This window comes from Mytilus edulis, chromosome 12 (assembly GCF_963676685.1).
Source record: "Mytilus edulis chromosome 12, xbMytEdul2.2, whole genome shotgun sequence".
NCBI lineage: Eukaryota > Metazoa > Mollusca > Bivalvia > Mytilida > Mytilidae > Mytilus > Mytilus edulis.
The window spans coordinates 41,812,269-41,884,357 of record NC_092355.1 but is presented as its reverse complement, the minus strand read 5'-3'; the positions used below and the strand labels follow the sequence as shown (position 1 = coordinate 41,884,357).

The 72,089-nt window shown below is 32.0% G+C and overlaps 2 protein-coding genes across 2 annotated transcripts in view; both read left to right on the top strand.

Annotated features, from left to right (window-relative positions):
* LOC139498501 (glutamate receptor ionotropic, kainate 1-like) overlaps positions 1–14,818 on the top strand; it is a 36,584-nt gene extending 21,766 nt beyond the window's left edge. Inside the window, exons 5-13 of the mRNA XM_071286915.1 lie at positions 1,574–1,753; positions 2,798–2,941; positions 4,549–4,734; positions 5,998–6,086; positions 8,099–8,186; positions 9,009–9,318; positions 10,682–10,899; positions 12,734–12,999; positions 14,184–14,818. Coding sequence (XP_071143016.1) covers positions 1,574–1,753; positions 2,798–2,941; positions 4,549–4,734; positions 5,998–6,086; positions 8,099–8,186; positions 9,009–9,318; positions 10,682–10,899; positions 12,734–12,999; positions 14,184–14,469 — 1,767 coding nt within the window. The 3' untranslated portion in view covers positions 14,470–14,818. The remainder of the gene's footprint in view (positions 1–1,573; positions 1,754–2,797; positions 2,942–4,548; positions 4,735–5,997; positions 6,087–8,098; positions 8,187–9,008; positions 9,319–10,681; positions 10,900–12,733; positions 13,000–14,183) is intronic.
* Positions 14,819–23,426: 8,608 nt separating this feature from the next.
* On the top strand, positions 23,427–60,874 carry LOC139498502 (glutamate receptor ionotropic, kainate 4-like). The gene is made up of 13 exons (XM_071286916.1): positions 23,427–23,530; positions 31,565–31,699; positions 32,777–33,085; positions 34,202–34,392; positions 39,781–39,960; positions 42,457–42,585; positions 43,779–43,964; positions 44,263–44,351; positions 46,441–46,528; positions 47,236–47,539; positions 51,960–52,177; positions 53,846–54,111; positions 59,276–60,874. Exons 1-13 carry the CDS (start codon positions 23,440–23,442, stop codon positions 59,568–59,570), a joined length of 2,481 nt encoding a protein of 826 aa, XP_071143017.1. The 5' UTR covers positions 23,427–23,439; the 3' UTR covers positions 59,571–60,874.
* Positions 60,875–72,089: the final 11,215 nt, after the last annotated feature.

The following is a 72,089-nucleotide window of genomic DNA, read 5'->3' as shown; positions in this document are numbered from 1 at the left end:
ACCACTTAAGTTTTGTGGGCGTGACTTAAAACAACTAAGATTTTACTTAGGAAATACTTAGTTTAAGATTTTTTATGCATACCACTTAGATAAAAAGGGCGGAGTTTCCTTAACTTAAGTGTTTACTAAGGAAAATCTTAACTTAAGTAGCTTAATGCATACGGGCCCTGTTACGTAAAACAACGATTCAACAGTTTGTACTCGTGATATACATATACCCGAGGTTCTGAAGGTGGCATTAAAACATGTATGTAACGAAATCTTTTATTTTAAACTTTTATTTTAAAGTCTCTTTTTAGTCATAAAGCTTCTCACATGAACGGGAATTTTAACATCCTTGTCTTCAATTTTTTGGGGTTAGCGCTATCGATGATGTTAATCCAGAATAACGCTTCGCACGAACCACACTTATATAATGGTATTTTTATTTGCTACTTATTACATCATTCTGGTTTTGCTCTTTTAGAAATTGCCAAAAAGCGCAGCAATATTTGATTTGATTGGCTAGTGTTTGCCTTTTAGTTGAAATGTTATGCATATTCAAGACTATACCAATAACTCAACTGGGGTAGGATCTTCAGTTAACTCTTCCGAAACAGACCTGAAACTTTAACTCAACTTGAAAGAAAAAAATGTTTTTGAATTGCTACACATTTTGTGTTGCCACAGGTTGTACAGCGAAGTAATGTATGGCAATAGTTATTTAAAAATGTTATAACTTTCCAAAAACGATGCATCGTGTTTATTCTGACCGAACAATGCACATTAATAACATTAAAAAAAAATGTCAGTTTTCATATTTGATCGAATTATTTGACTTGAGAAAAGCAGGTGACCACACAATTTGTACATTATAATTCAGTTTATAAATGAAATATTTTGCGCATAGCTTAGTCTCGTTTAATCTTTTCTTTCCTTTTATACACTTTTTTTCTTTCTAATAACAGGCACAACAAACGTCTTATTATATTTTTACCCTTGAAGAACTTTGATTGAATACAGGCATATAGAAAAGCCATTGAAACAGAATGCTATTCATTAATATAGAAACTCTGTTTATTCAAGCTTCTTGAAGAAAAGTTAATAACTCTATCATAGATATTACAATAGTTATTTTTAATGAACGTTGATCTTAAAATCGTTATAGGAATTCTTCAAATAGAATATCCGTTTTTATCTGTTGTCTTTGGATATTAAACCTATTTTAATTGCATCTCAGCCAAATCGATTATAGCATGTATAATACACTGACTGAACGGTCAAGTTTTTTTTGTTTTAATGTTTGTTGGGTTGTTTTCAGCACATCTGCCGAACTCGCCTTGTACTAAAAAGAGGTACAGGATACCAAAGGAACATTGAAGTACAAATAGCTAGAAAAAACACTTCGCTATAGCCATCAAAAACAATCCATTCTACACCCAAAAAAAATCAATTCAGTAAAAGAAAACGAACCCTAACGAAATTTGACATGAATTCAAAATATATATAAAATATGTTTGTGCAGTTAGCTTTCCTTAAGCTTTCATGAGTCAGCTTTCATATATCTTTTTTTAATTATTTTTTTTTCTTGCAGGTTAACACGTTTGATGATAAACGTGCCAGAGAAACATCAATGACGTATCATTCACGATGGTTTCTTTTTCATGTTGACAGTACACCTCTGACTGATGTTGACTTCTTGTCTAATCTCAACAATGTTGCTGTTGTCAATTTACCTTTGAATAGAATGACATTGGATATGCCAACCTATTTGGTACTTAAATATCTATAATTTTTATCTACTATATAATAGATATGAAGATGTGGTATTATTGCAAATAAGACAACTCTCAATCCAAGTCACAATTTGTCAAAGTAAACCATACTAGAATAATCCAAAAGCACGCGTACGAGTTTGCTTAATCTATTTATATCTAAATTTATGTTTACATCGCTTATATGGTAATCGCATGACTTTAGAGGTCAACTCGATAATTAATTTGATGTCTGGACTAACATACACACGAAACGAAGCTACGTAATTTCATGCTCGAGCCCTGTTTATTATATATTTTAGACTTTTAATAGTTTGGATAAATGTTTTACACTGTTATAAGTAAAATATGAGAATTTGATTAAAATCGGTGAACATGAATTTGACAGCTAGTGTCCCTTTAAGACGTAAATAAAATATTGAATTGAATTGAGTTTAACATTAAAACATAGAACGACACACTATAGAGTATCAATTGAACTCGACCAAAACGAAATGTTAACAAAACAACTAAACATACACTGAACGAAGGACTTGGGTCTTTGACTCAATGTCAATACAATAACCAAATCAATGTCAAAAAGATAATTATATTTAACAATAAAAAGTAACATGTTGTATATTAAAAGTAATTCCATCTGTATATTCCTCTTGTTCAGGTAGTTGTTTGATATAAGTTGAAAGCTGTTTACCTTTTTGATAATTGATCGAAATGAGGTTTATTTTGATATTTTCGAAAATACATGTATCATAAATAAATATGGGTATTGCACCTTTTTATGTACATTTTTTGTATCTAAGTTTGTTATTTCAGATTATACATAAAAACTACTTTAGTATGATTAGAAACAAATGCGAAAAATGGACAACTTATAGATAGAATTTGAAAATGACAAACGAATAGGTTTTCAGAAAACTTGTTTTGTTGATTTATTTAGTTTTTTCATCTTTTGTTGGTTATACTTTGTTATACTTTATGAGGGGGGATTTACCTTGATAACCTTTTAAAATCAATACCAATCAATAATAATCTCTTTCTCGCAGACATTACAGTTTATCATAGAGAACCTGTCTACAAACGACGAAGTTATAGAAGCTTTATATTATGCAGATGAGCTAGGTCAAAGTTGCCTTAATGGAACACTGATTACTAAAGTGCAGAATGAAATTAGAAATATTTCACATCAGGTAATGGAACTTTGTATCATTTTTCAATCTTGGATTTAAACTCTGGATATATCCCGATTGTTTGAATTTTCACTGTACTGAAAAGTGAAATAACGAAAATACCGAACTCCGACAAAAACTCGAAAGGAAATGTCCGTAATCAAATGGCAAATTAAAATGCTCAAAAACATCAAACGAATAACTGCGTTCACCGATAGTAAGATAAGTCTAAATTATCGGATATTTTCACATTGATGTTGTAAAATATCAACCGCAAACACAATCAGACCCTTTATGGCAAGTGAGCGCAGCGAACGAGCATAACAGTTTGCAGAATGTCGAACGACTGATTTTTAACGATAGCTATACAAAAAAACACGAGTATCTGTTTATCGCTCTATTACTGGTCTTTTATACCGCTTTAAGACAGTTTAACCTTGACAAAAGCAAGCTTGATAACGTCTCCTCTCACATTGCAATGTCGCTGATATCTTCTCCTTAGACATTTTGACGTTGCTGATAATACATACTCTTGTCTCAAAGCCGTGATACGTGTATTGTGGAGCGACTGAGCGGGGTGATATAGACGGAGGGAAGGACGATAAACAGGGAAAATTATCTGGTTTGAAATATCACATCTGTATCAACAAAATAGGCCAATACAATGCTGAAGGCTTTGCTAAAAGTAAGCATGCACATATCGTAACAAAAAGGACAACTGTCTATAAGTCGACAAATTGTTGAATGATAGACAGATTAGTACTGTGTATAACTTGCCTGGGCTTTAACCCATTTCAAGTCAAGAAAATGTGAATAACTTCAGCATGGATAATCAAAGATATCCTATCAACACCAAACTTTTCTGATTACAAAGAGCATGCGCATATGCAGTAATTCAAACAAAAGCACATTGTGTTTTTGTATGTTTTCATCCGTTACTGAAGTCACGTAAATTCGTCAAGTGTTCAATATCAGATCACGACATAATTTCATTCCGCTTGTATACTTTTATTCTGAATACAAAATTATATATAAAAAAGTGCCACTCTTCATAACTTTCCATACCAAAGAAATATATTCAACAATTCGATAAACGTCTTGATTAAACTTTATATTGGTTAGCATTGCTAGCATTTATTACTTTCTCATCTTGCATACGACCTTAAAGCAAATAATCGAAGACTCAAAAACTATAACATGTGTTTTAGTTTTTTGCAAGTATATTTGTAACTGTTTCCTCTCAAACTGATAAAAAAGAAAGAATATGTGTATCCACCCATGAAACAAAATGAGCATAAACAGCAAAAATTACAAAAAAGCAAAGGATCAGCGCTGTTATTTCTTTTCATCATCTCACATTCACAATTAATAGTTGCACATTAAATTCTATCTAAACATATAAATCTGGTACAACATATCGTATCTTCGTATATGCATATCATATATGCTATTGTGCGTTGATTTGAGCATCACTGATGAGTCTTTTATAGACGAAACGCGCGTCTGGCGCAAGTTCTAAATGTCCATCATGATATCTATGATGAATTTATTTAGATATATATATATATATATATCAATCAATCAATTATTATTAGCATAATTCATATATCATTTGGAATATATTTCAGGCTAGAAAAGCGTATGCTGAAATCGTTCGTTTTCCCATTATGACGTTAAAATTCCGTAAATCTGGGCGTCAATGGAGTAATGTAGGACAAGTATCGTTAAATGGTAGCATTGGTTTACACTCTGACATATTCCCAAATGTCCGTTATGGATTTAATGGTAAACTGTTCATCGTGTCTACAATTGAGGCAGGTATAATTTGCATAAAAAATGCGTCGTTGTGTTTATATTCCCTCTTTTATAGTATTGCTACAGTTCCATTCAGAAATGTATCTTACATAACATTTGTTCTGAAGGTCCTATTCACAAGTGAAGGTTGAGACACAAAGGTATTTATATAAAAGCGCAGTGCTGTGTTGTTCTGTGTTTTACATTCTCCGTTTCAGTTCTTATTTCTACTGTAAACAGACACATTTTAACAAATTAACTACATTTTTCATGTTTTTATACATTCAAAAAGGCGTACTCGGATGAAATACACATTTTCCTCAATTTAAGGAGATCAGATGTATTTGCAAATAAAGTATCAGTAGCTTAATGACGTAAGAAAACAAATAAACAAATATCGATGGCTTCTAATGAACTCCAAAAGGAGGTTAAATTTCACATTTCACATTTCGATATCGATTATAATGCAGACTTTGAATTAAATCTAGTGGTTCTTGATGAGGAAAAGATAAACAACCAACCACTCAAAAGATATAAGTAAATATCAGTTAAGTCAGTATAGTAATATTTGCACATACACATGCATCTGCGGTATTTTTGCAAATAATTCTCACTTTTGACATTAATTTCAAATTCAATCATTGACGTTCTCATGGGAATCAGTGTCAATTTATATATGAAATGTGTTCATTAAAGATGATTTATCGATGTCAATCTACACAATATTGTGAAAAAAAATTTGACCTACTTTTAAGAAAAAGACAACATGAAAAAAATTCTTTTTTTTATAAATAGACCAATATGTATATAATATTGGGAGCAGGATATTCTTACCTTCAGGGGCGATTGACCAACTATCAACCCCCCCCCCCCCCCCTTTTCCCCCGTTTTTTTGGTTTGGTTCGTTTTGCATATACTATAATCTTCTTTGTCGTGTTTTGCATACTGTTGATCGATAGCTTTTTATCTAAATATGACTCTCATAAGATCTTCTATCTATTAAAATTTCTCTCTTGTTTTAAGTTTTAGTTCTTGTCAATTTTCGTTCTTTTGCCTTTGCTGTAAAAACAGTAATTTAAAAAAAAAAATATAACATAAAAGCAAGCTAACTGTAGATTAAGTCATCATTTAAACACTATCTTTGCATTGCTTTTCATTAATTTTGTATTTATCGAGGAAGCATGACGTCTAGAATTACCGATTAGTTGAACGGTCATAATTTTCTCATAACAAAAAATGAGATTTGTGTTCACTTGTTATCATAACTAGTCTTGTTTTTTCAGCTCTTTCCTTTTGAGTATGTTGAAAATGGAACATGGAAAGGTCTTTGCATAGACTTGCTTAATGAATTAAGCAGAGATCTAAATTTCACGTAAGTTAAGAGATTTTTCCAAAGTATTTTATCTTATTTAGGATCAAATCTTTGTTTCCCAATTATAAGACTACAATGCAATTGTTCTTTGATTCCCTGATCATGATAATAACATCCGATCATATTTAAATGGCCAATATCGTATCTCAATTACTTAATGAAAAACAAATTTGCCATAGAATATTATCAAATAGCTAGTACAACAATTCTATCCAGTGTATTTTGAGTACCTTCTTATTTCATCAAAAAACACATCTGTTGGTTTGAAATAGCTGTCAGTTTATCGATTGAACTATTGCTAGAAAAGTATTTCCCTGTTGGTACAAAAAGTACTGCCTGTAGAAAAATGCTTCCGTAGGAATTACAAGTCATTATTCAGTGCTTAATAAAAGAAAGGAGAAAGATAACAGAAGGACATTCGAACTCATAAATCGAAAATATAGATCAATTCAAGAAAAATGATGAATCACATTAACATGTTCACATGAAAACAAAACAAAAACAATAATTGGAGATTGGGCATTTATACTGAAGAAGCATCGAATGCTTCAAGTTACGCTTAAGGGGCAAGACAAGCATTTCATGTTTCAATTTTACGTCTTTTTATGTGAAACGATAGGCTTGTAATATTGCTATATTGTTAATATAAGCTAAATGTTACTAGTTACTAATATGTATTTGGTTTTGATGTTATATTTGTTATTCTCGTGGGATTTTGTCTGATGCTTGGTCAGTTTCTGTGTGTGTTACATTTTAGTGTTGTGTCGTTGTTCTCCTCTTATGTTTAATGCGTTTCCCTCGGTTTTAGTTTGTTACCCCGATTTTGTTTTTTGTCAATGGATTTATGAGTTTTGAACAGCGGTATACTACTGTTGCCTTTATTTACTAGGCTATATATCCATCCTTGCAAGTGCATTGCGGTAATTCTCAGTTACATTATGTGCTAATTCATTATTTGGCGGAATTTTCAGGATAATGTTGACTTTTTCCACACTTTATGAGATCCCTTTGGATAAAACTTGTGCATTTCAAAAATATGAGGAGTCGGAATATTTTTTTCGCGTAAGAATTTCTACAAGGTAAATAAAATGGAACTTATCAAACACCTTAATCTCATTTGTTTGTTTTAAAAGATGATCAGAGATTATAGCACACAACTAATGTAGTTTCTACTTGATTAGTACCGACAACAAAGACAGTCGTAATGCATCATTTTCGTTCTCAATGGGTATCAATATATTTTACATAAGCTCTTTGATATTCAAATGAGGAACTGTCTTACAAAGAAGATTTAGGAGGCTGCCCAAGTAAAGATCAGGCAAATCCTATGATATGGGTGGCACAACATATTTTTTTCCCACTGAATTTTTGGTTCCAATGCAATGTTAATATCATATAAAGGATATATATGTCAAGGATATTCTTGAATCAACAGTGGATGGCTCAGAAAATGATTTTAAAGTTCACTAACAATGCAACAAAATTAATTACACAATGAAGAGTTATCTCCCCTTTTTAATGAATTTTCAGTGCTTTCTATGTAATTTTTTTTCTCTTTATTTGTTGCAATTAATAAAAAAAAAAAAATTTAACTTTGAGAAAGAATGAATTTATGATATGAAATAGATGAACAAATTTTGAAAACAAAATATGTCATGTGCCATCCACTGCCTGGTTTTTCCATGGACACCCTCTTAGAAGTGTTTCGTTCGTATTTACTTTAATGGACTGCTGTTTTATTATTATTTTTGTTTTGTTTTATAGATACGAAATCAAATTGAATATCATGGACTGCGACCGTTCTGTATTAATACAAAACTTGAGAAATCAAAAATTTACAATCTGAATATTAGTGGGTTTAGGTACAAGAAAATGGTAGTAAATATTCAGTGGGACACATATCATTTGATCTCGTCCTGTGTTTATAAGTTTTAGATATTTTGAGAAAACTTTTATGAAATTCGGTTTAACAAATTCGAGGCTAAAAATTAACTTAGCTTTCTTTTCAAAAGGTATCAGATAGTCACAAGTCCAGATGGCGAATGGGGAAGATTTGTAAACAAGTCATGGACTGGAATGATTGGTCAGTTGGAGAGAAGAGTAAGACCACATTTGTTTCTTAAATCATCTTAATAAAGTAACTTTTACAATTATCCATGCATGATGACGTTTGCAAACTTTTTACTGTTGACATATGTATATATACGTTAAAGACATGTGTGTTCGTGCCAAGAGTCTTAAATGTAACGTAAGTTGTTTTTTTTTTCAAGAGGGAGCTGTCTTTTAACCTTTAATACAGGGACATAAATAAATAAACAGACAACTTAATATACGTACTGACAACGGATAACTGAAAACATGGAAGAAGATTTACGTGGGTACTGGCAGACTTATGGTAATACTCATGGCGTAATAAGTGTGATAAAAGTTCTAAAGTGGTGTTTGCAAACAAATAACAAGGACAGTAACCTATAACGACCTGAAACTAACTTGGATAACTTACCATGTATTTTTTTCGCAAGCTCTACACTTCCCATCAATGATTAATAAATTGTTAGTTTGTCTATCAAGCTCAAATCGTATGACCATTGATGCATGAATACCAATACATGATCAAAAATGTGAACACAATTGCTCATATTCTTTTTGAAATTTATATAATAACCACGTAATGCATCCCTTTTTGTACTGACCTTCGGCTGTAGCTCACTATGAAATAAAAGTGTTTCATTTAATGTTACAATTTAGACATCATCAACGTTTCATTTTGACTTCAAAACTTGCATGCTGTGTTTATAATATCGTCTGTTGGTCTCTGTGGTATCATTGATGGTAATGAATCTTTGCATTTAACTTCATGCACGATAGGAATTGTTGGGTCAGAGGAGAACCTGTTAATATTTATTTTTTTAATCATTTCAGGAAGTTGATTTAACTGTTACGCCCTTGTCAATACAAGAAGAGAGAGAAAGAGTGATGGATTTTACAATGGGATTTTTCGTCGATACGTTACTTATAATCATGAAAAAACCTGATCCGAATAAAACAAAATGGCTGCGGTTAGTTAAGCCTCTTCGTTGGGAGGTCATGTTATTGACTGGATTCTTGATCCCGATAGTATCAACTTTCTTATTTTTAGCTGAAAAATTCAATCCATATTACAAACATGATTTGAAGATTGCAGCATTGCCTGAATTTTTATGGTATTGTTTCGGATGTGTTTTTATGCAAGGTTTGTAAATTATGATAACAGATCTTAATGTTCACATAAAGGTGATGGATTTGTCGATACAAAAAGATTTGCAAGTTTCAATATATTACTTACCTCACAAATTGAGTCATGTATCAAATTGTTTATACACGAGGGCCCTCATGGGGTTTTTGATTATGTGATTACATGGCCGTTTTTTTAATGATTATTTGATTATTAAGCCAAATATTTCATGATTATTTGATTACCTAGGACTGTATTTTTAGTTTATGATTATTTGATTACTAAAGATAAGCAAATATTTAATGATTATGTGATTATATTGGCAAAAAAAGGGTGATTATGTTATTACGAGGACCCCCCCCCCCCCCCATGAGGGGCCTCATACACATTACAAGTATAAAAAAAAAACGAGCGGGATTATCTAAATTCATTAATCAAAGATTGAAGCACCTAAGCTAAAATACAAACATTAGTCTGAAATCATCAATAAAACTTTAAATAATAGCAGGGTCTTCAGAAGGGAAAAGTTTTTTTCGCCACTGATAGCACTCATTCTAAATAGCTAGCTATAAAACCAGGTTCAATCCACCATTTTCTATACAAGAAAAAGCATATACCAAGTCAAAAATATGACAGTTGTTATCCATTCGTTTGATGTGTTAAGAGATTTTGATTATGTACATGTACTTCTTGTATTAAATTTTCCTCTGAGTTTGGTATTTTTGTTATTCTACTTTTGTATGAGGAATGCATACACCTTTTATATACAAAGACAAGGTTATCATATAGTTTAAAACATACTGGTAGCTAAAAGTATTCAAATAACATAACCTAAATGAGTCTTTTTGCCATCAATCAAGAAAAAAAATGGTAGTGTAACAAACAAATCAAATATACAATACAGTATCATTCACTTCATATAAAGCGTTCTAATGATTTGTAAAAGAGTGGCGACCGATACGGAAGGGACATTAAAGTTGAAAAATTATATTTAATAGTTTATGTAGACTTGGTTCGATTAAGACCTTTGAAGACACTTTTCGTACACGTGTTGAAGACCGTGTTTTGACGTCTAGATTCTAGACGTCAAAACACGGTCTTCAATAAGATGCTGTTTAGTTTTAAGGTGTTCTTTGGGTTTTTTCTATTCATAGATTATTTCACTTTTTCGGCATATTTCTAATGCGTCTTTTGTTTCGATATCAACCGTATCGATCTTTATATCAGAATGATCTTTGAACTTTTCTTTCTTATACTCAAAATGTGTTATCATGTCTTAGTTAGGTATACGTAATTGGTAGCATGTTTTCCTTTTAAAAGAACAGGAATAAGTTCCTCATGTTTTACTGATGTATCTTTATCTTTTTTTTTACAATAATAGGAGGATCAAACCTTCCTGACTCACAAACAGGCAGATCAATTCTTTCCTGTTGGTGGTTCTTTTGTATTATATTGTCAGCGACTTATTGTGGCAACTTAATAGCATATTTGACGGTTCCTATAGAAAAACTGCCGTTTAACTCACCTGCAGCTATGCTGGAACAGAAAGAGTATGAATGGGGAACAATGGGTGGTACATATTTTCAAATGTTCTTTGAGGTATATATAGATATGTATTGATATTTTTGGGTATATATTGGCAATTATTATTTGAGGTATATGTATTTACAATTGGTGGAACATATTTTCAAATGTTTTTTGAGGTATATATACATAATAATTTTGGATGTAACGCGTCTTCCGATTGGCTGACGTTGTTTTGTTTATCAGTCCGTAGACATAATTTTGTCATGTGACCGAGCGGTCATGAACGTTTTTCATGATTTATTCCGTTTAAAATTGAATTAAGAATTAAGTTATAAGAAATGACTGTAATATTTGATTCTGCCTATTCGAAATAACCTCAAAAATGTGGTGCACACTTTGAAATAACCCGCTATGCGTGTTATTAAGTGTGCAACACATTTGTCATGTTATTCCTGCATAGACAGAAAAAAATATTGCAGTCATTTCTTAAAATATATGTATTTTCAATGGTTGGTATATATTGGCAAATGTTCTTTGAGGTATATATGTGTATTAAACCTGCAACTTTAGAGTTTATGTTTGTTATCTTTTAGTTATATTTATTCTTTTTAACATTTGGTTTTCGAAATATGCTTAGAATATGCGTAAATAGAATACTGAAAATGTATCATTTTTTCTAATAGTCAAAGGTGGAAAATTCAATTGCATGCTTATGTTTTAAAGAAGCAGTATGACATTTTGATAATATAATATATTGAACTTGTTAAAATTAGTCATATACTCTACCAAATGCAAACTCTGATTTTTCGTCATTCGTAGCTATATCACGCAACCACAATACATTATTGTAAAAACGTTACACAGTTAACCATATGACTAATCTTCCATGAGACCCTCATCATAGAAAAAACTAAAACAAAAAATCGTTGACAAAGCACAACTTACCATTCTGGAGCACCTGAGATCACCCCTAGTTTTTGGTGGTATATTTCGTCCCTTTTTTTCAAACATATACATGACATACTTTAATATTAAAGTCAAGTATAATTAAGGAATGACTGTAATATTTTTTCTGTCTATGAAGAAATAACATAAAAAAAATTGGTGCACACTGAATAACGCGCGTAGCCGGTTATTTAACAGTGTGCACCACATTTTTTATGCTATTTCGAATAGACAGAAAAAATATTACAGTTATTTCTTATAATTTAATTCTAAATTCCATTTTAAACCGTAGAAAACCATGAAAAAACGTTGATGACGTCACGGTCGCATGACTAAATTATGTCTATGGGCTCATAACAAAATAACGTCAGCCAATCAGAAGACGCGTTACATCCAAAATTAAATGTTTGATCAATAGTTGATAAAACTGCAAAATATGTTGTGAAAAAAAAATGATAAAAGAATTAATATGTATGTTTTTCAAGTGTCTGCTTTAAATAAATGAACTGTTTATTTATATTCGACTGTCATACAAGTTAGAGGTTTAGCGAACTATAAACCAGGTTCAGCCCACCATTTTCTACATTAGAAAATGCCTATACCAAGTCAGGAATATGGCAGTTGTTATCCATTCGTTTGATGTGTTTGAACTTTTGATTCTGCCTTTTGATTGGGGACTTTCCTTTTTTAATTTTCCTTGGAGTTCAGTATTTTTGTGATTTTACTTTTTGATAGAATTAACATTTTAACTCTTCGTAACAGTATAAGCAAATTGTTTTAAAAGGAGGATTATGAAAACATAAAAAATTTCAAAGTGTAAGTCACTATATATTTAGACCAAAATACCATTTTTAACATGACCTAAGGGATTATTTTCTTGCCACTTTTTACAACACCAATGTGTTTATATTTACATTCTGCAATGTTTATTTTCCACTGATTTGTGTAATTGTGTATTTAGCATTCAGATAATCCAACAAATCAGGCTGTGTGGCAAGGAATAGTCGCTTTTAACCAAACTGATAAAAGAGTTCTTAGCAACAGCGAAAAAGACCATATGCAGAAGGTCAAAGAAGGTCAATATGCTTATATCGCTGAAAAATCCTACTTGGAGGCAGTAGTTAGTGAAGATTGTGATCTAGGAATGACAAAAGAGGAAATATTAACCCTTCAGTATGGTGTTGGTCTTTCAAATAATTCACCATATACGAAAATATTTTCTGATTCGTAAGTATATCATACAACAGAGATCATTTCATGATTTTCCCTTTACAACAATTATTTAAATAAGAAAATAAATTGTACCAAAATTCGTATCTAATTTCTTGTGTTATTTGAAAATTAATTTAAGAATTTTTAAATTTCGTCTGAGTATTATCAATAACTTTTTGTAACCTTTTGATTTTATCATTTGATAATGGAATTTCCTTTTTAATTTTCCTCGCAGTTCGGTGGGGTTTGTTTGGTGTTTTTTGTACCGTTTCTTAGTAATTTGTTTTGGAAAATAATGCACAAAAGGTTATAAAATATTTTAATTGCATTAATTTCACTTCATATTTTTTATGAATGTATGCATGAAAATACATGAATAGTGGATATGGAATTCGTTGCAAAAAAGGTATGCATTCCTATCCACCCATTTCATAGTTATACTTGTTCAAAAAGTAAAATCACAAAACACTGAACTTTGAGGAAAATCAATTCTGAAAGTCCCTAATCATGTGGCAAAATCAAATAACAAAACGCATCAAAAACGAATGGACAAGAACTGTCATATTCCTGACTTGGTACAGGCATTTTCAAATGTAGAAAATGGTGGATTGCACCTGGTTTTATAGCTAGCTAAACCTCTCACTTGTATGACAGTTGCATCAAATTCCATTATATAACTTTACAGTCAAAATAGAACACCAAACATTGAAAAATTCCTGCCGACTTGTTAACCAATAAATATGCATGTGTTTGAAACAAAAATAATGATAAAAAAGATTCAGTGAAAAGTAAACTTGATTATTAAATTTGTTGGAATACAAGCTTGATACATTTGTGCATGTAGTTGACAATGGAACAGATTGAAAAGAAAAGAAAATTGACTAAATTAAGCTGGTTTAGTTTAGTAGTGTGTCCTTTTGGTTTCATTTTTTGTGTTATGACATGAATGATGTTAATCAAACAATAAATAAAGTCATCATAGATACCAAGAATAAATTTAGTATATACGCCAGACGCTGTGTCTACAAAAGACTCATCAGTGACGCTCGAAACCAACAAAGTTAAAATGGCCAAATAAAGTATGAGGAATAATTATTCCAGACATAGTATGGTAACACTGACGTAAGAATATAGTACTACACTTATTGCAAGCATTGAAAAAAATGAACTCATACATATATGTTTACTTTTTATTTTAGGATTTTGTATATTCTTGAGTCTGGGTTGATACAGATATGGAAACAAAAACACTGGCCGAAACAGAATTTTTGTGCTGGCTCTTTATTGACAGAAGCAAAACCTATTATGTGGATAGATATACAAATAGCATTTTATTTCCTAGGTGGTGGAGTATTTCTAGGTGTTATTGTGTTATTTGGGGAACAAATTATCCGAAAATACAAAGAGTTGAAGACGAGACTAAGGGGTGGAACCATTCCGAAAAGTGACTTTCAAGAAGCAAACGGTTTTACAACAAATCCATAATTGAACGATAAAGCAAACATTCAAATTGATAGGGAATGAGAAATGTGGATAGCTTACCAGTGAGACAATTTTAGAACAAAGAACGATGGTGTAAACAAACAATATGTTGCCTAACGATCTTCATTTATGAGAAATTCTCATATATTTTCCATTACAGCTAAGAATGGATTATGGATTACAAGGAAAACCAGTTCAAAAATTAAATGAACACTTTAATAGCTCTATATTATAGGAATAACATTAATGACACAAAATATTTATTCCAGACAGCAACCTGGATATACCATCGCAATATAAGGACAAATTAAAACATGCTACTTATTTAATAAGGGCTTAAATTCTAATATTATGCCTTTTGTCAACATTAAATAATTGTCTGATCAGTTGACAGGATCAGTTTTCGAAAGTTTAGAAAACATAAAATAATATTCTAATTTAACAGACCAAATACTGTCAGAGGTTGCAGTCACAAATAACCCAAGATAAAACAAACGAAGAAGATGTGCATTTCTATGATACAATTGTAAAGTCTGTCGTCAAGGGTTTTGAGTAAAAGATCAAAGTAGTGTTAGTGAACGTGTTTTGAGTCGCATGCTTTTTTTTTATTAAAATAATTGACAAGACTAATTTTTAATTCAAAAATAAAGGAAACTTAAATGAAATAAAATGCAAGTAAAAAAAAACAATTACAATCACGAAGTTTTTTGTTCATAAAATACATGTACTCTGTTGCCTCTGTACTTATACATCACGTTATTGTGCTATTGTAAAACATTTTTGTATGCTTGTCTTTCCTTTTCACTAATGTGCTTTGTCAATATGCCTGTGTATGTTTCTTTGGTACATATATGACGTGGCTATGTATTCATACATCCCGTCTTTGAGCTTTTGTACTATGGTAAATTTGTGAATTCTTGTCTTTATTTTTGCTAAATTATGTTTGGTGGATCTGCCATTTTGTACGTCTTTGTTACATTTTTCTTTTTATAGTAATTCAGATGAAAATACAATGTTGATTGATGTACCCTTATTTAACCTTTTTACCTATTATATAGGTTTGTTTTGTTCACACATCGTATTCAATATAATTGAATTTGAGGCGACTGTCATACAAGTGAAACTTTTAGCTAGCTTTAAAACCAGGTTTTATCCATCATTTCTATATAGGAAAATGACTGTACCAAGTCAAGAATAGGACAGTTGTTATCCATTCGTTTGATGTGTTTGAGCTTTTGAATTTGACATTTGATGAGAGACTTTCCCTTTTTGAATTTTCCTCGAACTTCAGTATTTTTGTGATTTTACTTTTTGTTATGACTCATTAAAAAAATATTTCGCATCACCTATATACATTTTGTACTTTACTTCATGGTACTGTGAATGTTTATGTTATTTTATCAAACACGTAGCCTTAAAATAAAAACAACATTTACTTTTAAAGATACATATATATCATAGCTCAACGTTATAATATAACACACAGGTATATAAGATGCAAAAAAAATCCTATGTTAAGTATCTACTTAAAAAGTCTATATAAACAGATGTAAGCAATTCACATATACCATATTGACCATTTATACCTACAAAATGTACTCTAATAAAGAGTTTGATTTGTTTAATTCAACTGAATATCAGGCTGTATACATACACTTGGAGTTTCTTGTTATAAAAAAGAGCTAAATAAAACATGCAAATGCATTTAACATGTTTAAGTGCTATTATGATTGTTGAACCTTTACATCTTTGTATTTGGTATTATTTGAATCTTGAACAAAAAGAGATGAAGGGTGAAGGTCAACAAGACGGCATTCCAACGACACAAAAAAAAACAAAGACCGATAACGATTAACATACAGTATGCAAAGCAAAATGACTGTGTTATTTCGGGAATTTTGTAACCATAGATTCTTCAAGCTGAGAACACCTTTCAGTTGAAAAAAGATTGTGTACATTTATAAAACCACTTTGTCTTTTGTGAAAATGCATTAAAGGAGATAAATTCAATGTGTAACTCATTGTCTTGTTTATCGCTGGTTAGGGTTAATCAGTTACAACATCTTTACGGCGGATAACTCAAAATTTATTAGATTTTATAACAATGCACTGTTTTTTTCGTATAGTATAGTTGCCTTTTGAAATGTGGTAGTGACCTATCTATGTATTAGTATTGTTATATGCGCTAGCACAGTTTATTACCATGTTATAATCTGTGCACATAAACGTTTTGAGTATGTTGTCAATCAATTAATTTGACAGCTAAAAGAATGCGTGAAAAGTATATTGTTCAATTCCAATGTCTATCTTTAAAGAACTTCAATGCACAAAAAACAAATGCATTCATTATGTTGCTTCAATCATCAATTAGGGAATCGAGTTTAATCCAAAGCCATCACCAGATTTAGTGATAAAATCAAAATAAATAAGATTTTTTTGCAAATTATATGAAGAAAAACAAATTTATGAGCATTTTGAGATCTTAAGTCGTGATTGTGTTTGATGTGTAATATTTTACTTTTACCATAATGTATCATAAAACATATTTTCCGTCTTCTTTGGTATATATTTGTTTTTGTTTAGTATTTTTTGTTTGGTCTGAGTAATAAACTTTGATAAAACAATGCTGAAAAATTGTATGGTCTAACATCATTATCATTTTAATTGATGAATATAGGATTATATGTCTGTCATTCAAGTAACCTAAAAAGGATCTTAATCCGTTTATCTAGAAACAGCCTAAAACTGTTTAATTTCAAAGCTAATGGCGATATAATGATTTTCTGTAAGTCTCGCTAATTCATATAGGATGCCTAAACAAAGAGGTATGGCCAATTTCCCCTGAATTCTTTTCATTCGATAAGATAGGTAAATCATGTTTTAAATAGCCCGATAGATGCTAATTATAGTACATTAAAATACGTCACATCATCTTTTTTATACCTTGAACAGGTATTCCTACAAAAAATAAGGCCAAGACTATTGATTTTTTTTTATATTGATTTGATCTAATTGTTAACACCCTTTATGCGCATCAGGTACCATACCACGTGTAACTTGTTAAAAAGCCTAATAATATCGAACAAATTCAAATGGGATGCTGTTTTTCTCATTCAGAATATATGTGTAGCTGTATTTGTCTTCGTCTTTAAGGTTTTATCGTCTATAAGATAAGATCATATATATTTAAACCGGACGACGACATCTGACGTCAGTTGGTCATAGATCGAACACCTTGTGTTACAACCACACAACACATGTAACATGGCCTTTTCTGGAATTTTTACAAATACAACAGCTTCACGATGTTTTCATACAATCACAAAATGATATTTAAAAATCGAGATATTGATCAAAAATCATTTTTTTATTTTTTGTCTTCAAAGTAATTTTTTTCTTTTAGCAATTTTTGCAATTGGCCCTTCTGTGAAAACATTTATAGCCTTTCCTCTTTTCTTCTTCAATAAGAACATGTACTAAACATTTGTTTGAACTCAAATAATATTTTAAAATTTAAATATTTAACAAATACTTAATTACAATAGATTCCCATTTGCCTCTTGGCATATTAAGATCGATTCCTTTATTTAACTGTTAGTTTTCTGATTTCCATAATTACAACATGGCTTGAAGCAACAACATTTAACAGTTTCCTTTTTTTTTTTCTTTTTTTTTTCAGACCGAATCAAAAGAAACAAAATTATCGCCAATTTTAGCTGAATATTTACAATATCAATTGTGATGCCACGGTTATTCATTTTTTAAATGTTCTCAGCGGTCGTCTATAACACATAATTTACTGGTTTGTGTCATAAAATATGTTCTCGTAATATGACATTTAAAGAGTTATAGATTTAACATAAAATGAAAAAAAACAGAGATGTGTAAGTATTGCCTATTAGAAATACATCGTATAGCCATCAAAATTTAAATAAAGTGTATATATGCAATGATCACTATAGGTTGCATTTCTATAAATATTGACAATGCAATTTCCAATAGGAACCCCTTTTACGGCTAAAACTGTACCACTTTTACTATGAAGTTTTGAAAAAAAATCTTATCCTAGAATTGAAAGTTCACATACACCACAATTTTTTCAAAGGTCAAAATATAGGGCTGTTCGGCATATTTTCAACGTTTATATGCCCTTTACTTCTCACAATGTCTCTGTGAGATCGAACACAGAGAGCATAACTTGGAGCCAGTATGTAAACAAAATTAATTTTCTATGAATATTCAAGATCTCCCCAAAAGAGGCGTGTTTTGAGAAACAGCTGCATTTACAAAGTGCAACCTATAGCAGCTACAAGCTGCTACCGTACATGTACATGCATTACTGAGTTATACGTGTGCAAGTAAGAAATACGTGATTTAATAATTTAGAAGAGACTAGTGCATCATGTGATATGTTTATTATGTATAATTTATATTTATAGGAAGTGAAACAAGAAATTAGCACATCTATATCCATATTGAGTTCTAAAGAAAATGAAAGACTCTGCTTTCGGTGAGATGGAATGGCGGACCAGTTTGTGAAAGTCTTTAGCATAAACACAATTTTGAAAACAGTTATTTCCCTTTACCAAGTCTTTCTCTTTGAAACACATATGTTTGTATTTGTTTGACGTTCAATCCAGAAATCACTTCGGAAGCATGAAAGAGGGACGAAAGATACCAGAGGGACAGTCAAACTCATAAAACGAAAATAAACTGACAACGCCATGGCTAAAAATTAAAACGACAAACAATAGTACACGTGACACAACATAGAAAACTAAAGAATAAGCAACACCAACATCTAGGGGTGACCTCAGGTACTCCGGAAGGGTAAGCAGATCCTGCTCCATATGTGGCACCCGGCCGTCGTGTTGCTCATGTTATAACAAATCCGGTAAATAGTCTAATTCGGTAGGTTACATTCATGAAAGGGAAGGGGATAGTAGTTACGACGTAAGGAACATATCCGATATCATCTTTGAAACGGTTATTCAATATCGGTCAACCAGCTCGTGATGGCATCCATAAAATTTACAAAGGGATGATCTCAACCATACCACTTGGAACTCTTGGTTTAATAGCTACCTTGTGAGCAGCAACCATCTATCAAGAAATCATGATAGGAAATACAAGCACGGGAATATCGTATCAATTGGGAGATATATACCCCGTATGAAGGTGCTGTTGGAATGTTACTACGTAGAAATGAAAAGTTCACAATTGGAGATCTGAAATCATCTCTTTTGTCTTTCAACCGACCATCATTGTCAATTTCTAGATGTAAATAGTTATCAAAGGTACCAGGATTATAATTTAGTACGCCAGACGCGCGTTTCGTCTACATAAGACTCATCAGTGACGCTCATATCAAAATATTTATAAAGCCAAACAATTACAAAGTTGAAGAGTATTGAGGATCCAAAATTCCAAAAAGTTGTGCCAAATACGGCTAAGGAAATCTATGCCTGGAATAAGAAAATCCTTAGTTTTTCGAAAAATTTAAACTTTTGTTAACAGGAAATTTATAAAAAAAAAATGACCACATTATTGATATTCATGTCAACACCGAAGTGTTGACTACTGGGCTGGTGATACCCTCGGGGACGAAACGTCCACCAGCAGTGGCATCAAGTCAAGATATGAGGCCGATTTAACTGTATCTGTTGTATCCCTTATCTCTAGTTCGATGGGATAGATGCGTTCATTATGGTCACCAAATTTTGAAATTATTAACGCGTTGTTTAGATTTTTTCCATGTTTAGGTTCAGCACATCTTTAATTGAATAATGTGGATTTATTTGTGTGGGTACCAATTTTTGAGGATTTAGGAAAATTACACTTTAGTGAATATTCATTTTTGTGGTTTTGCTTAGGTCTGCATACAAGTCAACGGAATGTTTCTAATTCGTTGAACATTTGAATTCGTTGTTCACCTGTACCCGCCAAATCCCGAAAAGTGGTAAACAACGAAAAGTAGTAAATCCACAGTATTCAGCTTCTTACTAAATTTGACATCAACACAGTGTATGGTATAGGAGTTACACGACGGCATTTGGTGGCATAGAAGTTACACGACGGCATTGTATGGTATAGGAGTTACACGACGGCATTGTATGGTATAGAAGTTACACGACGGGTGTCACATTTAGCGCAGGATCTGCTCAAATTCACTTGAGATTACTCAGGATTTTGGTAGGGTTCTTGTATTCTAATCTTTTGTTTTCTATGTTGTGTTTTATGTACTGTATATAAAAAAAAAGAAGATGTGCTGGAATTGCCGATGAGTCAATTTTTCACAAGAGCCAAGCGACATAGAAATCAACAACTAGAGGTCATCGTACGGCCTTCGACAATGAACAAAGTCCATACTAGTTGTGTTTCTTTGTCGTTTTACCATTGCATTGTCAGTTTGTAGCTTATTTTCGACTTTTTAGTTCGAATATCCCTTTGGTATCATATCTTCTATGAATGATAGATAGTGCCAAATATAAGGGTTTTAAATAGAAAAGAAAAACAATAGGTATGCAAAAAGTAAAAACACAAAAATACTGAACTCCGAGGAAAATTCAAAAAGGAAAATCAAAAATCAAAAGGCAAAATCAAAAGTCCAAACACATCAAACGAATGGATAACAACTGTCATATTCCTGACTTGGTACAGGCATTTTCTAATGTAGAAAATGGTGGATTGAACCTGGTTGTGATCTCTATGATAATCCATCACTTCAGCAATAGCACGGTTTTATCAAATGACGGAGCAACTATGTAAAATAATATCATAACAAAAATGTTTCCATAGTATACAGATGCCCCACTCGCAATATCATATCCTACGTTTAGTGGACTGTGACATTCTAAAATTAGAAAGATTATATTATAGGGAACATGTTTTTAAAAATTTCAAGTTGATTGGTCTTCAACTTCATCAAAAACTATCTTAACCAAACACTTTAACCAAAAATTGTAACCGAAAGCGGGGTAAATGGACGGACGATCGAACGAACGGACGAAACGAGCGGACGCAAAGACAAAAAAAATATTGCTTAGGTGGGCATAAAAATAGAATCAATTATTTCTTTAAAATAATGTACGTTAACTTTACTGTGATGAAAACTCCAAAATATTTTACTTTTACATTTAGTGTTGTATGTTCATCGACATGGTATTTCTTATGTTGTGCTGTATCAATTCTATACTAATTTATTGTTCTATTATGAATTAAGCTAAATCGCTAGAATCGGCATTAACAATTTCACTTGTCGCTCTTTTGGCTCTGAATTTGGTTATACCTTAGCGCTTACACGTCCGACCACCCTCCCTAAAATGGTTTATCATTGCATTAAAATGTCCTCCGTCGGTTTAATTTATAATTATCTCACGAAGGCACTTGATATTCCGTGGACGTATTTTTACTCGATGTGGTCCCTTCAAATTTTTATAAGATTTTTCGTCCTGACTGGAGGTGTTTTTTTCCCCCGATTATGTTTTACGTGTATGGCAGTCAGAGCTAATGGTTAAAGGCAGCAAGATCGGTATAAAGAGAAACTAAATTTTTATTTCTATATTTCCAATTTGTCGTTTTTACCATATTAAAAGAGGGACGAAAGATACCAGAGGGACAGTCAAACTCGTAAATCGAAAATAAACAGACAACGCCATGGCTAAAAATGGAAAGACAAACAGACAAATAAAAGTACACATGACACTACATAGAAAACTAAAGACCTAAGAAACACGAACCCAACCAAAAATTTGGGGTGATCTCAGATGCTCCGGAAGGGTAAGTAGATCCTGCTCCACGTATGACACCCGTCGTGTTGCTCATATTATTACAAACCCGGTCAATGGTCTAATTCGGTAGGTCAAATTCATGAAAGGGAAATGGATTTTAGTGTCGACGTAAGAAACGTATCCGATATCATCTGTGAAACGGTTATTCCAAAACGGTCAACCAACTCGTGATGGCGTCCGTAAAGTTTACGAAGGGATGATTTCAACTTTAGGTCATAATGTTGTTGTTGATTGTTGTTTTCACAATTTGCTATTCTGATTAGTAAATATAATCACTGGATGTTCTAACAGGCAAATAAGTCAACCTTCAACTTTTTTTCTGTGTGTTGTATTCCTCTGGGAAATAAAATCTCATTTAATTTACGGCAATAGAAAATCTGTGTTCAAATCGCGGGAATCAATCAAGTAGTAATTAATTAAGTTATTACTCAAAACTGAGGGAATAAATATTATTGAATATAATTTCACAAATCAAAATTTGAATAGAAGGACAAATATTATACTATTGATTGAAAAAAATGTCGTCTACAAATAGGACGGATCTCATTAATTGATACAATTAAGCTTATACGAATTTTAAACACGCGGGTGTGTCCTCCTGAATAAACTGAAATTATTTTATTGTTGTTGCACATATTGTATATGATAGGGCAGTTATATTCATGAATTTATATCTTCCTATGTATTTGGTTATGAGGATAAAGATGGATACAGACATAAGCAATATAAAATCTATATCAACACAGACGGCTTGATTTAAAACAAATAAAGTACTTGTAACTGTAATTATATGGGTACTTAAAAACGCGTATTTGAATTAGCTATACAAACAGCCTTAAAGTTTTTAGCTTGCTAATTTACAAAAGATGGCCATATTTGTTTATACTTTCTGTACTATCGGTGATTTAGTTATTTCCCAAATTTGTACAAACTAAAAGAGAATCTGTTCAGTTCCGTCTCGCTTACGGTCCTCAAACTTCAGGGTATAATCTTCAACAGATGCGGATTATACTAATGTTCATTATAATAGTTCATTAATAATACAAGTTTTATTTCAATTATTACTTGTCAATAATTAAACAATCATTTAATAATTATTTACAATAATTTACAATATTCCCTCAAGGCAGCTTATTGATCACTTTCAATCGTATTTCTTGTTCATATAAATCTCAGTATGTAGATGTATATCTATAATTCTGGAATGATTATACAATTTCTAACAGTCTGTGTGCTATGTGTGCCTCTTGTTGTGTCAACCCAAATCAAAATAGGTAAGAAGTTTTGAATTTAATTTCTTAACATTGGAATACGTTATTTTGCTCATAAAGGTTTTACAACCTCGTTGATTATTATATGTATCGACATAATAGAGATAGTTATATTGAAATCTGTAATATTTATTAAATTTTTGTATATGTTATATTGTACTATACTTTAAATTTACTTATGTGAATTGAAGTATTTTTGTTTTTATGTTGTGTATTTGACTTATTGTCATCTGCTCTATTTTGTGTGTTTTCTTCTGGATAATAAATCTGTTTAAACCGTGTTGAATTAAACCTTTTAAAAGAATCTATCGCTTAACTTATCATTATGTCTGTATTAAACTGAGTATCTAATTTTAAAAATGTAAAACCAATAGCCTGAAAGGGGTCATAACCAATTAATCTAGTGTAATGACTTTGTTTTCACTGGGACTCGACCCGGGACATCTATTTAACTAGGCATCGCTTTAAACGACTGAGCACAAGAGATACTTGCCTAGCTCAACCGCTTTATAGCTGCGGAACCGTAGCTCCTAGGTTCGCAAATAGTAAAACAATAACATAAGGACCTATGAGCTACGGTAATCCGCAAATAGTAAAAAAACAAAACAGCATAAGGACCTGTGAGCTACGGTAGATCCGCAATAGTCCAAAAATAACATAAGGACCTATAAGCTAAGGTTCCGCAGCTAAAACGCTAACGGCTAGTAGAAATAACACGTCACTTCAAAAACAGCCAAAAACTGTTCAAATTTTAATTTTATGGTGAATAAGTTATTTTTCCGTCAATGTCTATCTCCCTTACGATGTTGCCACTACGGGTAAAACTTTACTTTCAGTAAGAACTGAAACAAGGAATGTACTAGTATTGCTTCATGTTCTAATAGTATCTTCAGATATTTAAACAAATGCATTTACTCACAATATAATTGCAGAGTGCCCTTAGTCCGCATGTATATTGTTGGAATTTACACGAGATACATCTTGCCATAGGCAGATTCATGGAGGCCCCCTTCCGTGGGAAAAAATGATTGACTATATAGGGAATCACTGAAGCATGCCTGGAGCCCCCTTTTTAGGTCAGTCAGCACCCCTCCCCCTTATAAAAAGTTCTGGATCCGCCACTGCTAGCATACGTGTAATCAATCAAAATGTAAGACTAGTAACGTCAGATACGATTTTAAATTAGATAAACACAGAATAAGAGAAATTCGGAAATTAACGTTGATTGAATTTAAAATTCGGAAAATAAAACTCTGCCTTTTCCCTAAAATCTTCAGTAAAAAAAATAAAACTCAAACTCGTTGAAGACAATATTCTCCTAATGCGTCTTTCTTCTTCTTTAATTTTTTTTAGCAAACCTCGCATTTACACGATTTAATAGTTAACTTCAAATATCTTAAGTCGACAAAATTCGGTAGTTAACGGATTTGTGTGACAAAATGTGTAATTTTATGTATAATATTCAGAACAGAAGATGACATAATTTTCATTTCTTTCTGTCATCAGGAACGTGTTCCAATTTTGAAATGCTTCAAATATTTACATGTGAAGAATGTCCCCTCATACAGTGTAGCGTGTATGTAAAGGTACATTTAGGGGCCAGTTGAAGGACGCCTCCGGGTGCGGGAATTTCTCGCTACATTGAAGACCTGTTGGTGACCTTCTGCTGTTGCTTTTTTTCTATGGTCGGGTTGTTGTCTCTTTGGCACATTCCCCATTTCCATTCTCAATTTTAATTTTACATGTGTTATCATTTGACATCATTAAAACTTATTAGTACCAACACTTAAAGTAGGTATTTGCGAAAACAACAAGTCTAGCTAGTAGTCACGTATGATAAGTATCAAACTGGGTTTTCCTCATTGTTGAAGGCCATACGGTGACCTAAAGTTGATAATGTATCATGTGTCATTTTGGTCTCTTGTAGGGAGTTGACTCATTGGCAATCTTACCACACCTTCTTATTTGTATATGCAATTATCATCTTCAACTAGTTCGAATGGAAAGTTTATTTCTAATGATTGATCAGTCATTCTTAACAAGGCCGTTAGTTTTCTCGTTTGAATTGTGTCATATTGTCATTTCGGGGCCTTTTATATCTGACTATGTGGTATGGGATTTGTTCATTGTTGAAGGCCGTACGGACTCAGACTCTAAAAATTGATAAATTGTTATGATTGAGGAATCAGCAAATGTCATCCAAGGAACCACATGACGTGTATAAAAACAACTATGAGACACTGGACCTCCTTCAACAAAATAATAATAACATGAAGCAACCAACGTATAGTAACGTTTATAGTCTCCAGCTGGTATCTTGCTTCTGTGGCGAGCGAACGCTGATGTATAAATTGTTTTTAACATACAAGTTTAATTTGGGGTCTTCATCGCGGTCCGCATTTTTTAAAATCCTATCGATTTCATTTTCAAAAATGATTGATTTTGAGAGAGAAAAGTATACGTTAAGATAAATGTTTATATGTATATATCTATGTAACATTTTGTTTTACGAATATAAATTATTCATTTCAGTTTAATGTAAAGATCGTCAAATACACTACACTGTACAAATATTGTATAAATATGTACTGCTTGATCTATTGATTTCATTGATTAATTGATTCATTTGACTACCAGTATTATATCATGATTATGTCACCCAATAATTGCTAATGAAATACTGCTTAATTACAGTTAATAATACATATGCTGCTTTATTGTACAGTATTCAATGACTATTGATACCAACCTGCAAAAAGACATGAAATGATTCATTTCTTCCCTTGATAGCATTAATTGAAATGGTTCTTTGGAATTTAATTACATACATGGCATTGTTGCCTTTTGTGGTTTCCATTCAACTCAAGATAGGTAAGTTAAATTAAGTGTAATTTTGTAAAATATTTACAGCTATTTTCTTAAAGCATGTTGTTGGAAGGTTTGGTTGTCTTGCTTGCTTTGTTTGTATAAATGTTTGCTCCAGCATCAAATAGCATTATACAAGCTGTAGACACACCTATCTATTGATTGCAATTGTAAAACAAATCACAATACTTGAGCAATCGGTTATACAAATAAAGCAAACAAGCCATCAAAACCTTTAACCTACATGCAGTAGGAAAATAGCTGTAATAATTTAATTGTTGTGAGCATGTTTAAATAAATTCTCGATAAAAAAAATAATGTCAAATCGTATTTCAATGAAATAAAGAAATATGAATTATTTGTTTACATCTGATCGGTCGATTTTTAAATTTTCACATGAAACAAAGTCAGTACTTATACTTAAAATATCGCACGCTTTCTATACATTCATTTTAAATCTTTAGATCTTCTCAAAGACGGCATGTGGACTTTTTTTAACGTATGAACATAGCTTTAAGAGGACTATCATATAAAGGTAAAATCGAAACACCGTGATTTGTCGAAGTAATACTTATAAAAAAGAAGATGTGGTATTATTGCCAATGAGACAATTCATTCACAAGAAACCAAATGACACAGACATTAACAACTAAAGGCCACCGTACGGCCTTTTACAATGAGCAAACCTCATACCGCAAAGTCAGCTATATTAGGCCACGAAAAGACAAATGTAAATCAATTCAAATGAGAAAACTAACGGCCTAATTAATGTTTAAAAGAAATTAGTGCAAAACAAAGTGTAACGCATAAGCACACGACAACCACTAAAGAATGTGGCGGGGTTAACGGTGTTAGCGGGATCCCCACCCCTTTTCTATCCTTGGACAATGGTGTAACAGTACAACATATAATAAGAACGAACTATAATAATCAAAGTACTGAACATCGGATGACCGCACGTTTTTGTGGATTATCACAAGTATTTGTCTCAGAAAAAAAAGACATCTTTATACCTGAAAGTGAGATTAATGAGAGTGAGAAAAGTTCGTACGTAGATGATAAATTCAACCTATCTGTATAATTATTATTTTTTTTTATATTATATTAATATTTGTATGTAACAGTTTTTCATCCATTTGTATTTCATTCTATTCTATCATATTAATAAAAGTACAGTGCAAATGCATGGTGGACACTCTTCTGTAATAATACGATTTTTCTGATAGATTTGAGTAGGCATTCATACTTTCGCGCAAAACATTCAATGTCCTAATGCAGAATTATCGATCCTTGAAAGAGAGCAAATATCGATAACTGTGCATGCGATATTCTACCGCATGCATTTACACTTTTTATGTACGTGTGCATATATATTAAAGCATTTTTTACATCAGTTAAACTAATTATTTACGTATTGGTTTTTGTGCATGTCGTATCTATATATAGATTCACGAAAAGTTATATTGATCCTCTAATTTGCAAATCCTCTGGGTCAAGGTGTTGCATCACTCTAACGATCACATCTACGGTGAATTTTTCGTCGTATTCCGCCTCTCCGGAAGCTTTGGGGTAGTAAAGATCGTAAAAAAAACATTATAAAAGGTAGTTCTTCCTTCTTTATTATTTCAACAAATGTTTTTTGTTTTGAATTTAACAAAATCACATACTAAGTACCAGGCATTATTTAGTTTGCCCAATTAATTGTTTATGTATTAAAATGAATTATTTTGTTTTACAGGCATAAATAAAATAATATTTCATTAAAGTTTCTTAATAGACTGATTCTGTGTTGACCTTACTTGTTATACCTTCGAGGGTAGCTGTATTATTGTCGAGCAGGTGTCGAGGCTGAATCAATAAGCTGATCTAGAATCTATACAAGGTTCAATATAGATATTATCAGACTACATAAGACCCTGATTAAATGACAATGGGTTCCATGATAAACCTAAAATCTTTCCATTTTCCAATTTTAATGAAGTGAATAACATTTAAATTCTCGCTCGCCCTGCTCGTCCGCATTTAAGGTATATCTGCTCTTCATTCAATAGGCTGTAAACAAGACAAACACAGAACTCACAGTAACATATACTAGTCAACAAAAGAAACGATACACGACTTTGGAATAAAATTGACCAAAAAGTATTAAAACTAAAACAAAATGAGATACACTATTTTCAAAAGCTTTCATTTGCAATGTATGCACATATGATAATAAAAATCAAAACCTTTCGAGAAGTAAACAAATTCCTTGTAAACGGTCATAGGGTGCAAATTATTTTTACGGAAAGTTAGACACAAAATCGACACACAATTTTCTAAGTACCAAAATGAATTTTCAAATTTGTTTAAAAATATTCAATATGCTAATCAAGTTATGTTCATGTTGTAAGTAATGGGTTGAAATATTGTTTTTTTTTTTAAATTTGGGTTAAAAAGTGTGTTTTTTTTAAATCTCAAAAACTGCAAAAAAAAAAACTGTTTTCGTCTCAAATCAATGTTTTAGATATGAAAACAACACACTGTAAATTTGGAACCTTTCGGATAAGTTTAAGATTGTTAACGTTTGTTTTTTTTATTTCACTTTACACATACTCTCAATGGTAAATCAATCGATATATATAATGTTTTTCTTGTGGGGCGGAACTTTGCTTTAGAAATAAACAAAGAAACTGTACGATTTGTAAAAAGGAATTGATGGCAAATATTGTCTTCATTTTAAATGAGAGGTTGACATCATTAGTTGGAACTTCTGTTTTTAAAATTGTCATTTTATGTAAATTTTGTCAAAAAACTCGATTTTGACAAATGACGTCATGAAAGCAAAAAAAAATAAAAAATTTTAAACAGATTTATATTTCCATGGTCATTTAATTTTACTACCTTCAATATTGGTCCCTTTAAACGGAAAACTTCATCTTAAATTTGAAAAAATAGTCGTGTATCGTTTCTTTCGTTGACTAGTATATTATTTTCTCTTGCTAAAGATACAATATTTTATCCTGCAATTGGGTGTCCTACTATACAGATACAGCCCTTCAGATATCGCTATGCTGTATCTGTATATATCGCTTTAAAGCTCCGCCCACTGCCGGACTGTGTATTCCAGTTGCATTCCAATGACGATGACAATTATCGATTTCAAAACTTGAATGTGTATGATTGTGTTACAAAATCAACTGGCCATGTCAATTTCAGCATACATGTTTAGTGAATGATTGTCAAGTCTGAAGCGTAGGACGACTAGTACACTTCTGTTTCAAATTTGACAATGTTTTGTCATTTGTTTTTACTGTTGAAATTAGTTGTTATGTTAAAATAGATAATTATTCACCTTGAGCGATGTATTGTTGTTGACCATTCGAGATTCTTTTTTGAGAACCCGTCTTCAGTGTATATATAATGTGTGATTTTGATATTACTACGCGGGCCTCAATGGATAACAAATCGAAAATAAATGCTAAATATGTTAGTTTTTGTGTCTTTCAAGACACAAACAATATACAGAGCTAATTGCAGGATCAAGACAATAACTGTTTAGTGTCTTTAAATATCAGCTGTATTTGTACTCGGCTCGAAACAGGTGTAGTAGCTCGCTAAAAGCTCGCATACACCTTGTTTCCTAGCCTCGTACAAATACAGCTGATATTTAACGACACTAAACAGTTATTGTCTATGTATTTTACTTTACGGTACATGATTTCAAGTAACATATACATGTTATAAACATAACAACAACTGTATATATACTAATGTAACAAACTTAGATTCGACGTATGCATCTGCGAGCACCCTTGATACTGATACATTTTAAATGCCAAGTTTTATATAATACCACAAAACCTGTATCCCATCCGTTGAAACTGCCAAAACTGATCTATTGCCTTATGCACCTAACATAAAACTTTATGAATAGTAAGCTATTATCAGAACTTCTTATAATAATTCCCATCTATTTATAAGAACTACAAAAAACAAACAGGGAAAACAGTTTCAAAAGAAGTGAAATCTATTGTTACATTGTGTTATAGATGATTAGTTTTCTGATATGAAAATTGTCAAGTCAAGTTAAAAAAATATATAATATTTGGAACACAATATCATTATAATTTTACTAATATAATATAAAGATGATTGTTTATCTGTGTGTTTCTCTGTCATGTATGTACTTCCATTTATTTGTATTGTAGTCCTGTTATGTAATGTTGACATTTTAGTGTTATATTTATTATTGTCAAGCGGTTGGTTTGGCTAGCCTCAAAACCAGGTTCAACACACCATTTTTTCTTAAAATGTCCTTTACCAAGTCAGGAAAATGGCCATTGTTGTTATCTTACAGTTCGTTTCTGTGTGTGTTACATTTTAGTGTTTATGTTGTTCTCCTCTGATATTTGATATATTGCTCTCAGTTTTAGTTTGTAACCCGGATTTGTTTTTTCTCAATCGATTTTTGAATTTCGAACAGCGGTATACTACTGTTGTCTTTATTTTTTACCAAATTGTTTTTAATTAATTTAATACAATTATACTGATTGATATATTTCATGTAGAATGATGCTGCTGTTATTTTTTTCCTACTATTTCTGTTTTGAAAAGAGTTTGTATTCACCAATGCAAACTATTTTGTTTACTAGTAGTTGCATTTACCATGCTTGGGCACATAAACAAATTCTAAAGATAAAAAGAATCGTTAACAGTTCAAAGATCCTTGGGGTAATAGAACCTATTTTTACTACTTTTATGATGTAGCACTTGTACTGTGTTTGTGGTTATTGCTTTGTGTACGGGTTTGTGGTAATTGCTTTGTGTATGGGTTTGTGGATTTTTTAAATTTGACAATATTAACGGACATAATTAAAGAATTGCAGGGTGATAATTCCAGAAAAGCCATGTTGGCACACGAAATTGATAACATATGTATTAAATTGACTGGTGCTGGGTTAATAATGGTGCAGGTGGACTGTTAGTGTCACCCATTTTCAATTATATATTCTAAGCTTCTTGGTTACATAGATTATATTCAATCTGTTTTGCGTAAATGCCTAAAATACCTTGATGAAACTTATTGAAAGAGTTATCTCCCTTAACCAAGGTCCTTCTCCCTTAATTTAGCGTATTATTCTTTGTACGTTAATCGAAAACCTCTGCAACCTTCTTTCTTTATTATACAAGGTGTAATTATTGATGAGGCTGAAATATGTGGAGTCCTTCCGCCTACAGCAGTGATAGATTGTTCACTTAATTGCAGAGCAGACATTTTATGGCAACCAATGAAAGACTGGACAGCGTTCAATATTGTAAGAACAGGTAAGTACAAGTTTTAAGGGCATACGATACCGTTTCATGGGAGATAATGACGTTGCTAACGTAAAATGTTATTTTCGCGACGTCAAACTATGACTTATCGGGAAAAGATTCAGTTTTTGACCGATTTTTATCATTCAAACTTATCTAACTTGAAAACGACTTTAGGGACCCTTGTTTATTAAAATCCCATATGGTTAGATTACGTATTAAGAAGATTATGTGTGCCAATTTTCATGAAATCGTGCTAAATAGTGCAATTTTTTAAATTTGATAAATATACAGCAAAAAAATGGTGTTTTTTTTATACATTCATGAACATTTGATAAATATGAGTTATTCGAAAAAACAAAATGCACAAATTTAAAGGTTATATTTATAAATTTACTGTTCACAAAATTTTATATAAAACAGAATTTTCAAATAATTTAATAAAAAACAGCTGAAAACAAAAAAAAAGTTATGTATTTCTGTCGAAAAGAAAAATATGTCCACAAATCCGAATTTTGAGCAAATATAAAATTTCAACCTCGTTTTATTCAAAAAGTAGCACATGAGGGTATATTTTTTATAACATATTTAATTTAAACAGGCAAAAAATAGCCTATATGCAAATTGTCAGCAAACTTTCAGTATAGAAACAAAACTTTATCGTATGCCCTTAAGTATACTTCTATCTACAAATCGTGCATCGTAACTGTCTTCACTTACTAATTATGGCGTCACTGTTTGGAATCATTCATGATGTCAATAATGTACCTAAATTTGAGTGTTTGATGGCATGACTTCATTTCAGCGGGTTGCGTTTGTTGAAGCTTCCAACCTTTTTGGAACAAATAAAGATTGTAACGATAGGTCACAATTCAGTCTTTAATTATTATCAAAATTGTATACTAGTACATTGAAGTCAGCTATAAAAGGCCCTGGCATAAAAACATGGCATTACTGCTTAACAATTCCAAAGAGAAAGCCAATGACCTTATTTAGGACTATACAATACTAGTAAACGAAATCAAATATGACTGACAGTTACCAACAACATTCACTGAAGTATATGTTCCTTCTTTCTTTTTCTTTTAGGATCACGTCTTTACAACGAAGGAGCAGTAGCAGTATATATGATACGAAATCTTTCAAATACAAATAAACCACCTGATTGGATTCAACCTTTGTCTGGAATTGGTCAAATTATCAGTGCAGAAGTTCAGAGTCAAAACCATTCTGACTATTGTTCTAGCAGATTTGATATTTCAGATTTAACTAAATATTTCTCCAACCTGGAAAGTAGAAGATTAAATAGTTATGGCACTAGCTACTCAAAAATGTTGATGGAAATATTAAAGGAACTAAAATGGATCAACGCTGTTCTAGTCTATGAAGATGATTCAGGTAGGTGTGTAAGCAATACATATGTTGGTTCGAGCTCATTGATACTTTTTCACTTAACAAATTTTAGTCCTGGTATCTATGATGAGTTTATTTACTATCACTGGGTCGATACCACTGCTGGTGGAGATTTATTTCCCCGAGGGTATCACCAGCCCAGTTGTCAGCACTGTGCTGACATGAATTAGCATTAATATGGTTATATTTATGAATTTACTGATCACAAAATTTTGAAGTTTAGAAATACTAAGGCTTTTTTACCTCAGGCATAGATTACCTTACCTGTATTTGGCAAACTTTTTGGAATTTTGGTCCTCAATGCTCTTCAATTTCGTACTTTATTTGGCCTTTTTAACTTTTTTGGATTTGAGCGTCACTGATGAGTCTTTTGTAGACGAAACGTTCGTATGGTGTATATACAAAATTTAGTCCTGGTATCTATGATGAGTTTATTCAACGTCAGAATAAAACACTTTGATAATGGTGATACGTGACTTTAAAAACAAAACGTTTTACCTGAATGGATAAAAATATGTCTTCGAACTATCATTTTTTAAAGACATTCTTTTTTCAATTGAGCTCTTACAAATATTCATGCAAATACACGATATTTTAAATTGAGCATTTAAAGGTTCCTTTTCGTAATTTGTATCTATACAAAACGAATTTTACCGTTTCGGACGAAGTAAATCCAGAAAATACCTATAATTAAATGTTATTTTCATGTTTTGATGTATTCAATTTTAGGTTTAGTAGGAATCTTGTAATAAATCATCCTGGATATTAAGTTTAATATGTATATTTTTATATTTCGGAAAATAACTAGTTATCTTTGGTGATAATAACACAATGTTGACTGCTGTACCCTATTTTTGACATTTATATATCTTATGTGTGTTTTGTTCACTTTCTTTGTCAATATAATTGGATTTTATGCGACTTTAATACAAGTGAGAAGTTGAGCCAGCTACAATACCAGGTTTAATTCACAATTTTCTACATAAGAAAATGAATGCACCAAGTTAGGATGAGATTTTGATTTTGAAATATGATTAGGGACTTTCCTTTTTGAATTTCCTCGGAATTCAGTATTTTTGTGATTTTACTTTTTATATATAGAATTTGAAGTTAGTGGTTTAACAGAGCAGTTACAGATAGATGGTATATTCCTCAGCATGTACAAAATTGATACTGGTTTTAGCAACGAAGATATTTACGATCTTCTGTATCATGTGTATGATATTTCTGCCTCAGAACTTTTTATCATAGTGGTAGGCGGAGGAAAAATGCTAAAACGACTTATGTCAGAGGTAATTCATATTACAGCTAGTGTTTAAAAATATGTATATGCTAAATATAATGTAAACTGTATTTTGAAAGAAAAGAAAGGTTAACAAGGATAATCATAAAAAAAACATTTACCCTGCGTACCCTTCTTGAGCATCTGTTATCGTCCTTAGTTTTTTTTATTTGGAGGGGGGATCGTGTTGCTCAAGCTTTTTTTTCAATGTCCAAGTTTTGTGAACTGTTGTTTGTATTTCTTTTTTTTTTATTTTAGCCATCATGGTTTTGTCAGTTTATTTTCGAATTGTGAGTTTGAATGCCCCTTTGTTATCTTTCGCTTCTCTTTAGTTAACTAAGCCCCCCCCCCCCCCCCGGTCACAAAAGATCGTACGATTTTTTGTCGTGGAAGATATAAAAAATAGTTGTCAAAAAAAAATATTTCGAGTGGTCACATCAGCTACGACATATCTACAATGGTTCCACGATGGGTACAGTACAGAAAAAAAGAATTGTAATTGTACTGTTGTGGGTTTGTTGCAAGTGAGTCGTGCGAAAGTCGTGCGACAGTCGTATGACAATCGTGAGTTGTTTGGTGCTTTTTTTAGGTTTTCATGTCATGGGATACGCGTGGTACTGTCATGTCACTGTCAAACAACTGTCGCACGACTGTCGCACAACATTCGTTAGTCACTCGCGCATTTGACTCCGAACTACTAGTCTATAAAGAAGGCCCGATTTTTTGCGTGCCATTTGACATTTGCTTTCAATATTGTTTAGTGTCATAAGTTCAGTCCGAATGAACGACGTTTTCGTATTAATTTATATAATATATGTTCAGCGAATTTAAACCAGGATGCGCCCGAAAAGCAAAATTTACAAAAGACCCTGCTGATAATTTCGTCACTGTAACGAGGGACGGGGAGGAGTCTACCGACATTCCCGCCAAATTGTATTTTTCTAAAAGAAAAAACGACAATATGTTGCACGACGAACGTACCACTGCCGTACAACATACAATCAATGTTGTGCGAGCACCGTGCGAAATTTGGTAATAGTGAAACTGTATCACAAGTGTCCTGCGACAGTTGTGAGATTGTCGTATGAAAGTCGTGCGACAATCGTACAATTGTTTTTATTAAAATAGTTTATTTTGGTACCTACGACAATGTGTTTATCGCACGACAGTCGCACGACAGTCGCACGAGTGTGGTAAGACACTCTCGCGACAGCCACGAGACAGTCCCACGACAAAAAATCGTAGAGCAAAAAAAGGTGAATGTTCAATTTTTGTTCCACGACACACGACAGCGTTACGATGCTGAAAATATCGTGCGACTGTCGTACGACGATCACAGATGACCAACGATTTGACTAAATGTCATGTCGTGGCGCTGCATAGATGTGTCGTGGGTTCGTTGTGACGAGGACTTTAACGAATGGTTGACACAAGTGAAAAACAATAGTCACAAAAAACTTATCTAGAAAGAACCTCACTTAAAAGTGTGAGTGATCAAAGCAACTCAATGAAGATTTGTTATGTGTTTTAATGATCTAATACCTATTTTTGAATAACAAGTCATATGCATTTGATATTACTACATCAGCGGCGATAACTCTCAAAGGAGTTTCGAAAAATAAAAGATCTAATTATAGGCTGAATAGTTGTGGTTTTCATTTTGCAAACAATTCGCAATGTTTCGTGAAATTAAATTGAGAATGACAAAGTATGTAAATCGTATTTTGGAAGCTTTCTTTACATAAAGCGATAAACGAAAATCAATCGATTAATAGATATCCACAATGTTTTGCAATAACACAAAATACCGCAACTTTGGTGTTATTATACAATGTGTTAATAATTGTAGTTTGTTCTACGTTTAATGATAAACGGAAAGGTAACAACAAGTAAGGCTTTAATACCTTGTTAACTAACTCGTCTAGTTTCTTTTATTTTTTTGTATTTTTTTGGTGTTCATGCGATTATGGTCCGTGTAACACCTAAAAATTCAAAGTTTTAAAAAGTATTGAAATTTTAGATTTTTGGAATTTTTATCAAAGTTTTAAAAGATCAAAATTCCAAATTGTGAAAAAGTTTTAAAATTTCAAAATTTTTACCAAATACAAGTAATTAAAATATCAAAATTCGAAATATCGTTTTTGAATTTGATAGTTTAGAAACTTGATCAAACTTTTAAAATATTACAGCACCCATATTTTAACTCGCAGAAGGTCAAATCGTATGGTTAGGTTGAGTATGTATATATATTTTCTACTGGACTTTCAGCAATAAAATGATTCAATACACATTGTATTATCTCATTTGATTTCAATTTTTTTCTGTTTTGCTCTACAATTTCTTACTTTCTGCAATCATGTCGGCAGATGCATATATCTTTAACGATCATTATTAACGTTTTAATCAACTATTTCTGTTCTTTATTGATTGTTGGCCTTAGATATTCAGCTTTGAGCGTTCCTGATCCAGAGAAGCACTTCGGTCGTAACTTTGATCGCTTTGTTTTCATTTTTTATCGATTGCATGACGATCATATATTGCCTTGTATCAATGTGTTCAGTTTTAAGTATTGGTACGGTAGGAAATCTGAATGCATGGTGTCGCAATGAACGTTGTGCTAGTCTGGAATGTTGAAGGTTTTTGATATCTTTTTACGCCGAAATTAAGAGTAAGATCAAATATTGGCAGCCTGGAGTCAGGAAATTGTTGTAAGGTATCTACAATAACTTTTCAAAGATAGATAACCGGATGTGAATTTTGTATTTGGGCCAGACTCGCGTTTCGTCTACTAAAGACTTACCAAAGATGCTCGAATCAAATTAAGGGGGCTCGCGGGTCATAGCTCTCAAATTTTAAAATTATTTAGTTTATGTACAGCTTATTCGAAAACAACATTACAAAATATAGGTCACCGATGAGTTAAAAAAAGATATTTCAATTTTAATGCCAAAAAAATACATTTTTTTTAAAAGGGAAGATAATTTGGAGCTTTTTCAATGATATCTTCATTTTAAAAGTCACCTGGGGCCTACACGAATTGATTTTTTGAGACGATTTTTGTACCAGATGATAAAGTAACAACTACTAAAGGTAATAAATAAAATTTGTTATGAAAAATTAATAATCATTTTTTTTCTGAAAATCTGATACACGCGAGCCTTCTTTAAAAAAAAAGCCAATAAAGGCAAATTAAATTAAAAAGGCAAACAAAAAAAAGAAAGTTAACATCCAACTTATCGTTCTGGTTTTGTTGAACATATTCATTCTATTACGTATACCATAAACATTATTTTCAGCCTTCATATTTACCTAACAGTCGCCGCTGTACATTATGCACCTATCTTTTCATTTTCAGGTGTCCCCATTTTGAAAATTATAAATTATTTTCCATAATTTATATCAGCGATCAATAGTTATCTTTTGGAGAATCTGATATATAAATATTGTCACCAAGGTGACAATTTTTTTTTATTTTACTTGGATACTTCCACGAGTGGCTTCAATAAGGGTACATAGAAATATTCTGAACCCAAGTTTGATGAAGAAAAAAATCTGTGCAAGCAGAGGACAAAACAAATATTCTGAATCCAGTTTTCCCCAATACCTTATATTGTTAAATTTTGAACCAAATAATGTTATCAATATTGATGAAAAAATTGTAAGCTCTTTTTTTCACTTCAAAATAAAACAACCATATCCCCACTTCTGAAGTTAAATGGTTGCTTCCTTAGACAACTTTTGGACTGATGCTTGTGAAAAGTATATGCATTTATCATATACGTAGCATAATCTTTGAGCAAAGTAAAAGAACACAGTACGTCCAATCAGAATGGGGCGTGTGAAGAGAGTGCCACGCTGTCAGCTAAATGATGGACTTTCAGTCCATTTTTGGCCATACACCAATGTTGCTCTCGAAAAACCATTACATTGTAAAACGCATTAACCTACAGAACGCTAAAAACGGAATATTTGAAATTGAAGTAAATATAAGAACCGAAGCAATTGAAGAGGTGTTTTCGCCAAAGTGAAGTTAATGTTATGTACAGTGGTTGTCGTCTGTTGATGTAGTTCATACGTGTTTCTCGTTTCTCGTTTTGATAAAGATCAGACCGTTGGTTTTCCCTATTGGATGGTTTTACACTAGAAATTTTTGATACCCTTTATAACTTGCTGTTCGGTGTGAGCCAAGGCTCCGTGTTGAAGGCCTTTTCTTAACCTATAATGGTTTACTTATATTAATTGTTACTTGGATGTCTAGTTGTCTCATTGGCACCCATACCACCATCAAATCCATCTTTAAAGGCTACTTTACCCGAGCGAGCTGCGTCATTAGTTTCTTTGAAATTTGTATGTAAAGAACCTATTTTGAATAATCGATTTTTGGTTGCCAGTGACAAATATTTCATGAATGATAACAATAAATGCAACAGGGAGGGATTGTGCTTGTTATTCATATTATGAAGACATAATCTTTCAATTAGTTTAATTGAGGTCTGTAACTGGCATATGTCAGTAACTGTTAGCTTTATATAGTAGTCCTTTGTTAATTTATTATCATTGTCATTTTGATTAGTTTCGTTTGTTTCCTATTCTGACATAGGACTTGAATTTCTTTTAAAGTGCGTTTTACTGGGTGCATTGCTTTGTGTTAGTTTATTCTGCATTCGCTAGAGGTAGAGGGAGAAGGTTGTGATCTGACGTAACATGTTTAACCCTGTCGCATTTGGGCCTGCGCCTGTCCCAATCCAGGAGCCTCTGGCCTTTTTGATACCGGTTTAAATAGGTTTGAATATTTTTTTTAATAGATGCCCAATCTTAAAATTTCAGTACATAACTGTTATCCCATGGGATGTTTAATATGTTAAAATAAAAAAAAACGACTTCTCTCCTTTTCATTTTTTTTTTTTTTTTGTAATTAAAATGATTTGATATATTTCGTGCTATTGATTCCTAACTAAGAATGATTATAATCAGAGCCGTGTTTACAAGTTCCCCCTCTTTTCGCCTTTTTCTATTTTTGATATTTTAATCAAAAATTTAAAAATCAAACTTTCAAAAAATTAGATAACCAAAATTACACGTTCAGTTTTGTATTTTGAAAGTTTGATCAAATTTCTAAACTATCAAATTTAAAAACTATATTTAGAATTTTAACATTTTTATTATTTTGTTAAAATTTTGATATTTTAAAACTTTGATCAAAATTCCAAAAATCTAAAATTTCAAAACTTTTTAAAAGTTTAAATTGATAAGTGTTACACGGACCGATTATCCTTCCTGCAGTTTATGTTTGTTGCATCGATTTAAAAGATTTGACCATCGATTGGTACAGTACTGCTTCCTTAATCTAAATATTTATTGTATCAAACTTTTCTTTTATGATTCTTTTTAATTTCAGGCAAACACATTTGATGACAAGCGTATCAGAGAAACAGCTATGCATTATAATTCACGTTGGCTTTTGTTTCATATTGATAATCAACCTCTTAATGATGTATCTTTTTTGTCAAATTTAAACAACGTTGCCATAGTAAATCTTCCGCATAACACAATGGCGCTTGATATTCCTGAAAATTTGGTAAGTTCAAAGTTTTTTTTCAATGTATTAATCAATTACATTTTAAAGCGCAGGTAAAAACGAGCGAGAATTCGAAACAATTTGTCGATAAGGAACACAAAACACAGCGATCAAAGGTAAAAAATCGAATAGACGAAAGTCATACGACCAAACATCAATACATAGAAAAGCAAATATTGACAATAACTAACCCAATCGAATCGATGAACATGTACACTTCGAAAAAGTAAGCAGTTCCTGCTCCCGTATTTGCACCCATCGTGCTGTTAATATTTCAACAATGTGTCGATGTAGTAAGCTTTATTGCAGAACTGTTGTATTATTATTATTTTCCAATATTTTTTTAGTTCCTTTTAAAATAAATAGTTTTTTGGAATAAATTCAGTTCAATACTCGACCTATTCATATTGTGATAGGCGATGTTAACCTATAGCATCATTATTATGAAAGCTGAAATTGTTTTATTACCATAAACTCAAGGGATTCGAAATGCATCGAATCAGTTAAATAGATGTTGATGTTGATTGTTGTGAACAAACAAAAATACAAAATGAAAATATATAACTTCAATGTAAATCAGATTTTTGAATATGAAATGAATGTCTAGAGACAATTAATCATCCTGTCATTTTGGATTAAAAATCAATAATAATATGACGACCTATTGTCGTCAACCAGTATTAACACAGTATATCTACTTTAAGCGCAAGCGTATAAATACACAAAAATGGTTGTTCCGCATTACGCCAAACTCAATTATATCTATAGTATACTACCAGATATTCAAAACTCACAGTTTACATAGGCCAATATACAGATAAATATAGTTCTCTCTTTTCTAAAGCAAACTAAACAAATCAGTTCATTTCAATTTATTTTTCGTGATTTTTTGCTAACACTCAGGGTATAATAATCCAATATAAATGGCCAACCTATGGTTAAATGACAACAAATCTACGACTGCAATGAATTATTTCTTATAATTAAACACTCACGTCCTTAATGCTTTCAAACTTCATACTTTATTTGGCCTACATATTTTTTTTTATGTGAGCATCACTGCTGGTTCTTTTACACAAATATTTGTTGTCAGTTTTATTGTTTGTATTTCATACCATTACCATTAAATATAAATCTGTTTCAACATGTAAATAATGTCTTATTGAAAGGTAAAGTTTGATATCACGCGATCGTTATTTGCTAAACTTTTATTTTAGAGAAGAAATATTAAAAACACCAATACAATTTCATTATAAGCTACATGCGGGGATAGTAAAGTTCTTTGTTTCATTAAAAGCTATTATAGTGGCGAACAAACATTTCAGAAATATACTCAGAACTTTTTTTTAAAATGAGCTATACGAAAATACAAAGTTATATTTGATTTACTTTGATAAAATCCGGAAATAAGTTACATTTGGTTATTTATTAAGCAGATAAGAATGAAATTGATCAAAGTTAAATGAATACAAGACACATTTACAAAATGAATGATCAGTATTATTGTTCTATGTTTGAAGAGGATATTCATTTTTGGAACAAATTAAAATTTAAACAATAGATACAAATGCACTTTATATATATAATGTATGTTCTGAAACACAATTTTAAACCGCTCAATATAATGAAAATTCAAGTGGAAAAGTGGCAAAAAATCAAATAAAGAATAGACTTAAAAGATGGACACAGGTCCTCTGGACGGGTTTACATTTTCTATCCTGTCAAGTTTTGATGTGTCTGTCCAATGTTTAGAGACTCGGCAATGGAATTTTCGTCATATTAACAATTTAAAGTGGAAATAATTTTATAGTTTATGATTAATGCTTTATTTAACCACAATTCAAAATATTGTTTGTCAAACGTCTATATACAAAGGCACCACTGTTAAAGGGTCTCGACTCGATTTAGAAAAATCAATTACGGGTTACAAATTAAAACTGCGAAAAACACATCAACTATAAGAGGAAAACAATAAAACAACAGAAATATTCAACTGCCAAAAAAAACGAAAACGGACATAGAAACGTACCATAAGATAACAACTGTCATATTCCTGACTAGGTAAAATGACATTCTGAAGAAAACATTTACCTGGTTTATGGCTAGCAAACCCTCCCGCTTATATGACAATGTTAAAACATATCGTTAAAATGATAACATTACGTGACGGTAATTTCTAACCAACCAACATAAGAATACTTAGCACAGAGAAACTCATAAATAAATAATATATTATAGTAAATTACAACATGTAAACTTCAAAATAACAATGGACATCTTTAATTAGCGACATTTGTCTTTTTTTTGTGGACAGATCAAGGTTCATACTTTTTCAAATGTTCCGAAAATTAAATGAGCCAATTTAATGTTAGTCAAAGTGATAAATATCCCCTTAGACTCTGTCAGATTTACTAATTCCTTCAACGCTTATTGTAATCCAACATTAAATTTAGCTTTAATGTATTTTCATTATAACCATTTATTTATCAATTGTAGACATTTCAATATATTCTGGAAAATATATTCACATATGATATACTGACGGAAGAAGACATGAAGACATGTTGTTTAAATGAAACATCAATTATCCAGTTGCATAATAAAATGAGAGAAGTTATACTTCAGGTAATTGTTATTTTGTTTCTTTTGTTTCTTTTTACTGAATATTGACTTTTGTATTCACGTACAAGCGTATGGAATAACATTAACGCACTAATTTTCCTGTACCAGATGCGCATTTCGACAATACATGTCTCTTCAGTGATGCTCGTGGCCAAAATATTTAAAATCCAAAGCTGATATAAAAGATGAAGACCTATAATCCAAAAGGTCCAAAAAGTATAGCCAAATCCGTGAAAGGAATCAGAGCTTTGCATGAGGGAGATACATTCCTTAATTTATAATAAATTCTAACATTTTGTAACAGCAAAAATATATACATTCTTGAACTCATTTTACTTATATCCTTTATTTAATGCATGTGAATTTATTGTTTTGTATTAGGCATGACTAAGGCATCAATGTTTTCAACCACTATTCATAAATACTTGAAGATCGATATGTTCCTTGTATAAGCGGGTTTCTACTGTGTCCTATTTAGAACATTGTCAAGATTTATAACAAATCTTTGTTCGTTTGAAGATTAATAAACTAATAGGCAACTAAGGTTTCAACTCAATGACGCACCGTTAAACTTTGATAGTTTTGTCTATTATCATACAACGAAGTTGTAAAACCGAGCCATAAAGCTGAAATGTTACATTTCACAATTGAATTAATACAATTTACATACATTGTGGGGTAATGTATTATGTATTTGTTCTCTCTAACAGATATAAATCTCGTCTAAAAGCTACGATTTTCTCCGAATTTTTCTGACAATATATACAAATTGTCCATTATGTCCGTCTTGGTATCAATGAAATATAAGCTGTCAAAGGCCTTACCCTGCGACTGACGTTTATCAGAAATGAGAAAAAAACGCTTTAGTTGGGTCAAGTAAGTGTATTACTATGGTTAATAAATCATGATTTTTTTTTGTTGTTCCATCATTTGAGTATATATCGATTTGTGACCATTAACATTAATACGAACATGTTTATGAATTCTGATATAAGTACCAGTGATAATTAACATTGTAGATTTTCGTTCGTCATTTTAGTTACCGCTATGTAATCAAACGTACCAGGATTATAATTTAGTACGTAAAAAATGCCATGAATGTCTGATACGATATATCTGCATTTGCATATTCTACTGATATGCATTCAGATATTGACATTTTGGTAGTGTTTTAAAATATGTATATCTCATTTTAGACAAAGAAAACATCCACAAAGTACATGAAATTTCCTCTGATGACTTTAATGTTTCGGAAAGGTGGACGTCAGTGGAATACCATTGGGCACCTGCACCTTTCAGGTGACACAAAACTACAATCAGAAGTCTATCCAAATGTCAATTATGGATTTAATGGCAAATTATTCATCGTATCAACACTTGAGGTATATAACAATACAGTTCGTATGCCCTGATTTTGATATATATCCCGTATGCAGGTGCTGCTGGAATGTTGCACGTTCCAATTTACTTTTTTTATCGGTAATATTACGTCAAATAAAGTAGTTTTTACTTCCACATTTTTAAACATGCTTATGTTGTGAACGACGACAAACCAAGAGTATCCCGAAACAAGTCTCCGAAAAAAGAAAGCTAATTGGACATTGTAAGATTCTTGTAAGCAAAGCAATATTTTAGTCCGAATGCAATTAACATACTTTGTATACTCTTATTTCGTTCCAGTACAGGCCATTTGAATATCTAGATAATGGAACCTGGAATGGGTTGTGTATCGATTTCCTTATAGAAATGAGCAGGAACCTTAATTTTACGTAAGTATTCATAATTTAAATATACCACTGCAGCAAATGAATCTGTTGTGGCTTATTCGAAGGATTTGGTCATAATACAAAAGAAATGCTTAAAAATAGTGATAGATAATAAATTCTTGATATATTTTAGCTTCAGAATAATTAACAAGGGACGTTGTCACTTAATTTTGTCATTGTCTAAGTTCTGAACAACGACTTTAAGTATTAACCAATGTTGGCATGTGCTGGTATTGTTAAAATGGCCTTAAGGTTCTACAGGGGCAGTTCGCTATTATAGGAGACGATTTTTTTTAGAATTCGTCAATGAATTGAAAGTTGTCTTTTGCAGTCATTTTCTTGGTTTGACATGTTTGAACAAATACTATAAAAAAATAACTTATATTTCATAAAACTTTTCTGGTTTAGATTAAACTGGCCGGTAAGTTTTTTTAATGTAATTTTCACAGGGTTTCAATGCTAACTTTATGCCGGCTATGAATTCAAATTTGCCACCTGATAACCTTTGCACGTTTATTATTTTGAGAGAGTCCTCCAATCATCAATGGTCTTCAGTTTCAAAACATTTGTCATGTTGATTTAGAAAATTTACTTTTACCATTAGATTCTACAGTTGCCTCTGGTAGTCAGGTTTTTATTCTGAACGGTACCAAATATGGACTGTATGAAGATAAGGAGATTTGGGTTGAATGCCAACGAGACAAGTATCCACCAATGTTCAAATGAGATGGACGTAAGCAATTTAAGGCAATCGTATGGCTTTCAATAATGAGGGAAAAACCCATACGGTCACGGTACTTGTCTATCCCAAATTCATGTATTTGGTTTTGATGTTATATTTGTTATTCTCGTGGGATTTTGTCTGATGCTTGATCCGTTTCTGTGTGTGTTACATTTTAGTGTTGTGTCGTTGTTCTCCTATTGTATTTAATGCGTTTCCCTCGGTTTTAGTTTGTTACCCCGATTTTGTTTTTTGTCCATGGATTTATGAGTTTTGAACAGCGGTATACTACTGTTGCCTTTATTTAGCAGGCTGTATTGTTCTGGTCTCTGTCCTTGCTTATTTTGGACAAGGTTTTGTCTTATTTTTTCTAACGTTTTTTTTCACCCTTGTAATCTTTGCCTCCTTCTTAACAGGCATTATTCAAGTGCTGTGTATTCATTAATATTCGTGGGTATCCAAGTTTGTTGGATTGGGTAAATCTTTCATTTTCGTGAATATTTAATTTCGTGGTTTTGTCAACCTCGACATAAAAATCCTTTAGAACATTTGTCATTCGTGAACATTTATAATTGACGTTCATTTGTACACACGAAACCCACGAAAATTGGTATCCAACCAATAATAACGAATCCACAGTAACAGTTTAGCTTATAACTCGTGGAATAATTATTAGTTGATAACAGTATTTGCACTTAAAAATCAAATGGATGTGTTGAAAAAATGCGACATCTAGAGGTCAAAGGTAAACAATGAAGACAATTAAGACCACTAGACGTTAGACAGAAGACGTAAATCATAAAAATACTGAACTGCGAGGAAACGTCATACGGAAAGTCCCTTATCAAATGGCTAAATCAAAAGCTCAAACACACCAAACGGATGGATAACAACTGTCATATTCCTGACTTCGTACAGGCATTTTCTTATGTAGAAAATGGTGGATTGAACCTGGTTTTAAAGCAAGCTAAACCTCTCACTTGTATGACAGTCGCATGAATTCCATTATATTGACAACGATGCGTGAACAAAACAAACAGACATAATAGGTAAAAAAAATTATACAACACGACCCTTCTCCGATATAAAAGGATTAAACACAGATGCTGCATAATATTTAGCAGATTTATGACTGTTGATTTTCATTTGGCTCGCTGATTGATATCGCTTGATTTTGTCAGTCTTCATATTACCTCCTGTTTTTGAATTTACCTTAGAGTTCAGTAATTTTGTCATCGTTTTTAATCTGATTTAGTAACTATGTTAACTCTACAGGCTTTTAAGTTTTGTTGTGATGTTGTTTGTTTTTTATTATACTTTTCAAATAAGCGCAACGTAAAAAGTTCTTTATCTTATATTTACATAAAATAGGTATAAATTAAGGAAAGGTTACGATGGAGAATGGGGAAGAATATTAAATGGTTCATGGACTGGACTTGTTGGAGAGCTTCAGAGAAGGGTAACATATACACATATTTGTATATATCATTTCCATAGTTTTGCCTTAACTCCTAAAATGATGAATAGAAAAAGAGCGTTATTTCTTTAAAACAATGCACGAATATAAAGAAAATGAGATACACTATGAAACTGAATAGATGTGGCATATTAAGTCATGACAAAAAATGTTACACGTACTTTACATAACATAAAATCATGGAACTTCACTTGAGTTGCTTTTTCTTATCTTCAAGTAGGCCTTCAACACGAAGTACAAAAACTCTCTACTCGAATATTAACATGTATCAATTCTGCCAAATAATTCAGTAGCTAAGCATTACAAAAATCTATAAATTTGATGACTTAAGTATCCAGGAAAACTTGTGGACACTTAAGGGGGTTTAGTACATTTTGACTTCACCTTATATGCCAACGGGCATGAAGAGGATTATTTAGTACATTTTGACTAAAATAGACTTGCTCGTGTATTTAAAAAATATTTACACTGACCACAATTATAAACATTTCAAGAAATTTCAACCGCACACTTTACAGTAATAACTTCAATGGGATATATAGTAGTACAACACGCACTATTGTTGTTTATTGCGAAACTTGCAATTTGTTTCATTTTTTTATTTTGAGATTCAAACGTTGACCTCTTTTCAAAGAGCTAGTTCCATTAGGTGTTTTGTAGCCCCTTATTATGTTTTTTTTTTATTTCAGGACACTGACATGACATTTGCACCTCTCTCAGTTATGGCAAATAGAGAAAGGGTAATGGATTTTACCCTAGGATTTTTCTTCGATCAAACTGTTATAATGCTCAAAAAGCCAGACGAGACAAAATGGCTTCGTTTAATTGAACCTCTTCGCTGGGAAGTGATTATATTGACAGGATCTCTGATTCCAATTATTTCGGTTGTGTTATTCTTTGCAGAAAAGTTTAATCCATTTTATACTCAGCATACGAAGATAGAAGCATTGTATAATTTTAGTTGGTATTTATACGGCTGCGTTTTCTTGCAAGGTTAGTATAATATCAATGTGAGTGTTTACTATTTTAGAGAGGAAGTAGTTATCTAAGGTACCAGGATTATAATTTAGTACGCCAGACGCGGGTTTCGTCTACATTACCCTCGGGGACGAAACGTCCACCAGCAGTGGCATCGACCCAGTGGTGTAAAAAGTTATTAAAGGTACCAGGATAATAATTTAGTACGCCAGACGCGCGTTTCGTCTACGTAAGACTCATCAGTGACGCTCATATCAAAATATTTATAAAGCCAAACAAGTACAAAGTTGAAGAGCATTGAGGATTTTCTTATCCCAGGCATAGATTACCTTAGCCGTATTTGGCACAATTTTTTTGAATTTTGGATCCTCAATGCTCTTCAACTTTGTACTTGTTTGGCTTTATAAATATTTTGATATGAGCGTCACTGATGAGTCTTATGCAGACGAAACGCATTGAGGATCCAAAATTCCAAAAAATTGTGCCAAATACGGCTAAGGTAATCTATGCCTGGGATAAGAAAATCCTTAGTTTTTCAAATAATTCAAAGTTTTGTAAACAGGAAATTTATAAAAATGACCACACTATTGATATTCATGTCAACACCGAAGTGTTGACTACTGGGCTGGTGATACCCTCGAGGACGAGTCTTATGTAGACGAAACGTGCGTCTGGCGTACTAAATTATAATCCTTGTACCTTTGATAACTTTTAAGACCACTGGGTCGATGCCACTGCTGGTGGACGTTTCGTCCCCAAGGGTATCACCAGCCCAGTAGTCAACACTTCGGTGTTGACATGAATATCAATAATGTGGTCATTTTTATAAATTTCCTGTTTACAAAACTTGAATTTTTCGAAAAACTAAGGATTTTCTTATCCCAGGCATAGATAACCTTAGCCGTATTTGGCACAACTTTTTGGAATTTTGGATCCTCAATGCGTTTCGTCTACATAAGACTCATCAGTGACGCTCATATCAAAATATTTATAAAGCCAAACAAGTACAAAGTTGAAGAGCATTGAGGATCCAAAATTCCAATACGTTGTGCCAAATACGGCTAAGGTAATCTATGCCTGGGATAAGAAAATCCTTAGTTTTTCGAAAATTCAAGTTTTGTAAACAGGAAATTTATAAAAATGACCAAAATATTGATATTATGAGCGTCACTGATGAGTCTTGTGTAGACGAAACGCGGGTCTGGCGTACTAAATTATAATCCTGGTACCTTTTATAACTTTTTACACCACTGGGTCGATGCCACTGCTGGTGGACGTTTCGTCCTCGAGCGTATCACCAGCCCAGTAGTCAACACTTCGGTGTTGACATGAATATCAAATTGTGGTCATTTTTATAAATTTCCTGTTTACAAAACTTTGAATTTTTCGAAAAACTAAGGATTTTCTTATCCCGGGCATAGATTACCCTAGCCGTATTTGACAGAACTTTTTGGAATTTTGGATCCTTAATGCTCTTCAACTTTGTACTTGTTTGGCTTTATAAATATTTTGATATGAGCGTCACTGATGAGTCTGATGTACACGAAACGCGCGTCTGGCGTACTAAATTATAATCCTGGTACCTTTGATAACTTTTTAGACTCATCAGTGACGCTCAGATCAAGATAGCTATAAAGACAAACAAGTACAAAGTTGAAGAGCATTGAGGACCAAATATTCCAAAAAGGTTATGCCAAATACGACTGGTGTAATCTATTTCTGGGATAAGAAAATCTTTTGTTTTCCTTTAAATTAAAAATTTTGTAACAGGAAATTTATATAAATGACCATATCATTGATATTCATGTCAACACTAACGTGCTGACTACTGGGCTGGTGATACCCTCGAGGACGAAACGTCCACCAGCAGTGGCATCGATCCAGTTGTGTAAATAGTAGACTTTGTGAAAACCTGCTAGCATCTTATTTCGTTACAATATATCAGAATTGATCAAGGCAAATCTGGAACATATGACAGCTGGAGGAATGCACTTGTTCCATCTGAGTTTTCGGACCTTGATGGAATTTTATCACTGGTCATTTCTAACATTTCATTTATCTCCAAGCATTGCGGGGACAAATTTGATCTAAATTATTCAAGCGCCAGTTTGATAGACCCCTGCTACTCTACTACCACATGGCCTATTCCCTGATGCAGAACTTGCTCAACTCGGCTGCAGATTAGATGTCTATTCTCATCCTCTCTGTGGAGACACTCCACTTCCTGGCTGGTGCATTTTCGGCAGGTAGGTTCTTCCTCACACTGAAGGTTGCAAGCTGACTTGCTCAGACAGGAACTCAGAATTTTATTTTGTATGATGAGTGTTTCTCAAGGGCCAAAACTGATTTGATTGTTTATAATAAAATTATATGTAACATATCTTCCTGCTTTAAGCCAGTGTGACTTGCAAGGATTACGTTTTGGTTAACACACAGATATCCCTTATGTAAAATTTGGTTTATTTGTGTTTGGAGCTGGTAATTGGTGTACAATGCTCAAATACGTGGGTTGCTGTCTTGACTTTAATTGAGATTTGCTCTATCAGGAGAGTTTACATGAACTAATTATTGAACTTCAGGACTTCTCATCAAAACACACAGAAAATAATTTACCTAAATTACAGCTGTAAAATACAGGTTGATGCATGTGATCGTTAAACCTTTCTTTTCATCAATGGAAGGCTTACATTATGAAACTTTGCTCTTTGGGATAGGTAAATGAATATAACTCAAAATATTTAGTACGCCTGCCCTTTTTGGTGACCTACAATGTTTTGTTCACTGACACTATACATTCATAAAAGAAGTTTTTTGCATACCACTAGACAATAACAAAATAATAAACAACCACCTTCTTAAACTACAGGAAATATTTACACCTACGAGATTTCAGAAAAGATAAGGGACTACAAGAAAATTACAATATGAGACAATTATACAGACTGACTATATACAACAAGTTTATATAAATACTATTAATAGTAACATTTTATAACAGTAACAACAACATTATATCAACATTTTTTTAGATAAGTGTACACCATGTGCATGTTGATACTGTAAGAACATGTGTATGTTGATAATATAAGAAGATTTACATATCGAATGAACATGTACATGTATTGTTGCCTATATGAACTGCATATCATTGTGACACTATTATAACTTGCTAAATTAATGTTAAACTTTTTTTTTCTTTTGTTTGAGTTTTTGAGATGTTAATAGTCAGTACCAACACATCGAGTTTTAGGTGTATTAAACTTTTAGAAAAAAGTATTATGCCCCACCTACGATAGTAGAGGGGCATTAAGTTTGCCGGTCTGTGCGTCCGTACGTCCGTTCGTCTGTCCCGCTTGAGGTTAAACTTTTTGGTCAAGGTAGTTTTTGATGAAGCTGATGTCTAATCAACTTGAATTCCCTATGGTATGATCTTTCTAATTTTAATACCAAATTAGATTTTTTACCCAATTTTAAGGTCCATTGAACAAGGAAAATGATTGTGCGAGTAGGGCATCCGTGTACTGGGGCACATTCTTGTTTGTTTTTTTCTTCTTTGTGTGCATTTGTGTTTTTTATGTGTTTTTTTTTTTTTACTTCAAGGACATGAAAGTTGAGAAAGGCTTATTTTTTTATATCGATGCTGAGTAAAAGGAGTCTGGACATTTTCAAAATCTTGTTAAATCAAGAATTAACGTCTAATTGGATATTATACGCACACACACACTTGAAACTCAAGACATGAGGTAGAGTCAACAGAAAAAGTTATAAAAAAAATCCATGTTTAAATATTTAAACGGGAAGGTTTAATTTTTGGTTGAATGTTCAGTTCAATATTTGTGCTGCAATGAATTGTAAACTATACGTGTCTATGGATTAATTATGCCTTTTAGATAGTAAATGGTTAGTTACCAAAACTTAATTGGTCGAATGAAGTTTTGTAGTTAAATATATGTTGGTTTTTTTTAATCTTATTTTGATTAAACAATATCATGAATATACTAGTAACTTATGATAGCGCTTAGACCTTTGACGGGCATGTACTCCTAGTATATAGAGGTATTATCAGTATATGTATCGCTGTAAATCGATAGCATGCATTGCAATAGTTTAAACTCTAAATGTTCTGTTCTGGTTGACCTACCTACCTTTTCACATCTATTATACATTATGTGTTTCAATTACCTTTATCGAAGTAAAGTAAAATCACAAGAAGGAAAATTTAAAAAGGAAAATCCTTTATTAAATGACAAAATCAAATCTCTTACGCATCAAACAAAACGAATGGATGATAACTGTCATATTCCTGACTTGGTAAAGGCATTTTTTTATGTAGAAAAGAACAAGTATCTTTATATCATCATATTGCAACATTTATTTTTTTAATATTTTAAGCATATCACAAAAATAATACCTTATTTCTGTCTTTTTCAATAAGGTGGAACAAATCTACCGAGGTCACAAACAGGAAGAACAATTATTTGCTGTTGGTGGCTGTTTTGTATTATTTTATCAGCAACTTACTGTGGTAACCTAATTGCATATTTAACTGTTACAAAGGAGGAATTGCCATTCGAAACGCTACGCGAATTGGCTAAACAAGACGAATACGAATGGGGAGTACTTGGTGGTACCTATTGGGTAACATGGTTCGAGGTAAGCATTTACGATTTATGTTTCTCTACAGTAAAATGTAAAAATAGAAACACTTGAGCTGCATCGGATAGAATTCTACCATATCATATTTGTATATATAAACGTTTCAACTCAATTTTCAAACAATAACAAATTTGCATGGAGATTTACTTTTTTCTAACTGAAATATGTATTAATATTCGTTTGCATAAGGTCGGTTACTATATGACGGAGCTCACTTTATAAATTACATGCACCGGACACGCTTTTCTTTGTATACCTTCATCAGGAACGCTTAGTTGAATATTGGAAAGCCAAAGATGTGTAAGAACCGAAACAGTTGAAGAGCTTTATGTTCAAAAAAGACCTAAAAATATTGCTAAATCCATATAAAGTCAATATTCGACTTATAATTGTCAATGAGAGAAATCTTAATCATAAATCAAGTCTATTTTATCAATTCCATCCATCTTCTGGGAAATGGAAACATACAATATTACTGAGAATATAATTCATTATCTTGCATCTTATAAATTGAATATACAAAATCCTTAAACGTTAAAAGTAAAATCACAAAAATACTGAACTCCGAGGAAAATTCAAAACTGTAAGTGCCTAATCAAATGGCAAAATCAAATGCTCAAACACAACAAACAAATGGACAACAACTGTCACATTCCTGACTTTGTACAGGCATTTACAAGTTTGTTTTCAACATTTTTTCAAAATACACGATTAAAAAATCTATGCGTAACTTACTCTCAGTCGGCAAATAGAAGGACACAACGGAGTTAAAGGGAGATCAGAAATTGTAATTCATAGTACAATACATTTGTGCTGACATGAATTGTCAATGATGTGGTTATATTTATAAATTTACGGTTTACAATTTTTCTAATTTTTGAAATACTAAGGCTTTTCTACCTCAGGCTGTATTTGGCAACACTTTAAGGAATTTTGGTCCTCAATGCTCTTCAACTTCGTACTTTATTTGGCCTTTTTATCTTCTTTTTTTTATTCGAGCGTCACTGATGAGTCTTTTGTAGACGAAACGCGCGTCTGGTGTATATACTAAATTTAGTCCTGGTATCTATGATGAGTTTATTTTCAATAATGAATGTTGTTATATTTTGCTCAATAATGTACAATGGGGAATACATGATGATTATATTCAACTAAATAAAAGAATTTGAATATTTTTTAACTGAATAACATCAAAATGAAATATACTATTCTGTTTTAATTCACTAATCCAAAATATATTATGGGACTGTAATATGTGTATTTGTTACCTTGACATGTTTCCAGCCATTACGGTATGTATGAGCTCAAATTGTCTAAATAAAGGAAACAGAAGTATACCGCTGTGTGAACATGTTCAATAGTCATAAATCGATTGAGAGTAAACAAATCCCGAATACAAAATAAAACTACGCTAAACAAATCAACTATAAGAGGAAAAAAACGAAACAACAGAAACACTGAAGTGCAACAAAAGACAAACGACAATGCAACACACACAAAAACGAACTATAAGATAACTGCCATTTTGTGAACTTGGTACAGGACTTTTTAAAAAAAATGTTGGATTGAACCAGGTTTTGTGACAAAAAAAACCTGTTGCTAAATATATGATGGATGTACATTTCAATCAAGGTTTCATAAATTTATTGTATTTGTATTTCATAGCAGGCAACTGTTCCATATCTGCAGGCAGTTTGGAATGGAATGATAGCTACAAATCAAACGGACCCTAGGGTTTTAAGTACCATTCCCAATGTCCATATGCAAAAACTCAGGGAAGGCAATTATGCCTATATAGCAGAAAAATCATATTTCGAAATAGAGGCTTCTTTCGATTGTGATTTAAAAAGAGTTAACGAAGAATTTCTACCCCTGCAGTACGCTATTGGTCTGCCAAACAATTCTCCATATACCAACATATTTTCAATCGGGTGAGTAATTCTGAACGTTCATTTTTAAAGTAATTGGGTGCATTCATATACCCATACTCTTAGTCTATATCAATATGTGTGTCACTATTCGATCTGGAACTGCATCCACAAGATCGTATCTATACCACACGATCGTATACATGTATATATCTTTGAAACTTCAAAAAAATAAATGGGGAAATGGTTATTGGAAAATGAATGATAGTTTATTGGACAAAAAACTTTATACCGAATACATAAATAACTTTTGGATAAATAAGAAACAAAGGAAGAGTAACTATAATATTTTAGATTGGTGGGAAATTGGAAAGAAAAAAATGAAAGAATTGACAATACGTTTCTCAAAACAATTAGTAGCTCGTGAAAGAAAAGAACTTTCAGAAACATATATGCAACTTGAGAATGAAGAAAATAAAATCCAGCTTGACCAAGTCACCATTGATAACTTAAGTGAAACTAAAATTAAATTAGAAAATAAGGGGAAAATGGGAACAATAATACGTTCAAGACAAGGTTATTAAGAAGAAGATATAGATAACATTGATTTCTTTAAACAAGCAGAGGAAAAAGAGGAGATAAACGAGAAGAAGAAAGTGTACTAGACAAAAATGGAAAATCATGCACATCTAAAAGTGAGGTGATTAAAGTTGGGACTGATTTTTATTCCGATTTATATCAGTCCCAAAACAGTGATAGACAAACTATTTAGAAGACCTTAATCTAAATAAATTAACAGAAGAAGATAAAACAAATTTTGATACCTTTATAACACAAGATGAATGTCTTAAATTATTAAAGGAATTCAAAAATAACAAATCTCCAGGAGTTGATGGAATAGGAAAGTCTTTTTACTTAAAATTCTGGAACGTAATAGGGTAAGACCTGGTGGAAGTTTTTAACAATGTGTATTTAAACGGAGAACTCACGGACACAATGAAGACAGGACTGATCTACTAATATATAAAAATAAGGGTAATAGAAAAGACATGAAACAATGGCGACCGATTAGTCTACTATGTGTTGATTACAAAATTCTTACCAAATTCTTAAGAAAAACTTGTCAAAAATATTAAACAAATTATTAGATAAAAAACAGGTGCAGGACCAGAAACATTAATATCAAACAATCTTTTATCTATAGAAAGTATATTAGAGTATATGGACTTGAATGGCATAAGTGGTATATTAATTTCATTTGACCAGGAATAGGCTTTTGATCGGGTGGAGCATGAATTTATCATACAAGTGTTAAGAGCGATGAATTTTCAGTCAAACTTTATAAGATGGATTGAAATCATTTACACTAACATATCAAGTAAGGTTATCATAAAGGGAGCACTTAGTGACAAGATTGAAATTGCAAGATACATAAGACAAGGACGCACAATAAGAATGAGTATCTATGCTGTCATAATAGAAGCATTAGCCTGTAAAGTTTGCAGAAACAATAATATACAAGGAGTACAAATTCCTAATCATAACACAAATGTAAAACTTTTTCAACACGCAGATGATTGTTCTATTATATCGACGAATCTAACAGACTATGAAAAATTACTCGAAGAATTTAAACAGTTTGGTTTGGTATCTGGCTCGAAAATTAAAGAAAACAAAACCGAAATTTTAAAAATTGGAAATCCTAATACAAAAAACTTTGGCAGTATAAACAAACTACTCAAAGAGGAAATTAAAGTCCTTGGACTATTGTTTTGGAAAAATGCAGTTGAAATTAACTGGGGAAAAAAATATTATGGACTGATAGACAACAGATAGACAAATGGAAAAAAAGAAATAAACATAAAGTTTTAGTTCTAGACACTTTTATAATTAGTAAATTCTTGTATACTGCAAGAATATATCCACCTAGTGAATTTTTTATAGAGAAAATAAATAAAGTTATTTATGATTTTTTCTTGGACAACATTGAGCTGTTAAACAGAACAACAATTACCAAACAATATAAAGATGGTGGACAACAAGTTCCAGACATAAAAATGAAATGTGAAGCCTTACCTTTATACAGAATATCTCAATTTTTAACTGGAAATTCATCTGTATGGACATCCTTATTCATTTATTTCATAGGAATTACTACAAGAACCATACTTCCAAAATTAGCAGAAAATATGTACACTTATATAATTAGTAAATTCTTGTATACTGCAAGAATATATCCACCTAGTGAATTTTTTATAGAGAAAATAAATAAAGTTATTTATGATTTTTTCTGGGACAACATTGAGCTGTTAAACAGAACAACAATTACCAAACAATATAAAGATGGTGGACAACAAGTTCCAGACATAAAAATGAAATGTGAAGCCTTACCCTTATACAGAATATCTCAATTGTTAACTGGAAATTCATCTGTATGGACATCCTTATTCATTTATTTCATAGGAATTACTACAAGAACCATACTTCCAAAATAAGCAGAAAATATGTACACTTATATAATTAGTAAATTCTTGTATACTGCAAGAATATATCCACCTAGTGAATTTTTTATAGAGAAAATAAATAAAGTTATTTATGATTTTTTCTGGGACAACATTGAGCTGTTAAACAGAACAACAATTACCAAACAATATAAAGATGGTGGACAACAAGTTCCAGACATAAAAATGAAATGTGAAGCCTTACCCTTATACAGAATATCTCAATTGTTAACTGGAAATTCATCTGTATGGACATCCTTATTCATTTATTTCATAGGAATCACTACAAGAACCATACTTCCAAAATTAGCAGAAAATATGTATAGATATTCTGTGGTCACTATAGGGCAATATGAAAGATTAAAATGCATATATCTTAAATATCAAAGTAATATTAAACTTAATAAGAAAAGTTTTAAGGACGTTTATTTACAGCTGTTAGAATTGAACAATGATATAAACAAGATTGAAATATTATACCCAAATGTAAATTTCCAACATATATGGATTAACTTACAAAGCTGTACATAAGAAATTTTATTTATATAGTTGTACATATGATACTGCCAACAGGGGCGTGACTCTCAAGGAGAAAATTTTACAGGCAAACATATAAATGTAGCTATTGTAATAGACATGTTGAGCTGTTAGAACATCTATTTACAAAATGTGTAAATTTGTCATATATCAGACAAAAAATTATAAAAATTTTAGTATGAATACAAATACATGTATACTGTTTAATATTGATATAGACTAGTTTCCATATATCTATGAATATGTACATAGTATTTGGGCTTGTAGATATGTGCCAATAGAAGAACACTTATCAGAAAAACTTATGTTAAAATACTATAAAGATGAACTTTTATACAAACAATTGAAGAATATTGTACAGTAGTTTCTTTTTTTTTTAAATAAATTTTAAAAAAAGCACAATGATAAGAAAGTAAAAAAAAACATCAGTATCGACCCTAATATAGGTAATTGAAATGATGTTTGAAATGTGTTTTTGCTATAGGAATTTTATTACATTTAAGTTGTAATCTATTTTTGATTCTATCCTTTGATTTCCTTCTAAGCATATGTATTCACAACTTAACTAAACTCAAATCTTTTATAACCTGCTACTTTTTATATTTTGTTTTGTTAAATTGTGTGCAATTGTTTTACATATGATCATTATTTTTTTTCTATAAAGTCAACAACAATCTGAGTGCTATAATAAAAAAAAGAAAAGAAAAAAAAGAAAAAAACTGCATCTTGGGTACGGTGCTTAAGGGAGTTCGCTTCCCAGTTTCAAAGTAATTAACTTTTCAAAACACTGGTTTGTATAGATAGGGGAATAATAAAGGAACCCAAAGAACAAAAAAAACATATAGGTCACCGTCCATGTTTTCGAGATAATAGCCATTGAAATTTTGGCGGGAAAATATTCTCTCTTGACTTTTCATAGCTTTATCATTGACAAGTTTAAGTTATCAAAAACTTTTAAAAGGTAATTAAAATTTTATAAGACTTTAACAGATGGCTTATCATTATACATATAAAAGATTTACAAAAAGAAAAATGGGGGTCACCGGGCAAATTTTTTCAAGGCATTCAAATGGATATAACCAGAGGATTCCGAAAATCTGACAAAAAAATCTACAACATGACAAGCCAGCTTCCTTAAAAGCTATGAATATAAAAAAAATGTATTATGATTGCAAATGAGACGCTCTTCACAACAGTCCAAATGACACAGACATTAACACCTATAGATCATTGTACGGTATTCAACTATGAACAAAACCAATACCACATAGTCAGCTATAAAATGCCCCGAAATGACAAATGTAAAACAATCCAAGGAGAAAACTAACGGCATGATATATATACACAAATATGAAATAATAATAAATATGATATACAGTAACACACAACAATAACTGAATTACAGGCTACTGAATTAGTCTTCTGTGGTGTACTGATTTGTGCTTTTTTTTGGTCTCTTTATATATAAGTCGCAATCTTTGTTCTTTATTTCTCAAATGAAAATCACTAACACATATTAGAATGCAAATTATGAGAGTAATACAGGTTTCATACAGGAAAATACAAGGCAAAAATTTGTCATTTTACTTGCATGACTTGAAAGTTCTATTCGACCAGCACGTGACGTCGGAGGATTTTAGTTCAAACAGTGTCACCAAATCTTCCGTGACGAAATGATTAAATATTCATATAATAATTTACAAAATGTTAATAAAGGTAACAGTAGTTTAACTATATTTAAATTTAATAAACCTAGTTAAAAGACAAATCAAGGTATCAAACATTGAATCCAAAACAACAGCAAGACTGGTTCTTTTCATATTTTCAAATTTTGGGCTTTGTGGGTTGAGGTCAATTAAGAATTGCGCCTAGTGAGACGAACATACTTGTAAACGATATTGTCATCATTTGCTAGGCATACATCATCCGCCATAAACCAAATGTTCCAATGTCAAAATGACACATGTTTATAACCATATACATAGAAGTAGTAGGATGCGCATGTCCAATCAAGGAATTAAAAATGTTGTTAGAAAACATAATTTTTTATACAAACTACTATCAGAATAAAGAAAGCTGATATTGAAAATGGACATTTCAAAACGTATTTGCACATTGTTCTAATATTTCTGAGACCGTGTATCATAAAAACAGTGATTTATAAATGAAAAATAAATTTTATTTTTCAGGACGTTAAATATTCTTGAGTCCGGATTGATACAAATATGGAAGCAAAAACATTGGCCGAAACGGAATTTCTGTTTAGGCTCAATGTTTACAGAAGCTAAGCCTATCAAGTGGACCGACATTCAAATTGCTTTTGGTTTTCTTTGTTGTGGAATAGTTTTAAGTATTATATTTTTATTTATTGAGTATATGAAAAACTGGACGAAGAGGTCAAAATTGACTGGTGGTAATGAAACTAATATGCAAAATTCAAGCGCTTTATCAATCAACATGATTCACGTTAACCAATATACTTGACATGCGTATATATCCTGCTCTAATTTCTCCTCTTTTTTGATAATGTAAGAGAGCGTATGTGTATGCGACTTTGATGCATACCAGTTGAGTACGGTACTTTGAAGCATAACATTTGTGTTTGGAAATTTGAAGCATAGCATTTGTGTATGGTACTTTAAAACATAATTTTGTGTATGGTTCTTTGAGGCATAATATTCGTTTAAAGTAATTTGCAGCATATTAACTATATTTATCAGTGAGAAAAATGAGAAAGCATAAAAATATAGTATATATACCAATACACATAATTAAAAGCGCCTGGTGATGTTTCATAGCCTGACCGGTTTCGGTCCAAAAAGGACCTTCATCAGAGGCAGTATTCATCCACTGGATAACTTTGATCCGCCGGTTAACTCTGAACCGTCGGATAAATCTGAACCGACAGTTAACTCAACCGCCGGTTAAACCTGAAACGCCGGTTTACTCAACCGCCGGTTACCATATCTATATAAATAGGGTGCAAATATTAATCCACCATTCTGCCTCTGATGAAGGTCCTTTTTGAACCGAAACCGGTAAGGCTATGAAACATCACTAGGCGCTGCTAGTTATGTGTATTGGTATATATACTATATTTTTATACTTTGAAGCATAACATTTGTGTATGGAAATTGGAAATATAACATTTATGTATGGAACTTTGAACATAACAGTTATGTATTTGACTACAAAACATAATAATTTTGACTGACTATTAACACTTTGTGACTAAGTAAATTGCCATATAAAAAAGAAGATGTGGTACGGTTGTTAATGAAACAACTCTCCACAAGAGACCAAATGACACAGATATTTTACAGCTATGTCTCACCGTACGGTCTTCAACAATGAGCACCGCTCATACCGCATAGTCAGCTACAAAAGTCCCCGAAATCACAAATCAATTCAAACGTGAAAACTATATATATAACGGCCTAATCAATATATAAAAAAAGAACGAAAAACAAATATGTTATACAACCACAAACGACAACCACTGAATTACAAACATGTATGAATGGGAATATAATGCATACTTTGGAATATGTGCCTTTTTAGCATTACATTCATATCTGACTATGGGGAGTTATATTAGTGTATGTGATTATGAAGCATGACAATTTGTATGCGACTTTGAAGCATGTTATTAGTGTATGTGATTATGAAGCGTAACATTTATGTCTGCAACTATGAAGCATGTCGTTTGTAAATGAGATTATGAACCTTTACTTTTTGTTTGTGACTGCAAATGTGTGTGTATTTTAATTGCCTTCTTGGTGACTTGATTGTTGATTGTTAAAATTAGTTTGATTGTTATATTTTTTGTTTTGTTTTTGTAATAAACTATTATTATAAAGAAATACGTAAATTGATTCTGCTGGCGAGATAACCTTGACCGTTACTTTACGCTTGTATCAAGTGTTTTATATTTGATAATTTTGGTGGGAGACCTTTAAAAGAGGGTCGATATAGTTATCAAATGTACCAGGATTATAATTTAGTACTCCAGACGCGCGTTTCATCTATATAAGACTAATCAGTGACGCTCATATCAAAATATTTATAAAGCTAAACAAGTACAAAGTTGAAGAGCATTGAGGATCCAAAATTCCAAAAAGTTGTGCCAAATACGTCTACGGTAATCTATGCCTGGGATAAGAAAATCATTAGTTTTTCGAAAAAAAGTTTTGTAAACAGGAAATTTATAAATATGACCACAACTTAGTACTTGTTTGGCTTTATATATATTTTGATATGAGCGTAATATCGAAAGATATTCCAGAGGGACAATCAAACACATGTGTCATTTTGTCCAAGGTTTACATCGTTATATAGTGGCATTTTGTTCAAGGTTTATATTGTTATATAGTGGCATTTTGTTCAAGGTTTATATTGTTATATAGTGGCATTTTGTTCAAGGTTATGGTTGACTCTCTAATTGTTTATTATTTTTTATATTTGATCTTTTTATTTGATTGAGCTAAACTATGGCAATTGATATTTTATAGTGTGTCATTCTATATTGTGATGTTACACTTTTGTTGCAGGTAAAACTTATCTGTCCTGAGTCATGTACCTGATGTTCAGTCGTTGTCGTTTGTTGTTATGGTTCACAAATGTTTGTCGTTTTTTGTATAGATTATAGCGTAAGTTTTTCCGTTTGAATGGTTTAACACTAGTGCAGTTTTGCATTTTATATCTTGCTGTACGGTGTAGGCCAAGGGTCCGTGTTGAAGACTGTTCTTTGACCAAAAATGGTTTACTTTTACAAATTGTGACTTGAATGGAGACGTATCGCATTGGCACTCATGCCACATCTTCGTATATCTATCATAAATCGAAAATAAACTGACAATGCACTGGCTAAATAAAACTAAATAAGACAAACCGACAAACAATAGTACACAAAATTCAACATAAATAACAACAAAGCAACACGAGCACCAACAAAAACTGGGGGTGATCTCAGGTGCTCTTGGAGGGTAAGCAGATCATGTTCCACGTGTGGCACCCACCGTGTCCTTAGTTGTCTTTTTCTGCATCGTGCCAATCTGAAAGAGTCCCGCCATTGTAAATTAATTTATTCTGCTTGTTCTTATGTTGTGGTGTTACACCGCTGTCCCGGGCAAGAGGAGGATTGACCACTCGTCAAAATGTTTAACCCTACCATACTATATAAGTGCTTATCTCAAGTCAGGAGGTTGTTGTTGATTAGTGTCTTTCAAATTTGTTCTCTTTTTCTTTATTATTTTGTCTTTGGCTCTTCGTTTATATTGTTTAGTCATGCCTTTTTTAACTGAATATACGATATGGATTTTGCCCATTGAAAGCCGTACGATGACCTATAGTTGTTTAATTCCGCATCATTTAGATGTTGGATGGTTTTCTCATTTACCATTTTACCACATCCCCTTGGTTTATATGGTAACATAAAGTACTAGTAGTTCATCTTCAAATTATCAACTCTATTTCCATTTTAATCTTTATCCAAAGAAGAATTCCTTTGTAGGAGTACCTTTGTCTCTGACTACATAAAGCAGCGTGTTTTGTACGGAATTTAAAAATGTTTTTGACTTCATAATAACACTAAACAATTATTTACAATAACTTCAACAACGTTTTTTTTTTTATAAAGTTGTATAAAGATAAAAACAGGATATTAATCTAGCAATATGTAGTTTTGCATCAGACTTAAATGCTTCTAAGTCTGTCTACAGGCTATATTATATGGTAATGAATTCCACAACTTTCTTGTTCTAGATAATAATGATTATATATGGTAATTTGTGGGAGAGAATGGCTGTACAAATTTATCTTCTTTTTGTAATTTTTTGTTTGTAACACAGTGGTGACTGCTGTAACCGTATTTTGGCTATTTGATGCGACTGTCATACAAGAGCGAGGTTTATCTGTACTCCGGGATGGGGTGGCCTTTGCTTAGACTTTTTTTTAAAATGATTAATCAGACTAGACTTCGTGAACTTTGCCACTTCCCGTGTACTCTCTACTTTATTTTTATGCGACAATTTTTCAATTATAAAGATATTTTTCGCTGGAATCTACTGATTATCAAAGTCATGTGTCTGTGATTCGCTATAGTGGAGTTGACCAGTGCATCGAAAAAAAAACGTCGCTCAGTCATTTTAATATTCAAATTACAGTAACACATTGCTTTTGCTGAGGATGACAATCATGACACCTTCAAAGCGACACAGGATTGAGAAAGAACGTATTGACTTCTATTTCATTATTCCCCCAAACAGAAAGTAATACTCTATGTAAGTATATAGACTATTACACTCTCATGACAAAAAAAATCCACATCAATATTAAATACATACGAAAACATGTTTAACACCAAACGCCCCAGCTTATTTTAAAATAACATAGCTGAATATAATGATCCCCAGTTAGTATAAGCTCTATATACATTTTAAGTATAATATACGAACAATTTGATTTGAGGAGACAGTCTTAAATATTGGAGAGAAAAAAAATGACTGATTTTTGCCTTAAACAAACATTTTGGTCGTATCTGGATTGAAAGCAATTATCTTGACCACATTTTTGCTATTAAAAACGAAAATTTCCAACAGATTTATTGAGCATTCAATGAACATGATGAATAAAAACGGGCATATTTTATTTTGTGGCAAGAGTTTGCATGTCTGGCCGGCATATCTGTTTCGCCAAACTGATATATTGAATACTTTTTTCAAGACCAGACTGCAACCTGTCTGCTGGTGTGGCCTTTATGTCTCAATTTGTCGGCCGTCAATCATAACTTCGTTGTCATTTCAGACTCATTATTAGCCTTTGCTTGATTTGAAAACCCTCACTTCCCTTAATTTTGTTGGGTGAAATATATCAACCAAACATTTGGATAAAAATTGCTTTTTAATATGTCTTTTTTAACTCGTTAGGTTGTGAGGTTATGATAAACTTATTACTTGCAACAAACCGGCGAGAATTTTCCAAGTCTATTTTTTACTGGTAAGTCCCATGCACATCAAATTTATCAGAACATAGCTTTGGATTCATACTACTAGTATCATTTAATCATGTTAATGATAGACATCAATAGGGAGAATACAGCATTGAAATATCCAACCCTTATACTTTACAGCAACTAAAAAATATACATGCCCCACGTCAGGAACCGTTTAAAAGTGCATAGTACACTTTATATTTTATGTTTTTAGCCCCAAAAATGTCCCAAAAATTTTAAACGTTAAAAACTTCGCCCTCTTCGTAAATCCTGGATCAGCCCCTGCCTCCTACCCCTCTAAACTACCACAAAGTACACATTTATAATTGTCTTTCTGTCTGTATATTTGTTTATGATATGGATGAATGGTACTTCATTTCTGCGTTCTTTAATTAAAGTTTAAGTCCATTTTTCCATGTTTTCCTTATTCTATTATTATTTTTGCAGACTATTCCGTATCTGTATATATATATATAGGCATCTTTATCGCATAGACCTTGATTTTAAGTTTTAATATCGTATTATAGTGACCACTCCAGAATGGTTTTATTTTTTTACTTTATATTGTTTGTACAACTAAATTATGATTGTATCTAGTTCTTTGTCATTGGCTTTATTATTTATTGCAAACATTTCCGATTATCTAAAAAAACACGGTAACTTAATATTTCAATCAAATTCAGTTACAGTTATTTCCCTTTAATTAGAACCAATTCGACATTTTATTATACATTCTCTAAAATTATATTTTGATAATATCCAGCTGAAAATAAATATTGTTGATACAAATTAAAAGCTAAGAAAAGGGACGAAAGGGAAGAAAAATATAGATAAACTGTTTAATTGCAAAAGCAAATTTTATATAATACATATAGCAATAATATTACTAGTTTATTTTATTACAATTTGTTGAACAGTATTTGCTTGACCTTGACCAAAATTGGTCCAAAGCTTGACCTCTTTGGACCATAAGTTTTTAAAAATTACCTGTTTAAAACGAATAGGTATAAGCCACAAATATTAACAGCACAAAATAGCAAGAGGTGATGTAGCCGCCCGTATATAAAGATGAACCCTATGTCAAAATGAATTGTTCAATTTATATTTCTGCAAACCGAAAAGGAAAAAATAGTTGTTTTCATTGAGAACAAGTGAAGAAATTACATCTCCTTGAGTTTCAAATTTGCTTCTAGTTCCTGTATGTCAAGATATAATCTGTTTTTGATTAAAGCCGAAAAAATCATTTGGTTCCGCGAAAATAAATACATTGTCGGAAAATATAAAAATTTAATCAAGTTGTATGAACTTAAGAACAAGACAAAAAGCGAGGCTCGTCGAGCTTTTCTTCTGTTTCGTATGGATTGCAAATACATTTTTATATATTCCAACAATGTACATAATATTGTTTTAGCCTGTAATGTACACCTTTAGTTTTCCAAATCTAAATCATTATCTCTAATTGGCTAAAGAAATCAACAGAGTTTAAAAACATGAAAAAGAGTTTAAAAACATGAAAAAGGGACGAAAGATACCAGATGGATAGTCAAACCCATAGATCGAAAATAAATTGACAGCGCCATAGCTAGAAAATAAAATAGAAGAATAGACAAATAATTATAGTGCACAAGACACAACACAGAAAACCAAAGACTAAGCAACACGAATCTCACCAAAAACTTGGGGTGATCTCAGTTGATCGCGAAGGGGACCCCGAAATCAACTTTTATGCAAAAAGACATATCCATTTTACCGTTTTCACATGGAAACGGGATTTATACAAGTTTAAATAAGGCAAAAATGTTATTTTCACAACAGTTGGCTGATTTCAGGATAGATAATTTTAAGGTAAAACAAATTCAATTCACTGCACTCTTGACCTTAAGCAAGGCTAAACTAATCATAGTCTTTTGTGATAAATTCTTAATATAAAATCGAATTAAATGGTGAAGATGATATCCTCGCTTGTTATAAGAATCTTGCACAAGACAGTTTTTTTTTAAAGCGCATGCGTAGCAATACATGACATTTAATTTTAAATTAAACCTATAAGATATTCTCCTCATCACACCTCAAGATTATCAATTTATCTAACCCTAAAGGTCGTTTTGGTTTGAATTCATTGATTTTGGAACTCGTGCTCGGACGACTCACTGACAAATTGAACATTTAAAGACACACAGTAGTTTGGGCTACATGTTCTTAAATTTTCCAGTTCTTAACAAATGTTTTCATTATTCTTTGGTTGTATTTAGCTCACCTGACATGTCGGGACAAGTGAGCTTTTCTCATCACTTGGAATCCGGTGTCCGTCGTAGTTAACTTTTACAAAACTCTTCTCTGAAACTACTGGATCAAATTTAACCAAACTTAGCCAAAATCATCATTAGGGTATCTAGTTTTAAAATTTGTGTTCGATGACCCGGCAAAATCAAATCAAATGATAAAACACATCAAACGAATGGACAACAACTGTCATATTCCTGATTTGGTACAGGCATTTTGAAATGTAGAAAATGGTGGATTGAACCCTGATTTTTATCTGTTTTGTAGGTATGTTGATAGTTTTCCACTTCTTTTAATAAATATCAGTAATGCAGTTGCTTTATTTCAAATTTATTTGTGATGTTTTTTATATGTTAATTTTGATGTCAGATCGTTTGTGATGGTAACGCCAAGATATTTTGCTTTATCTGTTGTTTTTAATATGTGATCATGTAGTGTGTATTTAAAGATTACTAGTATATGTTTACGCTTTCTTGTTATGTGGATGATTTCACATTTGCCTGCGTCAGTGGCGGATCTAGAAATTTTCATAAGAGGGGGCCCACTGACTGCCTAAGGGGGGCCCCGATTCCGTCACGCTGCAGTGATTCCCTATATAACCAACCAAAATTTTTCTGAAAAAGGGGGGCCGGGCCCCCTGCCCCCCCCCCCTAAATCCGCCTCTGTGCGTTAAAAGTCATTATCCATTCTTGCTCTCATTGTTCCAATTTATGTAAGTCTGATTGAAGGGTGTAACAGTCAGTAAGTGATGATACTGTTAAATACACAATTGTGCCATCTGCAGGTTGTCTGGCATGTTAGGTTCATATCAGTTAGGAAATGACATGGGCTAACAGAGCCTTGAGGAACGTTTGTCAGCTGGTTTATGACCATTGTTATATTATAGTTTCTCTGTGTGTTACATTTTAGTGTTGTGTTTTGTTGTGTTGTAGTTCTCCTCTTGTATTAGATGTGTTTACCTCAGTTTTAGTTTGTAACCCGGATTTGTTTTTCTCTCAATTAATTTATGAATTTCGAACAGACAATGGTATACTTCTGTTGTCCTTATTTATTTGTTACTGTCAACACAATGTATCATCAAAACTGTCAATATACTAGTAGTAAGAGGGACAAAAAAGTCTTATCGTTTCTTTTCGATTGTAACCTTCGGGAAAATATCCCCAATAGTCATGAGGTCTAATTCTGAAGTTACAAAACTTTCAACAACAAAACCCTCATCTAAAGTGAACTTAACAAAAAACTAAGACTATACATCTCAAATTAGGAGTCTTGTCAGTGCATATGGACGTCTCTAGCAATATTGTAATATGTGTTTGTCTTTTAAAGAGTTTGAATTTTGGATGAACTTAAAATTTGAAGTCTGCAAATTCATTCAAAGCTCTTTTTGTTAATTGGGTAAATGTATTGTACAGACTCTAAATGTTATTGCTTTTAGTTTTGAATTTTGGACAAAATCGTTTCAGCCCAAAACAAACCTCAAAGACAGACCGTCTTTGCTCATTTTCCCTCTGTGGGATTTGCAAATGAAAAATAAGTACAATTTCAAAATATCACGTTTGTGCGATGAAAATTTATAGACCTTGATACAAATCACAAAGTAAATTCTATTCGTTGGCCCATTAAGTGTATTGCAGTCATAACCACAACAAAACAAAACTAGAGGCTCTAAAGAACCTGTGTCACTCACATTGGTCTATGTGCATATTAAACAAAGAACACAGATACATGACAAAATTGTGTTGTGGTGATGGTGATGTGTTTGTAGATCTTACTTTACTGGACATTCTTGCTGCTTACAATTATCTATAATGAACTTGGTCCAGTAGTTACAGTGTAAAAATATTTCATAAAAATTTACAAAATTTAAGAAAATTGTTAAAGATCGACTATATATAAAAGGCAATAGCTCCTTATAAGGACTAAATGAACCTCTTTGGTCATGTTGACTTATTTGTATGTACGTCTTAGTTTGCTGTACATCATTGCTGTTTATAGTTTATCTCTATCTATAATTATATTTAAAATAATAACCAAAAGCTGCAAAATTTTCTTAAAATTACCAATTCAGGCGTAGCAACTCAACAACGGGTTGCCTGATTGGTCTGAAAATTTCAGGGCAGATACATCTTGACAAAATGAACAATTATATCCTTGTCAGATATACTAATAAAATACTAATTGCAGAGGTATGAGCCAAAAACTGCCTTTTACCATATGTACTATTTTAAGCCATGTCGGTCATCTTGGTTCACCGGCGGGGTCATCGGACACACTTTTTAAACTAGATACCCTAATGAAGATTATGAACAAGTTTGGGAAAATTTGTCTTAGCCGTTTCAGAGGAGAAGATTTTTGCAAAAGATTATAAAAATTTACAAGAAATAGTTAAAAATTGACTATCAAGGGCAATTATTCCTTAAGGAGTCAACTGACCATTTGGTCATGTTCACTTATTTGTAGATCTTACCTTGCTGAACATTATTGCTTTTTACAGTTTATCTCTATCTATAATGATATTCAAGATAATAACCAAAAACGGCAAAATGTCTTTAAAATTACCAATTCAGAGGCAGCTACCCAACAACGGGTTATCCGATTCATCTCAAAATTTCGGGGCAGATAGATCTTTACCTGATTAACACTTTTAGCACAGGTCAGATTTGCTCTAAATGCTTTGGTTTCAGAGATATAAGCCAAAATATACATTTGACCTCCATGTTCTATTTTTAGCCATTGTGGCCTTCTTGGTTGGTTGGCCGGGTCATCGAACACAAATTTTAAAACTAGATACCCTAATGATGATTTTGGCTAAGTTTGGTTAAATTTGGTCCAGTAGTTTCAGAGAAGACTTTTGTAAAAGTTAACTACGACGGACACCGAATTCCAAGTGATGAGAAAAGCTCACTTGTCCCGTCATTTCAGGTGAGCTAAATACAACCAAAGAAGAATGGAAACATTTGTTAAGAACTGGAAAATTTAAGAACATGTAGCCCAAACTACTGTGTGTCTTTAAATGTTCAATTTGTCAGTGAGTCGTCCGAGCTCGAGTTCCAAAATCAATGAATTCAAATCAAAACGACCTTTAGGGTTAGATAAATTGATAATCTTGGGGTGTGATGAGGAGAATATCTTATAGGTTTAATTTAAAATTAAATGTCATGTATTGCTACGCATGCGCTTTTAAAAAAACTGTCTTGTGCAAGATTCTTATAACAAGCGAGGATATCATCTTCACCATTTAATTCGATTTTATATTAAGAATTTATCACAAAAGACTATGATTACTTTAGCCTTGCTTATGGTCAAGAGTGCAGTGAATTGAATTATATCCTTACCCTTGTTTGTTTTACCTTAAAGTTATCTATCCTGAAATCAGCCAACTGTTGTGCAAATAACATTTTTGCCTTATTTAAACTTGTATAAATCCCGTTTCCATGTGAAAACGGTAAAATGGATATGTCTTTTTGCATAAAAGTTGATTTCGGGGTCCTCTTCGCGATCAACTGAGATCACCCCAAGTTTTTGGTGAGATTCGTGTTGCTTAGTCTTTGGTTTTCTGTGTTGTGTCTTGTGCACTATAATTATTTGTCTATTCGTCTATTTTATTTTCTAGCTATGGCGCTGTCAATTTATTTTCGATCTATGGGTTTGACTATCCATCTGGTATCTTTCGTCCCTTTTTCATGTTTTTAAACTCTGTTGATTTCTTTGGCCAATTAGAGATAATGATTTAGATTTTGAAAACTAAAGGTGTACATTTCAGGATAAAAACAATATTATGTACATTGCCGGAATATATAAAAATGTATTTGCACTCCCTACGAAACAGAAGAAAAGCTCGACGAGCCTCGTTTTTCGTCTTGTTCTAAAGTTCATACAATTTAACTTGATTAAATTTTTATATTTTCCGACAATGTATTTATTTTCGTGGAACCAAATGATTTTTCGGCTTTAATCAAAAACAGATTATATCTCGACATACGGGAACTAGAAACAAATTTGAAACTCAAGGAGCTGTAATTTCTTCACTTGTTCTCAACGAAAACAACTATTTTCCCCTTTTCGGTTTGCAGATATATAAATTAAACAATTCATTTTATCTACGGGCGGCTACATCACCTCTTTTGTGCTGTTAACATTTGTGGCTTTAACCTATTCGTTTACAACAGGTAATTTTTAAAAACTTATGGTCCAAAGAGGTCAAGCTTTGGACCATTTTCGGTCAAGTTCAACAAAATATAGTTCAACAAATGATTATAAAATAAACTAGTAATATTATTGCTATATGTATAATATAAAATTTGCTTTTGCAATTAAACAATTTATCTATATTTTTTCTTCCTTTTCGTCCCTTTTCTTAGCTTTTAATTTGTATCAACAATATTTTTTTCAGCTGGATATTATCAAAATATAATTTTAGAGAATGTATAATAAAATGTCGAATTGGTTCTAATTAAAGGGAAATAACTGTAACTGAATTTGATTGAAATGTTAAGTAACCGTGTTTTTTAGATAATCGAAAATGTTTGCAAAAAATAATATAGTTCTATAACATATGACCTCGGGGGCATCATTTACTATTTCTATTTACTGTTCTGATATTCTTTTTTTTAACTATCAATGTGCCACTAGTCCTATAACATATGACCTCGGGGTATTATTTACTATTTCTATTTACTGAGGGGGCGGAAAGGGGGGGTACCTTTCTCCTTTCTCCCACCCCTTTTCTCCTTTCTCGCGCCCCTCTTCTCCTTTCTTCCGCCCCTCCTCTCCTTTCTCCCAACCCCTTTCTGTTGTCTCCCACCCTGCATCATGAAAAAATAGTCTACAGGATGCTAATTTTTTAAAGAAATCGATCAAATTTCTTGTTTTTATGGTTCGTCCATGTCTTGTCCTGTCACAAGGTAGGAAGTGTTGTTTCTTCTGCTTTAAGAACCAAGAACCTCTATTACTTTTTCACTGACAGTGAAGCTGTCTGTTTGCGTTGAATTTGTAACTCTAATGCATCACGCAATTTCCGGATGATTTTTTTTTAAAGTATAAATCCAAACTATAGAAACGCAGGATAATGTGTTAAAATACGGGGAATTTTTGTAAAACTATTAGTGCAATTTCGTTAAGAAACCAATTTGTTTAAAATGGTTGCCGAAAAACTATGAAAATGATACAGATATAATTTATCGAAAATACATAGTACTAGCAGTCGTTGAAAATCAGACAGAAAATGATTTTTATAATTAAAGCTATTTTGGCGCACAACTTTCCCTGTATGTTCCAGTGTAAGCATTTTATGAAATATTATTGGACTGTACAGAAAATATGGTTCCGGAAGTTTGTAAGAAATAGATTGCCAATACTGTAATCATATAAGCGAAGTTTACACAAGACAGCAACATCGGAATGAAGAAAAAGTTAACAAATTCAAATTCAAATTCAAATATTTATTGCCATGTAAACTTTAAACATTAAGTTTGTGACATACAAAATAATAAACAATATACACAATCATTCATTTACAGTAAATATTCCAGTGTCCCCTGTCCTCAGTTCTAATGACCTTTTGATGTAGGACCCCAATTTATTTACTTGTGATGGTGTTGATGGATTGAGTATAAAAATCAACTTTTCTTCATCAGATAAATCTTTAACAGAAAAATTAAAATCCAAATTGTTAAAAAAGTTATTTCTTAGTTCCATATTTAATTTACAATCTAATATAAAATGTTTTT

What these genes read in the sequence shown, in the direction of transcription:
- LOC139498502 (XM_071286916.1), top strand. Translation starts at nt 23,440, where the DNA reads ATGTATATCTATAATTCTGGAATGATTATACAATTTCTAACAGTCTGT. An exon ending in AGCAGGAACCTTAATTTTAC is followed by an intron (nt 44,352 to 46,440) that starts GTAAGTATTCAT and finishes TACATAAAATAG; the next exon opens with GTATAAATTAAGGAAAGGTT. An exon ending in ACCAACATATTTTCAATCGG is followed by an intron (nt 54,112 to 59,275) that starts GTGAGTAATTCT and finishes TTTATTTTTCAG; the next exon opens with GACGTTAAATATTCTTGAGT.